At 46.6% G+C, this 72,089-nt stretch overlaps 1 protein-coding gene across 2 annotated transcripts; it reads left to right on the forward strand.

Annotated features, from left to right (window-relative positions):
- The first annotated feature begins 9,642 nt into the window (after window positions 1-9,642).
- On the forward strand, window positions 9,643-56,048 carry LOC103640932 (helicase and polymerase-containing protein TEBICHI). 2 transcript variants are annotated; one of them, XM_008664377.4, is made up of 28 exons: window positions 9,643-9,869; window positions 9,952-10,271; window positions 10,366-10,519; window positions 10,611-10,679; window positions 10,770-11,717; window positions 15,747-15,811; window positions 15,946-16,051; window positions 16,126-16,326; window positions 17,580-17,777; window positions 27,755-27,916; window positions 28,011-28,250; window positions 28,626-28,838; window positions 29,003-29,353; window positions 29,735-29,887; window positions 31,081-31,287; window positions 43,504-43,722; window positions 43,807-43,924; window positions 45,661-46,637; window positions 48,665-48,859; window positions 49,161-49,420; window positions 50,161-50,350; window positions 50,440-50,553; window positions 50,666-51,018; window positions 53,832-53,940; window positions 54,015-54,155; window positions 54,257-54,353; window positions 55,004-55,174; window positions 55,402-56,046. In XM_008664377.4, the coding sequence occupies exons 1-27, from the start codon at window positions 9,834-9,836 to the stop codon at window positions 55,075-55,077; spliced, it is 6,270 nt and encodes a 2,089-aa protein (XP_008662599.2). In that variant the 5' UTR covers window positions 9,643-9,833; the 3' UTR covers window positions 55,078-55,174; window positions 55,402-56,046. The 2 variants fall into 2 exon arrangements, with proteins under 2 accessions (XP_008662599.2, XP_020401277.1); XM_020545688.2 differs by lacking the exon at window positions 50,161-50,350 and having other exon boundaries at window positions 9,700-9,869; window positions 55,402-56,048.
- The last annotated feature ends 16,041 nt before the right edge of the window (window positions 56,049-72,089 follow it).

The raw sequence follows: 72,089 nt of genomic DNA on the forward strand, positions 1-72,089 counted from the left end.
CCTCTCCCCTGAATGCTGAAGGAAAAGGTGGCCTGCCGGCCCATGCGGGAGGTAGAACCCCGGCTCAGCTCGCCCTCCGCCACAGCAAGGATGATGAAGATCCTTGAAGCTGAGGGCGGGGCAGAGGCCGCAGCCCGGCTTGCTTCTCCCCACCACCGAACTGGTGGTCATCATCCTGGATGACCATTGGTGAGGGAATGCAGCCGAGCTGCATGATGAAAATCCTTGAAGCCGAGCGATGGCTGAAGGGTGCCAACCCCGCGAAGTCGCGCTCCTCCAACAGCAGCAAGACAAAGGCAACGCGGGTGCCCCCCATCCGGGGGCTCGAAAGGTGGAAGGGCGCGATGCATGAGGGGAGTGCGAAGGCATGGCTACCACCCGGGGGATCGATCCCTTTTTAAAGGCGGCTCTCCCCCCTCGCATCCTCAAGCGTCACGGGCAAAGTCTTCACCGACGTGCTCCGGGGTCCTCCCCCTACGACACGGGGGCTGGGTCCCACACATCATGCAAGCTGACCAGAAACGGAAGAAGCCAAACCACTGCGCGCGAGGTAGGTAACCACCCCTCGGTTATAAGTGATCCCCCATTCTCGCTGAAACCAGCAGGCGAAAGGGCGGACCGCCATGCAGGAGGCGTGCAACCGCACCATGGTTGTGCACCCTTTCGGCTTCATCGCATCCGGTGGGTCAGCGTGAAGGCCTGGGCCCGCATGTCATGCAACCGACGCAATGGTTACTGCGTGCAAGGAAACCGCATCGCCACTCGCACCAATGTCGCGTCTCCTCGGCTGCGGAACCAGTGCCGCGACTCGAGGCAGCCCTGCGCATGACCCAACAGTGCCAATCGAGCACAACGATCACGGGTCAGTCAGCCGCGGGAGGAGGCGCGATGGTTGACGTGGCCAAAAGTGGACCGGCAGTAATCGCGGCAGCAGACGAGCGGAAGTAGCGGTCAAATCGCCTACAGGCTCGTGTCCCCTCCTGAAGCGGCAGGGGAGCCCTCTCCCACGGCGTGAAGACGACGCGCCCGTGTTCCGTTCCTCGAACGACCCGCGCACGCGGCCGCCCCGCGAATCGCCCGTCCCGTCACATTAACTCCTCAGCAGGGCAAACGACACCTTTGGCAGGCAAAGCGGGCGTCGTTTCACCTCCGCCATGATGACCGCGTCAAAAAAGGTGCGCCACACTATTTAAATTCATATCCTTTTCCTCTTCTCCTTTCTCTCTCTTGCTAACAGGGACCGGGAAAGGGGATATTTCGAAAGGGATCCTTCTCCACGAAGGAAGCGGGCCCCGAGCCCTCCTACTGATCAGGGGTTCGAAGGCTGGCCCCTCGGAAGGGTTCGACAGTCGCCCTAGAGCACTCGAGCTCCGCACCCACTACTGATCAGGGGTTCGAAGGCTGGCCCCTTGGAAGGGTTCGACAGCCGCCCCAGAGCATGCAGAGTGAGGGATGACTCTGGGTACGTCTGTTACATGGCCGAGGCTCGGGCTACGCTCCCGAGGTACCCTAGGACATTTCTGAGACCAGCAGGAGCGATTTTGTAACGGAATCCCACCAAAGGGAGGCATCGAGCCCTCGAACCCTAACGAACGGGTCCGGGTCCGGCAAATCACCTGCAGGTACTTTTGGAGTGCGCCTCTGGGCCACTAGCCGACCCTTATCGAACGGGGCACGAGCGTCCACTCGGATCACCCGTTAGCAACTCACTGGAGACACCATGTCCGGCGCCCTCCGAGGGCAACATGGCGCTTTCCCCCTTCCTCCTTGCGAAAAGGCGACGAAGGGGCGTATAATAAAAGTCGAGACAGTCCTTGATCGTCCTCTCGCTCCGTGCAGAGGCTCGGGGGCTGCTCTCGCAACCCGGCTACGGCCAAACCGTTGACAGCGTCAACAAACCAGCCTAAAAACTCGGAACCTGACCATGCACCTGGGCTACAATCAGGTCGCATGAGGGAACAACCAGGCCAGCCAAGGCATCACGAAAGGCATTAAGACCTCAGAGGAGTCAAACCACTCCTCCGAGGCCTCGGGGGCTACACCCGGCGGGTGCGCTCGCGCGCACCCACCGGAACAAAGTGTAACCGAGAAAGGCCGGTCCCCTCGCAAAAAAGTGCGGCAAAGCCTCCAAGCGAGTACCAACACTCCCTTTGAGGCTCGGGAGCTACTGTCGGGTACCGTAATTAGGGGTACCCCCAACACTCCTAAACACGGCTGGTAACCACCATCAGCACAAACCGCAAAAACTGATGAGCGTGGTTCAGGTCAAGGCCTCGCCTACCAAGGGACGCGATCTCGCCTCGCCCGAGCCCGGCCTCGGGCGAGAACAGTAGTCCCGGGCGAATTCACGCCTCGCCCGAGGGCCTCCTCAAGCGACGGGCGCACCCTCGACTCGCCTGAAGCTCGGCTCGGGTAGGCTTCGTTGTGAAGCAACCTTGGCCAAATCGCCTCACCAACCGACCATATCGCAGGCGCATTCAATGCGAGGATAGCCTGACACCTTATCCTGACACACGTGCCTTAGTCGGCAAGGTCGAAATGACCGCAGTCACTTCGCCCTTCCACTGACCGACCTGACAGGAAAACAGCGTCGCTCGTCCCGCTCCGACTGTTGTGCCACCCACCAGGGTGAGGCTGACAACAGCCAAGTTCAGCCTCGGGCGCGACAGGGAACTCCGCCTCGCCCGACCTTAGGCCTCGGCCTCGGAAGGAGGTCTCCGCCTTGCCCGACCCCAGGGCTCGGCCTCGGAAGGTGGTCTCTGCCTCGCCCGACCCCAGGGCTCAGCCTCAACCTCGGCCTCAGGAGGAATCGTGTCCTCACCCGACCCCGGCCTCGGCCTCAGGAGGAGTCGCCGCCTCGCCCGACCTTGGGCTCGGACCGACCGCGCCACGGGGGATACATCATTACCCTACCCCTAGCTAGCTCAGGCTACGGGGGAACAAGACCGGCGTCCCATCTGGCTTGCCCCGGTAACAAGTAATGATGGCTCCCCGCGTGCGTCCATGACGACGGTGGTTCTCAGCCCCCTATGGAAGCAAGGAGACGTCAACAAGATCCCAGCAGCACCAACAACTGTGCTTCTACAGGGCTCAGGCACTTCTCCGACGGCCACGTTACCGCGTACACAGGGCTCTAGCACCTCTCCGACAGCCACGTTGGCATGTATACAAGGCTCAGGCACCTCTCTGCCAGACACGTTAGCGCATAGCTACACCCCCCATTGTACACCTGGACCCTCTCCTTGCATCTATAAAAGGGAGGTCCAGGGCCTTCATGCGGGAGGGTCGCGCGGGAGAACGAGCTAACGAACAGGCTCACTCTCTCTCTCTCTCTCGCGAACGCTTGTAACCCCTACTACGAGCACACCCACCTGGTGCGGGATAACACGAGCCACGTTTCTCCCTTGTGTTCCATCTCGCGCCAACCCATCTGGGCTGGGACACGCAGCGACAAATTTACTTGTCGGTCCAGGGACCCCCCAGGGTCGAAACGCCGATAGCCTCAACATTTCCTATAATCGATTTTGGTGTTTGACGACCATCACAAACCTTGTGGACTAACCAGTTTGCCTAGTTAATCATTTCTCAGGTGCATAAGTTCATCTACAGCTATTCTAAATTGACTGTCCGGAATACCATAGATTATTCTGGATAGGAGAAGCTTTTTGGAAAAACACCTATGCGCGGACCGTCCGCGACACCAGTGTGACCCTCGGATAGGAACACTGCAAAAAACACAAGTCTACACTACGGACCATTCGATGGAGAAGCGAGGACCATCCAAGACCAAGCGCGGACCGTTCGGCCTCAGGTGCAGACCGTCCGGTCGGTGAAAACAGAAAAACTCGAAGGTGACAGGTTCGGTAAAATGTATTTTTAGCGTCCTCACGGACCGTTTGGGGTGCACGACCGGATCGTCCGTGACTGCTTTATCTGACATCTGACGATGCATTAAATGCTCTATAGTCGTTGATATAGCCATTACTGCTGACCATTGCGATTTCAGTCGTTGATGTGCAGGGGCGGATCGTCCGGACCAGGGGCATGGACCGTCCGCGGTCGGCAGAAATGGAGCAACGGCTAGGAAGTGGTTGGAGGCTATAAATACAACCCCAACCACCTCCATTCACTTCACCCAAGCACTTCACTCCTTCACATTCAATACAAGAGCTAGCAATCCACTCCAAGACACACTCAAAGCTTTCAACATCTCAAAGTTTCACAATTTAGACAAAGTGATCATTAGTGACTTGAGAGAGTGTGATCCGTGTGTTATTTATCGCTCTCGTTACTTGGTTTTCGCAATCGTGCTTTCTTCATCTCTTTCTCAACCTTCTATGTGAATTGTAAAGCAAGCAAGAGACACCTAATTGTGTGGTGATCCTTGCGGGGTCTTAGTGACCCGTGAGATTAAGAAGAAGCACTCAACCAGTCTTAGTGACCGATTGAGAGAGGGAAAGGGTTGAAATAGACCTGGCCTTTGTGGCCTCCTCAACGGGGACTAGGTTCTTTAGAACCGAACCTCGGTAAAACAAATCACTGTGTCTACTCGCTTTGATTCCCGCTTGATTTGTTTGCCCTCTTTCCTCTCTCTAACGTTTCCTTGCTAGTATTGATTTGAGTTTGCTCCCATACGTCATCCACATCCTTTGAGCAACTCTTAGCAAGAGAAACATTGTTTCGAACTTGAATTTAATTCTAATGCTAACCCCGGCCTTAGTGTGTGTTTAAGTTTATAAATTTCAGGTTTCGCCTATTCACCCCCCTCTAGGCGACTTTCACCAACAACTGCGTGGGAGGATCCACCACTCTACCTTCTAGCCGCTTCAGACCTTGAGCGGAGAAACCACTCGTTTGGCAGACGATTTTCCCCTCGAGTAGAGCGTCAGGAGAATGCCTCACTTGGAGGACATGCATGTGCCAAGTGATACATTGTTCGGCCCATCAAGCTGCTCACGCACGCTAGCGCTAACTAGGACAACGCTCGTCCCGTCGACCGCCCACGCCTAGCGGTGTCATGATGCTCTCCACTTTATTTGTGTCACCACTGCAGCCGGAACCGACTTAGGCTAACCAGGTAAAACAAAAGTAATCAGACCCCTCACATAGAGCGATGGGTGACCCGAGCAAGCCCCCAGCGAGCCTCAAGCTAGGTGACCATCACATAGATCATTTGCTCGTAGTCGCATCCAAGATCGACCTCACATTCCCTCATGGTAACCCAACAGATGGGGTGGCCATCAAAGGACCAACATAGGGTCGAATAAGGAAGGATTTAATAAGATTCCCCAGCGGGACCACTCGCCAAGTCCAGACCCAATCAGAGGGCGGTCGAATCTCACTTGGATAACCCGTTAGCAGCTCGATGGCCTCCTTCGCCACACTGACTAGGTCAGTGGACGACGACTCTCCCCTCAAAAGGACCCAAAATCCTTCTGAGGGGGATGCATGCAAAATAAGAACTCGCGACCAATGTGGCCAAATCAGGACTCCGGTCCAGGACTACACCTAGATCCGGCACTAACTGACCATACACTCGGCACAAGCAAAGAACTACGCCAACCATCGCCAGAAATGGTTTTGTCCCAAAACAGTGAACAAACTAGATAAACCCCAAAGCAATTCTTACGTATTTACTCGATGGCTCGGAGGCTACATCTAGCAGATGCGCACGCACGCACCCGAGACTCTAGTTCTCAACAAGAAAGCCTCGAAATAGCTCCAAGTAGTTGCTCGAAGGCTCAGGGACTGCATCTAGTAGACGCGCTTGCGCGCACCAGACACCCCAGTTCCCAACAAGAAAGCCTCCGAACAACTCCAAGAAGTTACACGAATGCTCGTGGGCTGCTGACATGTACCCAGGAATAGGGTGCCCAAAAGTAAGCCCATAACTCATGGCGGCCCATCTAGACCGATCAAGTACCACCAAGCAACTATGTGAGGCAGACCGGCCGACCAAAGTCCCATCGAGCAACTTTGCGAGTAGGCTTGGGCATAAAAACCGAAAACCAAAAAATCTGGAACTCACCAAACCGTTATATTCTTCGGTTACCATTCTTCAAAAAACGAAATTTAGCTTTGTGCTCATTTTTTAGTTCAGTTTAAACCGAAAAGCCGAACTATTTGCCACCAACCCAAAATTCCATTTTTGCCCACGTGTTCTCAGCCAATCACACCGTCAGATATGGACAACACAAGCAAGCACCTGTTGTGTTTGATATGGATGACCCAAGCTACTGTATGGACAGCCCAAGCTGTTGTATGGTATGGACAACCAAAGCAAAACGTGGTGTACAACACAAGGAGAGAACTGTGTTCGATATGTACATCATGGTGATGTTCGGTTTCTTCGGTTTAACAAAAAAACAAACCAAATTTATTGTTTAGCCGAGGCAAAGGTTTCTTATTTCGAATGCACTATTTCAATTTCCATTTTCACTAACCGAATTTCTAAAAATCCGAATCGAAATAATTCGGTTAACCGAACGCCTAGACCTATCTACGAGGCGGATACGTGAAAGGCCCACGACGAGAGCAGTACACTTGTGGGCCCCGACGCCAAGCCCTCACGCGCGCGACAGGAGCATGCATGTACCCGACTAGCATGGAGGTGAGGAAGACACTGTTACCCCATGATAGCCACGGTAAGGCACGTCGCCATCACACACCATCTCAGATGACATCACGACACGCCGGAGGGACGACGGAAGATCTCTGACAAACAGGACGGGGCGTCGCCACGTACAACCCTCCGTGTCCCTTGGCTCTGCCTCATGGGTCCCACTAGGCGTCGCTATAGGAAACCTCAGTACCATAGTCGGTAGTCGGTACAGTGACCCGCACACGGGTAGATGGAGTGATCCTCCATACTGAGTGTACGACTACGCACAAACTAGAAGACAACGTCAGGCGGACTACGTTACCATGACTCTCGTAGACGGTAGGAGGCACTCGCCTTCAGATAACAAGTCCCCCGTTGGAGCCTCCTCCTTGAACTATAAAAGGGGACGTCAGGAGCATTCAACCTGAATTCTACACTACCTCATTTCCACACTTGCACCCATTGTAACTCGTTCCTTAGATAATACTACGATTAGCACTAAATTGGACTATGACGATAACCTGAACCAATATAAAGCCCTTGTTCGAATCACTCGATTCACCATTCGGAGTAAAGTCCACGTTAGCCTCTCCACCGAACACAAATTCTACTATATCCCTGGTTTTCGGAACCATGGCAGTAAGAGCATCCCCGATTTATGATATTAGTAAACAAAAAGCATGCTTAAACAATTTTTTAAATGAGGTCTCTAAATATACCAACTTTCTAAGTCTTATTATTTAGTCCTCAAACTTGGAGAGTTGTTTTGTACTCTCAATAGTCTGTTTTTCTCATCAATCATACAATGGAATTAAATGTTTGCCATCAAGTTCGCACCCGTGTGCACGTTTGCACTTGTGTACAAGTGATATACTTTAAATAATTTAAGTTATAGAAATAGTGAATTTACCATTGAGTTAATATAACTTAAAAATATTTGACAATCTAAGAATTGAGAACTGTTGGAGACTATTTTTTTTATTTCCAATATATATTTAGTAATTTGCTGAATCAAAGTTTAGAGAGCATTTTTAAGAAGTAAGGCTGTCTCCAGCAACGTCCCCTAAATTTCGTTCTCTAAAGGAATGTTCTCTCCCCTTTACAGCACTCTCTAAAAGATTTTGTTCTCTATATCTTCTTCATCTCCAGCAACATCCTCTAAATTCGATCCTCTATATCTACAACGTTAACAGAATCCATAAACTACAATATTTGTTCTACCTTTTGCATATAATTTGAATTTGACTTTTACCGTACCTATTTAAAAAAATAATTAACATTGGTCACTATAGCAATTTTGACAACTTACGGTACACGCAAAACATAATTATGTTCGTTTGTACTGATATTAAACTTTCACGCTCCATTTTTTTATTGTTTTTTTACATGTGCCGAGCATCCACAGGAACATAAAAAGTAAAACTTCTCAGAAACAAATCTCCTCGGGATCCGTCTGTGCGGGCGTAGGGAGCGTATAGAGGACGTGGCTCGTCTAGGGGTGAAAACGGACGGATACGGACGGATAGTAGCTCATCCTGTATCCTACCCTAATGTATTTAAAACGGATTCGGGATCGGATACGGATAGTTGGAAACGAGACGGATACGGATACAGGGACCGGATATTTATCCGGGCGGATAAGTGACGGATACGGATATTATTTGATTGGATATCGGATACTTGTCGGATAATGCATTAATTGGTTATCATAAAACATTCTTGTTCGACCACGAAATTGCAAGTAAATTAATACTAATAAACATTTAATAGAAGATAATCTCAAGTTCCCACATAAAAATGGTAAAATGAATTATTGATTATGTTGAAACTTGGATACTTAGAGTGATTTCACGTGTAACTTACGCAATAAATGGAAATAAAATAGAAAAAACGTTGACATCCTGTGGATTTTATGGTCCCATTATTTTTTATGACTATATGTGGCCATATGTTGTACCGTCGTATAATTTCATAGATTTCTGAAGCTATTTGTAAATTATTATATTCTTTCTACATAAAATCATCAAAATATAATTAAAATTCATAAATACACTAGTTTTGACCCAAAATTGCAAAAAACTTACCAAAACAAATAAACATTATATTCAAATAAAACCTCAAGTCGCCACATGAAAATGATAAGTAAAATATTAATTATGTTGAAACGTCGATACATAAACGTGTAACTCACGCAATAAGTTTGAGTGGAATGGAAGAAACACCAACATCTTGTGGATTTTATAATCCAAATATTTTTTAGAACTATATGTGGATATATGTTGTGTCTCCGTAAAAATTCATGATTTTTTAGGCTATTTGGTGTATTATTAATTTTTTGTTGTAGGAAATCATCAAAATACAATTAAATTCATAAAAATATTGTAGTGTCGACCGGAAATTGCGAATAAGTTACCAATATTAATAAATAGTTTATAAAAAGATAATTCTAAGTTCCCACATGGAGATAATCTTAAGTCCCCACATGAAAATGTTAAAGTCTATTATTTTGATATAAATTTAGACATTATTTCAATGATTTTGGCCTAAATATATGTTTAAACAAAAATGTGTTGTACTACGAAGTTATAGATCTCTTCGAGCTCTACAATTTTCATATAAACTTTATCTTCATCCGATTTCATATGTAAAAGTTATGATTTTATAACTATATTATTATGCAGAAAAAGAAAAAACGGGTACCCGAATTCCGGGTACCCGTATCCGACCCGAATATCCGGGTATTTACCGGGTAGTACTCGTTCCGTATCCGACCCGAATCCGAAGCTGTACTATCCGGGTATTACCCGTATCCATCCCGAATATAAAAAATACCCGTATCCGTATCCGAAAAATGGTCCCGAATCAGTAACCGTATCCGGTACCCGTTTCGGGTACCCTACCCGTTTTCACCCCTAGGCTCGTCCGCCACATTTAGCACTTCATCAACGAATACTAAAATTTAGAGTATAATATATCGGACCTTGTTGGAGGTATAAAGGAAGCTGGGACACGGTATACGTAGGGTTCAGTAGGAGTGTAGGACCTTGGTGGAGGAGATGCTCTGACGATGACGATTCAGTGAATTTTGAAAAAATGGGAAAAAAGAGCCCATACAGGCGTTAGCGTTACAGGCCCGTACCGCCCTCCTCTGTAGTCCTTCCCTCCGCCACTCCGCGGCTATGCCCAGCAATTCAAAAGAAACCGAACACCCTTCCGGAAATTCCCTCGGGCAATGGCGTCGGGCTCGTCTCGCCCCCAAATCGACCAGGTAAAACCCTAACCTAGTTCCTCGCCTATTCGCTTCGTCGCCTCCAAGCGCTAATTCTTCCTGCGTTCCGGCTCCATCTCAGTTCTTCCCGGCCAAGAAGCGGAGGCCCTCGTCGCGGAAGGGCGAGTCGCCGCGACCCGGGACGCAGCATGAGAGCCCCGGCGGCGCCAAGGGGTCCCTGGAAGGGTACCTCGTCCGTTCGCCTTGCAACCGTGCCGTGGCAGCGGCATCGGTGGTCCCCGTGGGCTCGCCCAGGGGCGGGGACCCGGGCGCCAGGCGTAGCCTCTCGGCCGCAATGGATGTCGACGTCGGTTCCTCGGCTTCGGTGGCTGCGGCGGCAGGTGACGGGGCAGACTTTGATCTCAGGAGGAGCACGGCGGATTTCTTGTCCCATTCCTGCAGGTGAGCGCGCACAGTGTGAAACATAAGGGGAGTTATAGTATTGGTTCCAATAACTGTTCTTTTGCAAGTTACGGGTCTAATTTTGTTGTTCCAGTGCTATCCTGCCTTTGAGGGGTGACTGTGATTACAGCGAGCAGTGCCAGATGAAGCAGAAGCGGAGTGCGTCCCAGTCATTCTTGGTTCCTTGTGACAACGACTATGTCAAGAAGCAGCGAGTTGCCCATTGTGGTGGCTTTGAAGCTCTAAAGGTTGGATCAAGATACGCTATCCATCCATCCTTAGCATCGTCATATGATAAGTGATTTCATGAGTTTCAACTCTTAGTTTGGTTCTTTGCAGGAGTTAGATGATAATGTAGCTTCCATGAAGCAATGCATCAATCACCATGGTGGCTCAGAGGCTGTGGAGGTTTAGTTATGCCTGAACAAGTCAAACCTGGAACCGTTTCTTTGTTTTCCTCTTTTCCTTTTGAACTTCTCATTATTTCCTTTTCATCAGGAATCTGTTGAGGGGGAACATGTGAGTTGTGTTGGGTTTTCGGCCTTGCAAAGATGTAGCTTTACCCCAAGTACTGCACAGATAAAAGTTGGGTTTTCTCTAGCACCTGTGGAAACCCTAAAGTCTGTATCGAGGAATTCCCTTACTTCACCTGGTGAGGAGTTCTGGAATGCAGCAATTGAACTCGCTGATGGGATATCTGCCCAGGCTGATAAGGTCCGTGGAAGGCCAGAATTTGATGCAGCAGAAGACAAGTCATCTTGTGCAGTAGCAGCATTCTTTAAGACTCTTCCTAGATCAGGAAGGGATGAGCTTGACTGTCAAAACACAGTAGGCAGCAATGATACACATCATATAGAGAAATTGTCAAATAAAGTTGAATCACTGGCAGTAAACTGTCAGCATATAATTAGCTCACCTTTGCCTGTGAAGCAGCTAGATTTCTTTCATGAGGATGATATTAAAGTTTCAGGTTCAAAATTTGAAACAAAAGGCAGCTATGAAACTTGTAATGCACAAGCAGACCGTGTTCCACTGAAAGGCAGTGGCCGCCTAGAAAAGGAAAATCTCATGGACCCTGTGGATGTGTTGAAGAGAAGTGCTATTAATTTGCACACTGATTCTGCAGCCATGAGATGTCAGGGTGTTTTCAAGTCAACAACTGAAGGGAAGGTTCATCCAACTCAAGAGGCTGAAAGAGATTCTAATCTTATTAGGAGAGATCTCAATCAGCCAACCCACAATGAAAATAAATCACTTGCTGCATATTCAAATAATCGCAAGACTTGGATAGATTCCAAGAGTAAAGTTGCTTCTCAGGAAGTGGAAGCTAGCACACCTACTAGCTCCATTCCTCTAAAGGATCACTCAAAGATATCAAGTTGGCTTCCTCCTGACCTTTGTGCTATATACATGAAAAAAGGCATTTCAGAGCTGTACCCTTGGCAGGTTAAGATTCTTTTCCCTAATTATCTATTTAATGAATCTCTGGCAGCTAGCCTTCTTTCGTCTGGCCATTTTTGCCTATGTATTTTTTTTCTCCAGCCATGCAAACTACCACTGCCCTCTCTACTAGTAGGATTACCAATTATTTTTGCTCGTAAGCTAAGCTTCTTTAGTATTTGTATCGTAATAAGTATGTCTTGAAAACTAGTACTTAGTATATCAAGTGCTGAGATGGTTTGTACATGTCCAATAGAGACCTTTTAGAGGCACCAGTGCATATTAGTATTATAAAACATTAAAACGTGATAGTAATGGGAAGAGGTAGGGAAAGGCCAAACTTGATATGGAAAGATGCAATAAAAGGAGACTTAAAATGATGAAATATATCTAAAGATTTAGTCTTCAATATGGTTATGAGTGCATGGAAAACAACTATTCACGTGCCTAACCTTGATTTGTGGCTTGTGTTGGGTTTCAACTCTAGTCTACACTCACTTGCTTGGTACTAAAAGGCTTTGTTGTTATTGTTGATTCATATAAAATGCTAAGTCTTCTCTTGTATTGCTGCCATCACATTCTTTTCACGTTTTTAATGCGTTTTTGCTTCATTTTTCTCGAATATTGTAATGCTCTCCTAGATCTGTCTGAAGGCATGTTTGGTTTGTGCCCCCACTATGCTAAACCAAATTTGGCAACAGAAGAAACCATGACATGGCCTTTAGGCAGGTACAAGATTTGAATTGGATTATTGGAGCCAAATAAATTTACATAAATATCTACCTAACTAAAAGGAACAATGTTTCTTGTCGCCCCTTCCACCCAATGATAGGTGGACCCAAGGTAATCCTGCGTCTCTTATGTCAGGTCAGCACTCTCTCGCTAAGAGCCATTTGTTCATGATTGAATAGCCAAGTGAGATGGCCGCCATCCTCGAGGTCATGTTTTCGGACCTAGGATGTCAGGCCGAATGTGTTCTGGTTCTTGGAGTTGTATTTTGTTTCTTTTAATATAAGCCGTTCGGTTGCATAGGCCAAAAGAGCAGTTTGAGGCCAAATGAAATTTTAGCGGCGAGAGCTGTCTCACTGAGTTGTGAGTTTGAAGCAGTCTTTCCGCATTTGCGCGGGGGGGGGGGGGGGGGGGGGAGGCTTGTCTCGGTTTATCCCTCCCTTAGACCCCACTCATGTGGGAGCCTCCGACATTGGATGTACTCTATTTGTTTTAAATATATGCAGATAAATATTATTTTCTAACAATGGTGCTAATTCATGTATAAAAGTAAGGAGTAAAATGCATCAGGTCCCCGAACTCTCAAAACTAGGATTACGTGTCTTCGAACTTGACGTCTTGGCCGGTCATCCAAAACCAGATTTGCTCAAACTGGATGCCGATGTGGCGTGCCATGTTGGAGTCACTTTGGTCCCCGAACTTGGCATGCTGTATCACTTGGGTCTCAGAACTTGGCATTTTGTGCCACTTGGCTTCCCGAACTTTCTTTAGTACGCTTCAGCGTGGCATGCTACGTTGGCATCGGGTTTGAACAAACTCGGTTTTGGATGGCCGACTAAGTTCGAGGACCCGTTTTGCTGGTTTTGAAAATTCGATGACCCAAGTGACAAATCATGCTAAGTTCGAGGACCACTGATGTATTTTACTCAAAGTTAAGTTTTGGGATGTGTTTATTGGGCTAGGGCATGCTAGTGGGGTTTCTCTCGTTGCAAAACAGGGGCATGTTTGCAAATAGTTCTAAAGGCACCTTGTGTGTGAAATGTGGGTTCTGTGTGCCAATGTCAACAAGTTTTATGGATCTTGATTGTAGATCGAATTGCTAGAAATATAGTAGTTCAAACAGATATTGGAACTGGAGCTACAATTTAGTCATTAATATACTATTACTTCAAGTATGTATGGGTATCAACTATCAAGCATAGGTTGTGTTTGCTTCAGCATCTGAAAAGTGCTTCTGCTCTACTTTATTGTATTACAATTTAACTAGCACCTTGGACTATACTTTTGGCTTCCAACCTTTTACTTCTCCAAATGGTTGGAAACAGAAAGAAATTTTACATGTGTATCCAGGGCATGCTTATCAAGACGTCCATTAAGTGTCACATTAGCGTCGCTTTAGCGCTAAGGCGCACTCACAGGGCAAGGCGTCTAGCTTGCCTTGTGCTGGGGAGTAAGACGTCCGCCGCGGCGTAAGGCGCTGGTGGGGCGTCGGCAGGGCGTTCTCGGAGTGTCGGCGGGGCGACGCTTAGGGGATAGGTAGGGTTTTGAAGGGCGACGGCTGGAAACAGAGAAGAGGGTTTGACCTGTGTCTGTGTGGCAGCTGCAGCTGCTGCCTCCTTCCTCGTCAGCGTGCAGTGCTCCGGCCATCGGAGGTGGGAGACTGCGGTGGAAGAACCGAGGGAGAGAGAGAGAGGAGAGCTGTGGGGGAGGGAGAGAGAGGGGACTGAAGAGAGATGCAGCGTGAGGGAAAAATAGAGGCTGGCGGCTGCTACTAGGTTGCTGGCGGCTGTGACCTAAAACTGTGTTTTGGGCTGAGCTGGGCCGAGTTGGGCTGGACTCACTTGTTGTGAGGTTCTTTCCTTCCTTTTTTTTCTGCTTCTACTAGACTGAAATTGGACATATTAGACCTTATAAAAGTGCTAGCTTGCTTATTAACTTTAAATTAGTGATATATAAATAATGTTTGATCTATTTTTGTTTGATATTTATCTATATAACTAAGGCCTCGCCTCGCCTTACGCTTTATCGCCTAAAAGATAAAAGAGGGTTGGTCGCCTTATGTCGCCTTACCGCCTTAATAACTATGATCAAGGGAGAGAAAGAAAGGGGTAGGCTTCATAGTTGTTTCAACCAAACAATTTATCTTTTTCATAGTGCATAGCTCACATCATCTTTTCCAAAGCTCACAACTCACAACAACTTTTCTATAGCTTAGTTGACCCAAACAAGCCCATAATTGCTTTTTGTTTGGACCTACCAGCTAATTACTCATGTGAGAGCCTCTGACACTAGGTTTGTCCTACTAACTAACTACACAACACATCATAGGTACGTAACCTTTAGCTCTCTAGAAAACTTGGGCAAGTAATTCAGCCACCCTGAAATGGTGCTCTATAAATGTCTCGGCTTGCCAAATTTTGTTTGGGCCAGCCAAAATTTGACCTCCACCTTGGGCTCAACTCTCTGACCATATTGGGCGCTTGGATCATATGGAATGGAACCACTGTAACCGTTGTTTTATTGATTTTTTTCTCGAAAAGCGCAGGAGAACTGCACCCCATTATATTAAGACCGTTGTTTTTATTGATGCTAAGTGTTTCTGAAGCCATGATCGTGGCAGGAGAAGAGCGTCAACTTTGGTCTATGACAGGGGCTAGAGGAATCTCCTGCTTGATTGTCCCCAAGGTTTTGAGTGCTTTTTTAGATGGGACATTCTATGTCTCCTTTTTAATCAGCGTGTTTGTAACTATTAAATGTGGTGTTTGTTGTGTGGGTTGTGGTTCCTAACCGAATTTCTTCTTAATATAATAAAGTGCCATCTCTACTGCATTTTCGAGAACTTTTTTTGACCTCCAAGTGGTTGCCAGATTGTTGGGGCACGACCAAATTTTGATTTTGCATCCTATGAGTCTCATACTAAACGTGTCGTGAATATCCTTGTTTTATCCATGATCATTCATTTATTCATTTGCTTGTGCCTTCTGTGTAGACATGTTTTTTTTGCAGGTATATGTGTGGTTGCACACTCATAAGTTGCAGTTGCTACTACTTTGTTAGTTAGTCTATGGTTTGGCTGCTTTGATTGAACCAAAATAAAATGTTAGTTGCAAACTTTTGTCAACTCAGCTGTGTCTGTCATTTGTTTAGTATTGTCCTCCATTATCATTAAGGATCAGAGACTTTGTAAATGAATTAGTTTTTCATGAATGTTATGATGAAAAATGATATTGTTCTGTTCTTTAAATATATTCTTTGCTCGCAACTTATATTAATTGTCCTTGGGCTATGTTCTCATGTCTATTGCAGGTTGAATGTTTACTTGTAGAAGGTGTCTTGGGCAAAAGGAATCTTGTGTATTGTGCATCCACGAGGTGTTTGCAGATCTTTCATGTCGTTCATACATGGACATACCTACACACTTCACATTCTCAGATGCGTACTTTTTTTTTTCAAATTCCTTTTCTATCTAATCTTATGTGTATATTTTTTGTTGTTAAATTTGCAGTGCTGGTAAAAGTTTTGTTGCTGAAGTTCTGATGTTGAGGCAGATACTGTCAACTGGGAATATGGCAATTCTTGTCCTTCCCTATGTGTCAATATGCGCTGAAAAGGTTTTTGATGATTTATACAGCTTTGGATTGGTCTGAAACATACTTGTGTTTGATTATTTATTTATCTTTTACAGGCTGAACATCTTGAACAACTTCTTGAGCCACTGGGTAGGCATGTCCGTAGCTTCTACGGAAACCAGGGGGGAGGCTCACTTCCTAAAGATACAGCAGTTGCTGTATGTACCATAGAGAAGGCAAACTCTTTGGTAAACAAGTTGTTGGAGGATGGCCGCCTCTCTGAACTTGGTGTAATTGTCATAGATGAACTTCATATGGTAAGCTTGTCTAAAACCGAAGTGCTGCTCAGAACATCCTCTCTTTGCTTTAAACCTTTTGTTGTTGGTACTTTCATGGTTATTTATACCACATCTATTTTGTTATGCAAGTTCATTGCCTTAGGAACTGTCATTTCAGCAATCTAGGTTTGTGACAGCATTGAGAGTACTAACGTAATTTTGTAACATTTCCATTGTTTGTAATCTTTTAATAGCATGCACGAGATAATTGCCATTTAATGAGGATATTTGTTGGCCTGTTGTTAGCTATTAGTGCTCCTTGGCCAGTGTGAATTGTGGAATTGGATTTGTTTTATGAAACAGATGGAGCACTAGAGATCTGGTACTATCTGGAATCTAAAAAGTAGAGCGTGTGCATTTTGTATGACTTTCTTCTTTAATTAATACAATGATACAGAACTCTCCTGCATATTGAAGAAAAAACGATGTACAATTGCATTGCAAGTAGTAGAGGTTTTATCATTGCTAACTAAGAGCACTACAAATTCTTGTATAGGTGGTGTATGTGGTATTGGTGTACTGCATATATCAATCAGAACTTCAAATATGATTTTTCCTCTCCCCCTTCTCTCCGCCTGGGCCGTTAGGGAGTGAATTCAGTCCAACGCCTAGGGGCTATGGCCACCAATCTAGTCCAAGTGATGTACCTTTCCCTACTGCATCATTGTTTAGTTTTTTAGGTGTCCTTTTTTGTTCAAGGTTTGGGATGGTTAGTCATCAACTTATCACCCATCCTATCTAATCAAGTAATCTTGTGTGTTACTTTACCTGTTACCCGAGTTTCCATATTGTTAGGTTATAATCATTAAGAGCAATTTGTAAATAAGAAAGGTTTGTCATTATGGACAATTGCCAGTAAACAAGAAACAACAAGGAGAAGTACCATTGGTCCTGGCGCTGAATGAATTCTGGCAGCATACTTATCAAATGCAAATCATATAGGAAGATTTGACTTTCCTTAGGGCTCCCCTCATATATTTGTAATATTAGGCCCAGGACCAATAGTCTCCCAGCTCGCCATTCGGCTAAAGCACTATGGCAGTATTACTATTTAGCAACCCCTACCAAAGGAAGCATATAGCTTGCATCTTTACCTGTCTTTGTTTACCTTTCCATGCCCTTGAGGGTTCTTTCAATCTTTCTTCCTGTATCCTTTGACTTAGTTTGTTGAACATGATGTGATATATAGTTGAAACTTGTTAAGTTCTCCAATTATGCAATTAAATTAACAGGTTGGTGACCAACATAGAGGATATCTTTTAGAGCTGATGTTGACAAAGCTTCGATATGCTGCTGGTGAAGGGACTTTACAGTCATGTAGCGGAGAAGTTTCAAGTTCTAGCAGTGGGAAGATTGCAAGTCATGGGTTGCAGATAATTGGTATGAGTGCTACTATGCCCAACATCGCTGCGGTGGCTGATTGGCTTCAAGTAAGATATTTAATTCTCCTAGTTTTATGTACTTAATGAAGGGATGTTTTACTAGTGTGAGAAACAACATTACTAACCCACAGAAGTTCAACTTAGCATTGTCGTTCATTTATCATATTAGAAAGTTCAAAGGCATTTGATAAATATGTGAGCAATTGAACTTCCTAATTCCACTTGTATTTTCTTTCATCAACTTTTTAAGGTTTTTTTGCTGTCTTTCTTCAAACCTATAGCCTAACATGATATCTTCATCAATATTATCTGATCGTATGATCGAGGCTAGTCGTATGACCACCGATCATATGACTAATCACTATTAGTCATCGATTAGTTGGTCTAGCCAGCTAGTCGAACATTTAGTTGTCCATGTGCCTAGATGACCTAATCGACCATGTCGAGTTAGTATCCATCGCTAGTCTCCTTCGCGTCGCCCCACATGGGCAACACGGGCGGAACCAACCCTAGCAACACACCTTCTTTCTCACCTGATTCTCCTCACCGTCACTAGAGCGCGACTTCACAAGGAAGGCAATGGCATGTCATTCTCCTCTGCCTCGTGCTCATCGACTCTATCAAGCTCTTCTACCATGGTTTGAGAAGGTGCTCCTCCCAGTGGCCAATCTCTAGATTCTAGATCCACCGATCTCTAGGCCAGACCTGCGCTGGTTGGGCCTATGGTGGCCACACAGTGGCAGTGCAGTTGTCCCCTCTCCTCTCACAACTCTTCGTTCGTCTTTGGTGGGTGATGCCTAGATCCATCGTCACTGTAGCCGGATCAGGCATCTCCCGTGACAACGGATCTGCGGAGGGCGACAACCCTTGTGGTCCCAACTTCATTTTCAAGCATGTTCGGGTGCTTCTCAGCTCTAGCACTCGGTCAACTTTGGCTTGGCATTGGCATGTGGCGCAAATGCAATAGCAACTGCGTTGCTAGCTTGCATGGCCACCAAGGATGGGTGCTCTTAGTGAGGCAAACAAGTGCCAAACCTGCAACCATGACATAGGAGATGGTGGGCTTGCTCAGGCTTGCGTTGGTGTTTGTTGGTACCTCAAGACTGGGGTACCCACTCCTACTGGATCAAGGCGGGACCCCTGTGGCTATCCCTAGTCGCATAGCCACAGGTGGTCCGCCCTGGCTCAGAATATAGGTTCGTCCGACGAGGCCGCTGGCCTCAGGTGGGGGCCAGCTTCCATGTTGGGCTCTTCAGATCCCTAGCAGCGGGGCTCCGAAGCCGCCACATGCTCCAAGTATGGGGACTCCCTACAGCTTTGCCTAGGGGCCTGACCCCCTCTGGGTGGTCCCGGACACCTGCGTATGCTACTTGAACCTCCGACTTAAAGAGGTCCGGTATTGCCACGTGTTTAGGCCCGTGCCAGAGGGTCCCGGACTCCTCTGAGTACCTTCCGAACCCCCAACTAGTGGTGCTCCGGATCTGCCACGTCTACAGACACTCCTGGCTGATTGCTCCCTGCTCGGGTAAAGATCCGGTGCTGCCACATGTCTTATGGCATGTGACATAAGCCGTCGGGAAGAGCCTGGCGTAAGCCTCTGGCAAGGGGAAGGGCCACCTGTGTTCAAGGCGGGCAGAGTGTGCGACTGTTCACACAAGTAATAGATGGCGCGTACCCCGCATTAAATGTAGGTGGCGTGCGCAACCTGCAAGGCCTGCCCGCGTCAGAATCGCGTTACCAAGGCAAGCCCATTGCGTAGCTTGGACGCCCTTCATTATGACTTCTATTCCTCGCGTGTTATTGAGGCATGAGGGAACATGCGGAGGGGACAGGATGACACTGTCCTTATTCTCCCTACGCTCACCTACGCCGCAACCTACGTCGTAGCCTTTGCCCACACGTCGTAGCCCCTCCTCATCTTAGGATTAGGGCGGGTGTTATCTGTCACCTGTCTGGAGTTTACCTCTGACCGTGTTGATGTTTGTGTGGTTCGTCTCTAGGTGGTCTTTATAGGGCACGACAACCATGGTTGGCTACAACGAGCCTTGTTTGTGGGCGTAGCTTTTCACCTGCAATGGCTCTGAACTAGCTCGAGAGTTGCATGCGGTGGTGGACGACAAGCAACTTCACCAGGACTACATGAGTAACTATGTTGACTACACATGTTGGTGTGAGGAGAGATCTTGGTGCAAGATTTGGTTAGTATTATCTTGAGTCGATGATGATAACACCTTTGGGGGGGAGTGCCATTCCCTTTTTTGGAAGCGTCGATGAGGTGCCGTCTCTCCTTACCCCACGATTTGTTTTGAAGAAGCTCTGCCTAGGGTCCCTAGGCTGGTGATGGCGGCGCCCAACGTCGTATCCTGCCTGAGGGCATCACCTTGATCCCGTACTACCATGGTTGTTGGTCCGCATGGGACATTTGCTGCTTGTTTGTAAGCCTCAGGTTTTGATGAGTTCGCTACTTGCTTAAAGCATGTCTTTTGCTCTCCTAGGGTAGATCAATAGGTGAAGTCAGAGCTGCTTTTGTGGGGTGCAACAAAGCTTGGCAATGATGACACATTATGTTCACTTCCTTCGAAAGCCGGGTCTTGTTGTGAGTAGGTGGTGGTGTGTTAGGGCTTTGGCTGATGTTCGTTGTGGGAAATCAGATCTACGTATCACTTTTGTGGGATAAGCTCGACAACGATGACGTGTGGTGTGCTCTGTTGGTTGTTTTTGTGTATGTGGGTTGCTTAGGATTAGTCGTATGGGTTGTTGTGTTTAGGTATTGGCCGGTTTTCCTTTGATAAACTGTGTGATGTGGTGTTTTATCCCTGGGTTTCCTTATAACCTAGGTCAATTCTATTTCTTAATTGAAACTTCCTAGTTCCTACTGCGTTAAAAAATGACCTGATCAACCATGTATATAAATAAATTTGATATAAATTGGTGAATGGGAGAGGCAAGCAACCAAGCACATTAGTAACATTTCCACCTTCCTCTCCGGCGCGGACGTCGCCCACCTCTACGCGTCCAGCATCGCCGCCGCCGCTACTACGGCTCCCAAGGCGTTCAACGTGACCACCGCCGCTGCTGCAGCCACTGCGGCTGGACTCCTACCCCCAACCTCTATAGCAGCCTCGACCTCCCTGGCTACCTGACCTCCACGGCCGCCTTCAGTGCCGCCTCGACATTCGGGACTCTCCCCGACCGACTTCTCCCGGCAGCCGCCCCTCGGTTTCACCGCCCGCCTGTCGTCGATGTCACTTGGGCTCCACCACGTGCCGTCGCGCCGTCCAACGACTCCGCCTTGGTCGCTGCCATCGCCACCATCCAGGCCGCCGTGGCCGCCTCACAGGAGCGGCAACGCGTCGCATTACTCCCTCTGGAGCAGGAATGGGCCATGGGTTAGGCCCTGACCACTCAGCTGGCCACGACTCAGCGTCTGCTTCTCGGTCGTGGCACCCCGCCACCACCGGTAGTGCTTGCGGCTCCCCTGGTGGTCCCGGAGCCTCCTCATGGCTCTGGGCTTGACGTCGACACTATCGCCGCCCTCCACTCCTAGGCCGCTGGAGTTCACAACATACAGTCCCTCGTGTTGGACCCGACGTCCTCCCACTAACCTCACTGGCGCGCTCAGGTGGTCCTCACCCTTCGACGTTTGCCCTCACTGACCACTTCCTCGACGACCTCGTTGCCTCGCTGTCCCCCTCCTGGGTCTAGATGGACAACGTGGTCCTATCGTGGCTCAACGACACCATCACCGTTGAGCTGCAGGACATCGTCTGTGATCAGACAGACACTGCGCGCCAGGCATGGCTTGCTCTCGAGGGCCAGTTCCCCAGGAACCAGGAGGCTCGGGTGCTCCACCTCGACGTCCAGTTCCATCTGTTTTCTCAGGGGACCTCTCTGTGGGAGAGTACTGCCGCCAGATGAAGGGCATGGCGAACTCTCTCCGCGACCTCGGTGAGCCTGTCGCCGACAACACCAAGGTGCTGAACCTTCTACGTGGCCTCAGCCCCCGCTACGGCCACCTGAAGGCTTTCATCAAGAGGACCGTGCCTTTTCCCACCTTTCATGCTGTGCCGAACGAGCTTCTCCTCGAGGGCCCCGCCGATCACATCTACGCCGCACGAAGCACATGCAACATCAGCGCACGGAGCACATGGAGATCGATCTGCACTTTGTCCGTGAGCGGGTCACCGCCGGTGACGTTCGGGTTCTCAGCGTCCCCACCAAGCTGCAGTTCGCCGACATCTTCACCAAGGGGCTGCCGTCGAGTGTCTTCGCCGACTTCCGATCTAGTCTCAACATCTGTACAAGATAGAGACTGCGGGGGGGGGGGGGGGGTGTTAGAGTACTGTTAGGGTTTCGGGGCTTGTCCCTGTGTAATTACTTGCATACCCTCAGTGTAATGGGCTTGGCCCAATTACTCAGCATATATATATATATATATATATATATATATATATATATATATATATATATATATATATATATATATATATATATGGTAGAAACACCTCGGCTGCGCAGATTATAGGAGTGAGTATCAAGTTGGCTGGACGAGCGGGAGCGAAGGGGCGCCGTGCTGCCGCTCGGCTGGGAACTTAGGTGGGGTGCGGAACATAGGTGAGGCAGGGAACAATCACTTAGATTGATCAATGCTTGCCAATTGATTACAGACGCCTGGACTTTATAGTCCAACTCTAAACAGACTCCTTAATCTTAGGAACTCTAACAGACTCTCCTTAAAAAGCAGACTCCTTAATATTAGGATCTCTAAACAGATTCTCCTTATCTAAGGATCCTCCTAATCCTTATCTATATGTCCCTCTATAATGGGCCGACTAGAGGGCTGTTTAGGCCTCCTACTATAAACCATAACATTTCTCCCTCCCTCGACGAACAGCTCGTCCTCGAGCTGAAACTGCGGATATGAAGCCTTGAACTGTTGTAGAGGTTCCCATGTTGCATCTACTGACTGAGTACCATTCCAGTGCACCAACACCTGCCATTGTCCGTGCTGCATCCTTGCTCTTATTATCTTCTCTGGCGATGGCAGAAGCCGGCCATTTTGCATAGGTGGGAGGTCTGGGGGCAGGACAGGAGGGGTACCCCAGAAAGGCTTAAGGAGTCCCACGTGAAAGACATCATGAATTCGTGCCCCTTCTGGTAACTCCAGACGATATGCTACTGCGCCCACGCGCTCAAGAATACGAAATGGTCCCGCATATCGCGGTCCCAATTTCCCTTTGGGTCGTTCGACCAGTGACTGAGCTTGTCGATTGAGGAGACGGAGCCAGACCCAGTCATCCACATCGAACTCGAGATCCCGGTGTCGGCCATCATAAAACTTTTTGGCATGCTCTTGAGCTTGCAGCAGCCTATCTCTGACTTCCCCTAGAAATATATCTCTTTCCCGTAGCATATCATCCACAACTTGAGTGTCTGCTGTCCCCTGCTTATATGGAATGAGAGGTGGTGGATCCCTGCCATATACTACACGAAAAGGAGTTGTCTTCAATGCTGAGTGGTATGATGTATTGTAACAGTATTCCGCCCATGCAAGCCAGTCCACCCAAGCTCTTGGCCTGTCTCCCGTGATGCACCTCAAATACATGGCAATAGTTTTGTTGACTGCTTCCGACTGACTATCAGTTTGGGGGTGAAAAGCAGTACTCATTCTTAACTTGACACCTGTTAGCTTGAACAGATCCCTCCAGATATGTCAGGTGAAAACTGGATCTCTATCGCTGACTATGGAACTTGGGAACCCATGCAGCCGCACTATGTCAATAAAAAATGCTCGTGCCACAGTCGCAGCTGTGTAAGGATGACTGAGGGCAATAAAGTGGGCATATTTAGAGAACCGATCAACCACTGTTAATATGACAGACTTACCATGGACCTTTGGTAAACCCTCAATGAAATCCATTGAGATGTCTGTCCATATTTGTATTGGGACTTCCAGCGGTTGGAGGAGCCCTGCGGGATGCAGCGACTCTGTTTTGTTCCTCTGACAGATTGCACATGATTTGACCCAATCCTGTACCAGTGTCCTATCCTTGTGAATGAAGAAATCAGCTCTTAATCGATGCAGCGTCTTTTGTACTCCACCATGTCCTGCTGAGTGTGCGGCCTCCAGTATTGAGGGAATGAGTTTGGATGATGTTGGGATAAACACCCTGCGGCCGTGCAGTATCAAGCCTTCCCGTATCTGCCATGGGGCCTCTAGGGATCCCTCTGTAATCTGAGCCTGGAGGAGTTTCCACTCATCATTATTAGCACATTCTGCCTGCAATTCTTGGTACAGCTGGAATGTTGGGGTTGATATGGTATGGACTGAACTTTCAGTTGTGTCCCTGCGAGATAAAGAATCAGCCACTGTGTTGAGTCGTCCTGCCCGATATTCCACTGTAAAGTCAAAGCCAAACAACTTACTAATCCACTGATGTTGTGGTACCGTGGATAGTCGTTGATCTAGTATGAACTTGAGACTGAAATGGTCAGTTCGTACCACAAATCGTCTGCCCCATAAATAAGGACGCCAGTGACGTATTGCCTGTACCAACCCAATGAGCTCGCGCTCATATGCTGCCAATTTTATGTGTCGGGCTGCAAATGGCCGGCTAAAAAAAGCTATTGGGCCGTGATCTTGGTGTAGGACAGCACCAAACCCCGAGCCCGAGGCATCACAATCCACAGTGAAAGTCCGTTCAAAGTCAGGAAGCTGCAGGACTGGTGCTGATGAGAGTGCCCGTTTGAGCGCTTGGAAGGCGGAGTCGGCTTCTGGAGACCACTGAAAGCCTTCTTTCTTTAGGAGTTTGGTTAACGGTGCAGCGATTACCCCAAATTCCTTGATAAATTTCCGGTAGTAGCCTGCCAATCCCAGAAATCCCCGCAGTCCTCGTGGTGCCTTTGGGATCGGCCAAGAAGTAACTGCTTCCACCTTGCTGCTGTCCATAGCCACTCCTTTAGCTGAGATGATGTGCCCTAAATAAGCAACGGATGTCGCGCCGAATTCGCATTTGGACTGTTTGACAAACAAATTGTTGGTCAGCAGGGTCTGTAGGACAGCCTTGACCTGTATGAGGTGGTCTGACCATGTGGCACTATAGATGAGGATGTCATCAAAGAATACTAGGACAAACCGGCGAAAGAACTGACCCAGTACTTCATTCATCAACGCCTGAAATGTCGCTGGGGCATTTGAGAGACCAAATGGCATAACCAAAAACTCAAAGTGCCCATGGTGTGTCCTGAAGGCTGTTTTGTGTACGTCTTCTGGATGAACACGGACTTGATGGTAGCCGGATCGGAGGTCCAATTTAGTGAAGAAATGTGCCCCTTGCAGTTCATCTAGCAGCTCATCAACCACGGGTATAGGGAATTTGTCTTTGACTGTTTTCTCATTCAGTGCTCTATAATCAATGCAGAAGCGCCATGATTTGTCCCTCTTTTTCACTAGGAGTACTGGAGTTGAAAAAGCTGATGTGCTGTAGCGGATAATCCCCTGTTGTAACATGGCTGTGCATTGTGCCTCCAATTCATCCTTTTGAAGCTGTGGGTACCTATATGGCCTAATTGCAACGGGTGCTGTTCCTGGCAAAAGGTGGATCCTGTGATCACACCTTCTTGCTGGAGGAAGGTCACTGGGCGTAGCAAACACCTTCTGAAATTGCAGGAGCAGACGATCCATCATCGGTTTGGTGGTTGTGATATCTGTGCTAATTGTTCTCACTGCTGGGTACACATTAATGGCCTTTCGATCTGATCCCAGTCCTTTCCACACAATCCGTTGTCCCCTTCTCCAGAAAGCTAGGCACATGTTCTCGAGGTCCCAAAGTGTTGGCCCCAAAGTGCGCAAAAATTTGACCCCGAGAATGATGTCGAAAGAATCAATTGGGATGGCGTAAGCATCCATCAGAAAGTCTTCCTGGCCGATAGTCAAGCTGATGCTGTTGGAGAGCTTACAACACATGATTTTATCCCCATTAGCCACAGATGCCTGGAGGGCTGGGCTTGGCTGGTAGTCCAGTTTCAGAGCGCGTGCCGTGTCTTGGTTGATGAAGTTGTGAGTAGATCCTGTGTCCAACAGGGCTGTAAGAGCTTTCCCCATGATATGTACTTCCAGCTGCAAGGTACTCTCAGAATGGATACCCGTGAGGGCATGTAAGGAGATCACTGGTGTTGGGTCCCCTGGCACTGAATCGGCCTCTATAGATTCATCTTCCTCATAGTCCGTGACCTCAAGATAGAACAATTTAGGGCAGCGATGTCCACGGACATACTGTTCATCACAATTATAACAAAGTCCCTGGCGACGCCGCTTAGCCATCTCGGCAGGCGTCAACTTCTTGAATGTTCGCTGCTGTCCTGTACTGGGAGCTGCAGGAATCGCTGGTTGAGGTGCCGGTACTGGTACAGACGGGCGCTGGGGTTGACGCATGGTCTTGTTGGTGGTTGATGTCGGCTGGTGATCGAGCACTTGTGACCTCCGTTCATATGCGCGCGCCAAACTCAAGCGTGATTGATATCCCGTGGTGCCATGAGTTCCACGTCGATCTTGATACGCTCCGGAAGTCCAGCTGTAAACAGATGTACCTTCTGCTCCTGTGACAGTGGAGCTGTTTGGGCTAGCAGGTTCCAAAACCTCTCCTGGTAGTCATCCACTGTCGTGCGGAATGGAAGGCGTGCCAGTTCGCCGAGAGGATTGCTGCGTAATGGGGGCCCAAAGCGGAGTTGGCAATGCTGCTTGAAGAGTTCCCATGACATGGAAGGTTCGTCGCGCTGCAGCTGGGTGTACCACGTCCGGGCAATTCCTGTCATGTGATAGGATGCGAGCCAGACTTTCTCATCCTCCAGCGTGCGCTGACCTTCAAAGAATTGTTCGCATCGATTGAGCCACTGGAGGGGGTCTTCCTTGCCGTCAAATAGGGCAAATTCGAGGCGATGGAAGCGAGGAACTCCTGCAGTAGGAGTATGGGGAATGGTGTTGAGAGATGGCAGTGTAGGTGGTGGATAATGTGGGATGGGCGAAGGGGAATGTGGCAATGGTAGAAGATGGATTGGGAGCTGGGTGGTGGTGGGTGGTGGCACATCATCAGTTGGCGTCGTGGTGGGGGGTATGCCTCCATACCCGGGCAAGCCATAGGGGCAGCTTGCTGGAAGGGACAGCGCCGCTGATGCAGGCGGAGTCTCCACTGCTGCAATGCGTGAGGACATGGAGGACATCTGCGTTGCGAAGGCCCCTAGTTGGCGCTGGACTTCGGCAAGGGCGGTGGTGATCGCTGCCAACTCCGACGCCTGGGTGGCGGACGCTACACTGTCGTCGGTGTTGGATCCTGGCATCTCCGATACCAAATTGGTAGAAACACCTCGGCTGCGCAGATTATAGGAGTGAGTATCAAGTTGGCTGGACGAGCGGGAGCGAAGGGGCGCCGTGCTGCCGCTCGGCTGGGAACTTAGGTGGGGTGCGGAACACAGGTGAGGCAGGGAACAATCACTTAGATTGATCAATGCTTGCCAATTGATTACAGACGCCTGGACTTTATAGTCCAACTCTAAACAGACTCCTTAATCTTAGGAACTCTAACAGACTCTCCTTAAAAAACAGACTCCGTAATATTAGGATCTCTAAACAGATTCTCCTTATCTAAGGATCCTCCTAATCCTTATCTATATGTCCCTCTATAATGGGCCGACTAGAGGGCTGTTTAGGCCTCCTACTATAAACCATAACTATATATATATATATATATATATATATATATATATATATATATATATATATATATATATATATATATATATATATATATATATATATATATATATATATATATATATATATATATATGCACTCCCAACTCGGTTAGGGTTTCATTCTCCAACAGTTTTGTTCATTATGAGCACATTTTTTGTCGACTTGATTTGTTAATAGTAAGTTATTCTGTGAAGGTGCTAACTTTTGATCTGTTTGGGTAATATGAATGATTTATAGTTGAATACCTATTATAATTGACGCTATGTAATCTTAGGCTGCTCTTTATCAAACTGACTTTCGACCAGTTCCACTGGAGGAATTCATAAAAGTTGGTAATCAAATATTTGATAAAGACATGAACGTTGTTCGTGTCCTTCCCAAAGTAGCTGACCATGGTGGCAAGGATCCAGATCATATTGTTGAATTGTGTAATGAGGTAAATCTGTTATTTACATTGCAGGTCTTAGTTTTTCTCTGTTAAACACTACAATTTTGAAGCAAATTGAATATTGTACTTGTATTTGTTCCAGGTTGTTCTTCAGGGCCATTCTGTGCTTTTGTTTTGCTCCAGTCGTAAAGGCTGCGAATCAACTGCAAGGCATGTTGCCAAGTTCTTGAAACTACCCTCTGTTGGAACAACTGATGTTAGTTCGGAGTTTTCAGATGCTGCAGCTGCTATTGAGGCCTTGAGGAGGTGCCCTGCTGGATTGGATCCAATATTGGGAGAAACCCTTCCTTTTGGTGTTGCATATCATCATGCTGGTCTTACGGTATGGAAGCTATCTTCTATCTTCATAAGATACACAAAATATCAAATATATATATATATATATATTTATTTATTTATTTGAAATTTGCACTGCTAAATATCTGCTAAGTGGTGAGAGTGGTCTCACTAAGCTACCAGGTCGCGGGTTCAAAGCAACCCCTTCACATTTGCGGGGGAAGGGTTGCCTTAGTTTTATCCCTTCCCTAGAACTTACTCACATGGCCTCCGTCACTGGGTCTGACCTTTACACTGCTAAATTTGATAAAGTGATGCCATTTTTACCTAACCACAGCTGGGCAAAGGGTGGTAGGAACTGATCTGCCATTACCTGTTCTGATTGATCCAATGAGCGTCATCGCCTTCTGTTCTGTGGCAGGTCGAGGAGAGGGAGATTGTGGAATCATGCTACCGTAAAGGCCTTGTCCGTGTTCTGACTGCCACTTCAACTTTAGCTGCTGGTGTTAACTTGCCTGCTAGACGGGTTATATTCAGGCAGCCCAAGATAGGTCGTGATTTTATTGATGGGACTCGCTATAGACAGATGGCTGGTCGTGCTGGTCGAACTGGAATAGACACAAAAGGAGAAAGTGTAAGCTACAATATCTTTGTTCCACTTTATTCTATTAGAGAATGGTTCTGACATTTCACTAGTTCTGTTTTAATTGTGTTTTTAACTTTAGCCTACCCCAACTGCTTGGGAGAAAAGGGCTTTGTTGTTGTTGTCTAATAATCTGACATTTGAAATGCATGCAGATACTTGTATGCAGGCCTGAAGAGGTCAAGAGAGTTACAGGTATTATTAGAAGCAATTGCCCTCCCTTGGAGTCCTGCCTCTCAGAAGATAAAAATGGAATGACTCATGCAATTATGGAGGTTGTTGCTGGTGGGATTGTTCAAACTGCAAATGATATTCATCGTTATGTGCGGTGTACGCTGCTTAATTCCACAAGACCTTTTGATGATGTCGTGAAGTCAGCTCAAGACTCCCTTCGTTGGTTATGCCATAAAAGCTTTCTTGAGTGGAACCATGAGACCAAGATATACTCCGCTACTCCCCTTGGTAGAGCTGCTTTTGGAAGTTCACTCAACCCTGAGGAATCATTGGTAGCATACTTGTCTTTTGCTCCTTCATTATTTTATTGCATTGAGAAAGGGCCTCTAGCTGAGTTGGTTAGGTGGTCTGAGTAGCACTCCTTAGGTTCTAGGTTTGACTTCCCGTGGGAGCGAATTTCAGCCTGTGGTTACCCCCCCTTTGTCTGTCCCACACCAAAGCACAGGTCTAATGTCCTGTCTAGATCGTAGTCGTTTCTCAAATGGGCTACGGTGCCGCTGTGTATGGGTGGGGTAGGGGTTCGGGGGTTTTCTCGACCTGCGTGAGAAGGTCTTCTTAATATAATACCCGAGGGCTGTCTTATCCCCCGCAGGTCGAGTTTTTTTTTATTTTATTGCATTGTTTAATCTTGCATTTTTCTGTTTCTGCACTAGGTTGTTCTTGATGATCTTTCGAGGGCAAGAGAAGGCTTTGTTCTGGCATCTGATTTACATTTAGTTTACTTGGTCACACCCATAAATGTAGACCTTGAACCTGATTGGGAATTATATTACGAGAAATTCATGCAACTTTCTTCTCTTGAGCAGGTATGCAAGTCTTCTTTTGTCCTATTGCACTTGAAAGTTCATTTATCAAACTGTAAATAGAATATCCAGAAATTCGAGTTCTATCTGTACTCATTAGAAAATAGTTGAAAGTGAATTCCGAAAACATGATTTTAGTTGCTGTTGAACTAAATGTGTGAAGCAAAAGTGAATTCAGAAAATGCAAATCAAATTTGTTACGGTTATAATAGTCATAATATTAGTGTAATCTTCTAGTCTAGGGTTTCCCTCATGTTTCTCATGTACTCTTATAGTGCTTATTCATCCAATTCAGTGCTTGTTAATGGAATGTGTGAAGTCTATTTCGGTATTTTTACATAACCATGAATCAGACTAAAACATGCATATGTTTATTGAACTCCTTCGCACTGTACTTGGTTGCAGTTTACTACATAAGTTATTTGACCTGGTTCATAAGATTTTTTTAGGAGTTGTCAGTTCTTATTAGTTTTTTGTAATTCCCATGTTTTCTTTGGCCCAACGAGAAACAGAACAACTGACATGATACCATGTTTTCTGCAGAACATTAATCTTTTATCAGTGGTATTATCATTAGTGCCAAAATGTTTATAACTGTATGCCATGTCTACCCTACTAAGGCCTAAGACTGTGTCCAACACTGTTTTGCACTGTTCGCAGAGTGGAGCCAAATGTGTTCGCTTGGCTTTAATCCGTACCGGCTTCTATTGTTTCTACAGTATTTTTGTCTGTATAGATTGCAGCTACAGCAGTCCAAACAGTTGGCTTTAATCTGCAGTAGCTACAGACCCTTTTGGACTTGCGCACTGCTCATGCGAAAAGTGGATGCGTTACTGTTCATGTCGGGTCCTGGGTTTGTTAAGACAGACATTAGATTAGATCGGGTTGACTTGTTGGCTATTTCTTTAACTCTAGAAAATAGTTAAGGATCAAATCTACACATCTCTATTGGGATTGTATCTACTTTGAATTAAGTAAGAAATAGATAGTTCAACAGTTCCTATCTGGCTATCTACCTCCTTAACACTGGCTTTCTCGCATGGCCAACATGAAGTATGCCTGTGACACCGTATCTTTCTGCCATATTGGTTGAGAAATCAAACCATTACTTAAATTATCAACTTCAGTTCAGTTCATAGAACACATAATTTCACTAATTTTTTTTAATTTCTGTTTGTTTTGTTGGTACAATGCAGTCAGTAGGCAATCGGGTTGGAGTAATTGAACCCTTCTTGATGCACATGGCTCATGGGGCGTCGATACCTTTTCGTGCAAGGCCTGAGAGAAACACCGGGTTAAGTAACAAGTCTGCACAAGCTGCTGGAAATACTCTTGTTAGTGAGCACACAATCAGAGTGTCTAAGCGCTTTTATGTGGCTTTAATGTTATCGAGGCTTGCTCAGGTATAATCTAAGAACTACTTAGACATTGCATGTTAGTTCTATGTCAATGCATAGTGCTCAAGATCGCTAGAAAGCCAAAGTTGTGAAATGTAAAAAATAGTTCAATAGAGATTAGAGAATGAAGGTTGAAATGTTCTCTCATTATATATGGCTAATTAAAATATTAGCTCATGTCTTATATTTTTGTAGAATACACAAGAGAGCTATGTATCATTTCATTGAGAAGGGTATAAATAAATAAGTTACAACACACCCACCACGCTCACACATATACACATACAAACTTGTACTGGAAACAATTCACAACACACCCAACATGCCTTTTGCATCAGAACAAGACCCTTGGGTGGGCATTTGGGGAACTAAAAATTTGTGGGTACTAGAAATTGCTACCCAATTTCGAGTTTCGACCTCGAAAAAGCATTAGCCAAAATTTTAGATACTTGATAATTTGAGTTCCAGTTTTACTTGGTGTACCTGATAATTCCAGTAGCATTTTAAAGTAAGAAACAAAAGTCCATCAAATCATTTAATATCAATTAACAAGAAATCAATTATCAAGATAGTACAAATCTACATTGAGCCATACCAAATAATAGATTTACACTATACTGAACCACTCCATATCTTCATATTAGAAAATAGAAGAACAAATTTTTTGAGATATTTTGCGTAATTCGGGTATAAATTTACCCAAACTACCTGAATGGAATTCAGTTTTCTATAGCTACTATTACGAAGATGGTTTCCATGGTGACCTGCTAGATGGGCTATATGGGCGACTCAGTTTGTGGGAATCTTATCCAAGGTATCAAAGGTGGGACGGCAACCACTCGACCAGCCGTGTTTCCACCTGTTAATTCCTTCACGATATGCCTGCCATCTATGGCTATGGCCTCGCGCCACCTCCCTTTTATCAAACCACGCGAGCAACGTCCCTCCCATCGGGTTTTCAATGTTTATACTCGTTTGTTAAAAAGGAAAATGCTCTCTTGCTCAGTTTCTTGGCAACATGGACTTTCAAGAAAATTTTCATACACCTTTTTGGCTCTTTCTATGGAAGCCACCGAAGAATACCTCAAGTTCTATGATACAATTATTTCAGTTCAAAACAACATGCAAGGCAAGGATAAATGGATCTATTCTTTGGGAAACAACAATCTACGTTCAAGCAAGATTTACATATTAAACTTACAATCCATGTACCCACCTTCTCCTTTCAAGTGGATCTAGAAATCCAAAGTGAGTAAAAAGATCAAGGTGCTCATTTGGCTGACCTTCAGAGACAGAATCAACTCAAGAAATCTTCTTCGAAGAAAGATGTGTACAATTACAAATGATGATTACAACCATGTTCTTTGTGGCCTTAATTGTGAGGAAACCACATATCATCTTTTATTTGAATGTCCATTCAGTACATTGTGCTGGAATCATGTTGGTATTCACTGGGATCACCCTTTGGATTTTTTTGAAATGACCATATCTGCGAGGGATCAATTCAGTAAAAATTTCTTCATGGAAATTCTGGCTGTTACGACCTGGGAGATTTTGGAAGCAAAGAAATGCTGCTATCTTCATAGATTCCTTTCCATCTTTTACGTCTTGGAGGTTTTGCTTCAATGACACGTTGGGGCTACAAATGCATAGAATGAACTCGAATCTTAGCTTGTCGATTTCCTTGTGGCTTGCTTCTTTATTTTCTTTACTACTATCTCCATTTGCTTCTATTCTTCCTTCCCTTTACTGTACATTTCCTTTTTTATTTAATATATACCACTGTATGGGCCTTCCCTACAGTTTCATCGGTCAAAAAATGTCCCTCCAATGCCCTCCCTACTGTCACAGTCTACCATGCCACAGGTTGTTGCAGCACTACCATGCGCTCCCACCATATCTTGCCCAATTTCATGTGTATTTACAAGAATTTACTGGTATAAGTTGCTGAGAAAGTTTGGGTTACACAGTTTGACCCCTGAGCCAGGACATACATCCTTCCTAGACTAGTGGGAGGAGTCTTCTGAAGAAGTTCATGGGATGGTTAAGAAAGGTCTGAACTCCCTTATCATCTTGGGGGCCTGAATGATTTGGAACCATTGAAACCGATGTGTCTTTGATGGACTGACTTCTAGTCTTTCCTCGATACTTGTGTAGACTGATGATGGGAGAAGAATATGGGAATTAGCTGGGGCCAGGGGTCTTTCCTTCTTGGCAACACCTCTTCTTGAGGTCTAACCCCCCTGGCTCTTTAGTGGGTAGTGTGAGTGTTTTTACATGGATCCTTTCATTTATGCGTGCTGTTGGCCTCTATAGGGAGGTTTTTTCTTGTAACCCAGGTCTTCTTTAGACCTTCCTTTCCCTAATATATTTAAAGCTTAGTTCCCCTGCGCTTCCTAGAAAAAAATATCTCGCCCAATTCTCATGCACCAAATTCAGTTCCCAACATCGTCTTGGCTGATTCTAGGATGGTTTGACACATTATCGCTGGCCTTGGTGGACTACATTGCCGCTGCCCATGCAGTGTCGTGCTTCCACAAGCTTGAATTTCTTTCATACGAATGATTGACGTAGTGTGAGTAGTTCTTCCATGGCTAACACACCTTGGAGGTTGACAAGTCGTATCACCTATTCGAACATGACACGAGCACACTATCGTGGATCGAATTCAAGGACCTTTGCAACTTGTGTTTTTGGCCCCCAATTCGCAACAACCGCGTTGACACATTGGCTCGTCTTCGATTCTTGACCAAGATGCAAGAATACCAAGATCATGTCATGCCAACAAGCGAAGTTGTTCGCTATGGGATTTCCAAAATATATCAATCTTGACATGAAATTGCGGGAGCCCCAAAATCTTCATATAAAATCTTCATATAATCCTATCATGATGGCACACACTGAACAACCATGACCCTAGTGTGCGTTGTGGCACACTGACCAACCATGACCCTAATGCACAATCAGCACTGATGCTGAACTCCAACGAGGACCACTCCAATGACAAGCACATGGACGAGCAACAACTCTAGCGTTGCACCTACTCTGTCTATTAACATCAATCGAGTTGTCTAATGATCGGAAACAAGGGTTTTGTCATAATTGTGATGAGCAATACATTCATGGCCATCACTACAAGTGACTCTTCTACACTGACGTTGTCAACTATCAGGATTATATTAGGTGGCTATGTTGTTGTCCTCAGTGTGGCCTTCCTGCGCATACTTGCCTCGTGTTCTAGAGGTATCAGTGCCACGTCTTATGAAGGGGCATTAGGTCTACATGCGCAAGAAGTCTAGCTATGGTTAACGACTCCGTCAACACCACAAACTCTAGGTTCATGGACCATCTCCTCAACATATAAGTTGATCTTTTTGCTGAAACAAGAGGACTTTATCGGCTTGGCGCTGCCACCACTGCATGCACCTGCTACTAAGGACAACTCTAGTAGATGTCAATCCATACAAATACCCACAACTCTAGAAGAATGAGCTCCATGCTCGAGAACAACATCCAACTGAGTACATTAGCATTGTTGGGCCTTGATGCTTCTCATCAAGAAGGTTGGCAACTCATGGAGGTTCTGCTTTGACTACAGTGTGTTGAATTGGAAGACAGTGAAGGATAAATTTTCGATCCTGATGGTCAGTGAGCTACTCGATGAGCCACCCAAAATTCTTTATCTAGCTCGACCTTTGGTCAGGCTACCACCAAGTCCACATCTACCCTGACAATGCGAAATGATGTTTCTTACACATCATGGTCACTTCAAGTTTCTTGTGATACCGATGAGCATCGCCATCGCACTAGCCACATTCAACAACCTCATGAGCGACATGCTTCGATAGTTGCTTTGCTGGCTCGTCCTTGTATTTTTTGATGTCAACCTGTTATAGAACATTTCTTGGATGGAGCATTTGCAACATGTCAAGGTGGTGTTTGATGTGCTATGTGCGAACAAGTTGTTCATCAAGTGGTCTAAATGCCACTTCGGTGTGTTGTTCGTCTCCTACATTGACCATGTGATCTCGGTGTATGGCGTGGCTGTGGATGGCGAAAAGGTGGAAGTTGTGGCATCGTGGCCACAACTGTGATCCACTAGGGAACTCTGTTGATTCCAAGTCTCACGGGTATTACAAGAAGTTTAACAAGGACTTTGGGGTCATCGTAGCACCTCTCATGAAGCTCTTGAATGAGGGTTTAGGTGGTGCCAAGAAGCAGAAGATGCCATGCAGGGGACTCAATGGGCTGCTATCAACCGCACCTATACTGCAGTTGTTGGCATTTGACAAGCTGTTCACGGTAGACTGTGATGCGTCGAGTTGGGTGCACTAAGGCGCCAGAGCATTGTCATTCTTTAGTGTAGGTCCTTCGTAGCTCGACATCTCAAGGTGGTAGCCTACGTGTGTGATATGATTGGCATGGTGTAGGCGGTACAACGTTGGAGGCATGGGCTTGGTGCAGGCGGTACAACATTGGAGTCCCTACTTATGGGGTTGAAGCCGATATGGCATTGGAGTCCCTAGTTACGGGGCACCATTTTCTGCGCTTAAAGTTCCTGCTCGATCAAATACTTATCAACCCCAACATCAATGGATCAACATGCTCTTTGACTTTGATTTGGTTGAAGTGTATAAGTGGATTGCCTAGCTTCTCCCATCAGCTTAAGCTTTTGGGTTGAACTGGTTAGTGTGTCCACTCTAACATGGTATCAAAGCCAGAGGTCTCGAGTTCGAATCCTGACAGAGACTTAATTTGTGCCTCCACCCATTTATTTCAACGTTTGCGCGTTTCTCTTTGTCTGCGTTTGCGCCTTTCTCTCTGGCTACACGTGAGTGGGGGGTGGTGAAGTGTATAAGTGGATTGATTACCTTCTCCCATTAGCCTAAGCTTTTGGGTTGAACTGGTTAGTGCGTCCACTCTAACATGGTAACAGAACCAGAGGTCTCGAGTTTGAATCCTGGCAGAGGCTTTATTTGTGTCTCTACCCATTTATTTCTGCGTTTGCTCCTTTTCCATCAGCTTAAGTTTTTTGCGTCCACTCTAACATATTTCATAGTGAAGTTTTGGGCAAGCGGAACACACTTGCTGATACCTTGTCTAATCTCCTATTGTGACATTGAGACTGTAGGCACTCTCAAGACCCTCGTTCTAGCTCTATAACGACATTTGCCACGAGGTCCAGACACAGTGAGTTGGGCGATCCTTGGCGGATACACGATGTCCTCATCCTCCACGACAACTAGATCTTCCTAGACACATCCTCTAGCTTGTTGTTCACTTCTTTGGAGATCGCACAAGACAAGTGTCCATAAAAACGCTCAAGTGCCTCCAAGTGGACTTTTATATTGCTCGAGGCCGCAAGGTGGTCTGTTATTTTGTGAAAGCCTTTTCACATGCTAGAGGAACAAAATAGAAACTCTTCACCTGTCGGGACTGCTCTAGCCATTGCTGGTGATGTTGAAGGTTTGGAAGGGTGACTCCCTTGACTTCATGGAAGGCCTTCCAAGGGTGCACGAGAAGTGTGATCCTCACAGTCGCCGACCAATTTTTCTAAGTATGCACATTTCATTGCCCTCGTTCACCACCTATAGATTGTGGCATCGGTTGTGAAGGCGTCATTCGATGGTTTTTATGGCTTTTCTAGCATCCATTGTAAGCGACCAGGACCCCGTGAAAGGTAACTTTTGGCTGGACCTCTTCAAGATGGCTGGTGTGAGCTTCGTATAAGCATAGCTTTCCATCTACAAACTGATGCTAGAGGTGGTGAATAGAACTATTGCAATGTACTTGCAGTGCATCACGGGAGATAGGTCGTGCACATGGCTGGAATGACTGCCATGGGAAGAGTATTGATACAATACATCCTTCCAAATCACGCTCGAAGATAGGTGCCACTGCCCTTGGTCCCATTCACAGTGCGCACCACGCAAACTCAAGCAGTGCAGATGGCGCTTTAGGAGCGTGACCGGTTTTTGGCAGAGCTCTATGAATGACTGGTTCAAGCCCAATATCACGGGAAACGCTAATACAATAAGCACCATCGCAAACTAGAGTTCGAGATCGGCTCTTGGGTGTGGCCATGAACAGGTTGCTGAAAAGTGTCTCTGATACCAAAGATGATTTGTCTGGATTGTTGGCTTTATTGATACAATGACAAGGAAATCATCCTGACCGCCCTCCCTAGGAGGCTCTGGTCATAATATCTCACTTCTTGCTAAACCCGTAATCAACATTAGGTTTACAGATAAATAGGCTTAGAGGTTAGCTGTTAGAGAAAGGTATATGCTGTTGCAAAATATGATGTCTTGCATTGAGTTCTTAGATGATTTATACAGAGTACATGGCGTAGGAGGTAAGACAACCCATGGATACATATGGCAGTCTATGAAGTATAATATCTAGACTATCAAATATACTCTAACACATGTGGCAGTCTACTAGACAATATCTAGACTACCAAATATACTCTAACACTAACCACTCCCCTAGAATTTCTCTTCTTTCCTATTGTTCCTCCTAGACTTCCAACTAAGCTCCATGCAGACAACTACGGAAAAACTCAACAAACTTGACAACTAATTAGGCGTGGCTGTTAGCCACATGGTGTTGTGGACGCTGGCTTGTTCTTCTTGTGGCGAGTATAGACTTGCTGATAAGCGTCCACAACAGGTTGTTCGTGACTGCTGGTGTGTTAACTCTACTATGAAAATATCTATGTGCAGTATGAAGAAGCTAAGCTATTTGGTTCAGAACTGAACCTGTATTCAGTCTTAGCTGTTGGAGATAACTCTGATTACTCATTTCTGTTAGCCAGAGGCTTTTGATTATATAGAGGTACAGAACCTTGGCAGCCGTACACCTCTTGGGCTGCCCAAGGTCTTTAAAGACTGTAATTAACTAACACAGTTATCTAGGAAATGCTTAGGAAGTAGGGCTTATTAACTACATTTCTCCCCCTAAGACCTGCTTCAACTAGTCTTGATCTCCTTGATCCCAATCCTGCTCCTCATCTCTTCCAGCTTGGTCTTGCCCAAAGCTTTAGTCAATATATCAGCGAGCTGATCTGCAGTGGGAATGAACTCTGTCTTGATGCTACCTTCTTCCACACAATCTCTGATGAAATGATGCTTGATTCTAATATGCTTGCTCCTGTCATGGAAAACAGGATTCTTTGCCAAAGCCAGAGCAGACTTATTATCTACTCTGGGTTCCACCACTTCAATTTTTCTTCCCAGCAAATCTGCAAACAGCCTTGACAACCACAAAGCTTGGGTTGCAGCTGTTGTCATCGCCACATATTCAGCCTCACAGCTAGACAGAGCAACAACTCTCTGTTTGACAGACTGCCAGCTGACCAGGCTGGTTCCAAGGAAGAACAAACATCCAGTTGTGCTTTTGCTTGAATCAATATCTCCAGCCAAATCTGAATCACTGTAACCCACAAAACATGATTTGCCTGTTGTTCTGGTGTAGCATAGCCCATGATCTAGAGTACCAGCCAGGTACCTCAAAATCCTCTTCACAGCCTGAAGATGTTCAGTTGTTGGCTTCTCCAGGAATCTGCTAACATACCCTACAGCAAAAGCCAAATCTGGTCTTGTGTGCACTAGGTATCTCAAGCCGCCAACCAGTCTTCGGTACTGAGTTGGATTTACTTCCTTTGCTGTACTTTCCTTGCTCAATTTCAGCCTTTCTTCCATAGGTGTAGTGGCTGGATTACAACCTGCCATACCACCAAGTTCAAGTATCTTATTAGCATAATGGGTTTGCTTCAGGGTAGTGCTCCCCTCTGATTGTCTTACCTCAATTCCAAGATAGAAAGACAGAAGACCCATATCACTCATTTCAAAGGTTTGCTTCATCTTTGCCTTGAAGGATTCAATCTTCTGCTGATTGACTCCTGTGATGATCAAATCATCAACATAAACTCCAATTATCAGTAGGGAGTCACCTGATCCCTTCCTATACATAGCAGCTTCATACATATTCTGCTCAAAACCCATCTGCTTGAGAGTCAGATCAAGTTTAGCATTCCATGCCCGAGGGGCCTGTCTTAGGCCATACAAAGCCTTGTGTAGCCTGTACACTTTCTTCTCTCCTGATACTGCAAAAACCTGGTGGCTGAGTAACATAAACCTCCTCCTTGAGTTCTCCATTCAAGAACGCAGACTTCACATCCATGTGATGTACTGCCCATCCTTCTTGTGCTGCTAAAGCAAGCAAAACACGTACTGATTCCATCCTTGCAACTGGTGCAAAAAACATCTTCATAATCAATTCCCTCCTGTTGAACAAAACCACGGGCCACAAGTCTTGCCTTGTGCCTAATCACAGCTCCATGCTCATCCTTCTTCAGCTTAAACACCCATTTTAGTGAGATTGGGCGGTGACCGGGACGGGGAGAAACAAGTTCCCAAGTCCCATTCCGCTCTACTGATCTCAACTCCTCCTTCATTGCTACTTGCCAATCTGGATCATCCTTGGCTTCTTCAAAGCTTGTAGGCTCACCAGAATGGGTGAGATTCAGTTCTGCAAACAGCCGCTGCGCCGACAAAGGGGTTGGCTGATCACCAATAATGTCATGAATTTTTCGATAACGGAGTTCTTCACCGTCATGGCAGGCATCCACCCTTTCATCATCATCATCCAAGGGGGTCACATGTTCTACCTGAGGACTTGCTGGAGCTGGTTTGGGTGTTCTGGGCGACGCAGACGCCTCCGCTGCAGACTCCTCTGCTTCTGCTGCAGGCTCTCCTGCATTCACCGGAGAGAAACCAGGCGATGCAGGATGTGGCGCAGGAAATGGTGAAGGCGACGCTGAACTTCCTGCTTCAGGGAATTCCTCCGCCCATGGGAATTCAACAACAAATTCGCTGCCTGATGTTTTTGATGTGCCTGTTGCCGGTGATGCCCAGTCCCAGCCACGGCCTTCGTCGAACACCACATCGCGGCTGACACGCACGCGCTGGGATACTGGATCATAGATACGATATGCTTTGGCTCCTTCCGCATAGCCGATAAACACTCTAGCCTCGCCGCGGTCATCAAGCTTGTGAAGTTGAGTGAGCCGTCGGGTATAGGTCACACAACCAAAGACCTTGAGATGGCCGACTGTTGGTGCCCGGCCATGCCACGCCTCATAAGGAGTGACATTCTTCAGTGCCTTTGTCGGGGATCGATTCAAAATGTGCACAGCTGTCATCACAGCCTCCCCCCAAAACCGATTGGGCATTCGGCGTTGCTTGAGCAAAGCCCGTGCCATGGCCACCACTGTTTGGTTCCTGCGTTCAACAACACCGTTCTGTTGTGGTGAATAAGGGGCACTGAAATGCCGTTTAATACCTTCGTCAGCGCAGTATGCAGCAAACTCCGCAGCGGTGAATTCGCCGCCATTGTCGGTGCGCAGGACCTTCAACTTGCGCCCGCTTTCCACCTCTGCTGCCACCTTGACCTTCTTGATTGCTTCTGTCGCTGCGTCCTTGGATGGCAGCAGCACAGCCCACATAAAGCGGGTGGCGTCATCGACGAGCAGCAAGATATAGCGGTTGCCCGCCGGTGTCGCTGGCGTGACCGGGCCGCACAAGTCACCGTGCACCAGCTCAAGCTGATTCTGGGCACGGTATGCTGCTGCAACTGGAAATGAACGCCGCCTCTGCTTGGTGGTAACGCAGGTGTCACACACCTGCTCAACATGGTCGACCACCGGCATCCCGCGCGCCATCTCTTCCTTGCTGAGTCGTCGGATTGCGTCGAAGTGCAGATGGCCGAAACGCTCATGCCATTGCCACGCCTCAACATCCTTGCGCGCCGCAAGACAGATAGGTTGTGCAGCCTCAAGATGCAGAATATATAATCTGTTCTTCCCTCTATGTACCTTGGCGAGCAGACGCCGGTTCTTGTCCCAAATGCGAAGCATGCCATGGTCAATCACAACCTTGGACCCTCCTTCATCAAGCTGTCCCAGACTTAGGATAGAGTTCTTCAGCGCCGGAATGTAGTAGACGCCATGAAGAACCCTCTGTTCACCGGTCTTGGCTTGGAAGATGATAGACCCAACACCCTTGATCTCTACCTTCGACGCGTCCCCAAAACGGACCGTTCCTCGAGCGCCAGTGTTCAGATCAGCAAAGAACTCTTGGCGCCCGGTCATATGATGCGTCGCTCCGGAATCCAGGTACCAACCGCTGTCCACTTCTTCGTCCACGCCAAGATAGGCACAAGCACGTGGCTCGGAGAACTCGACGTGCTGTGCCGTGTAGCTGTGCGCCGGCGTGCTCTGTTCCAGGCTGATAAAGCCATGTGCCAGGAACAGAGCGCCATCTTCATCACACTCGGCGTACTGGACGCGTGCCTCATGCCTTCCTTGGTTCCCGCCACGCTGTCCAGCCCGATTTCTGCCGTCGTGGCCTCCACCACGATTGCCACCGCCGCGGCCAGCACGGTTTCCACCTCCATCGCCGCGCTCTGCATCTTCACGGCGCGGCTGGGGACACTCACGTGCCCAATGGCCCTCCTGGTTGCAGTTTAGGCAGGTGTTGGGGCCGACGCGGTCAGCAACATTGCCATCTCCTCGTCCGCCACCACGTCCACCGCCTTTGCCTCGTCCTCGTCCACCACCGCAGCTACGTCCACCGCCACCGCGCTGATTTCTGAAACCAGAACCACCTGCATCTTCTCCCTTCTTCTCCTTTCTGCAGCGCGCTCTCCACTGCTCTTCGGTGTACAACAGCTTGCCGTTGATGGCCACCGGCTCGGTCAGCACTTGTTCCTCGCGATTGTCCACCGCCTTGAGCCTTCCAGTCACCTCCTCAAGAGTCAGCGCCTCGAAGTCGAGAAACTGCTCAATGGCGACAACAATCTGCGCGTACTTGGCCGACACCGTGCGCAGAAACTTCTCAACCACACGCTCCGTAGTGATGTCCTTGTCACCATGGATGACAAGTTGCTGGTGCAGGGTTGATAAACGCATGGCAAAATCATCCACTTGCTCGCCGGGGTTGACGCTAATGTTCTCCCAATCGCGGCGTAGGCGCTGCAGCGTTGCTCGACGGACCCGGTCCACGCCGATGCGGGTCGCAGCGATGGCATCCCACGCTTCCTTTGCCGTAGCCTTATCGAGGAGTGGAAGGCCCATCTCCTTGGGCACGGCCCCGACAATTACTTCCAGCGCACGCCTGTCATCGCGAAACTGGACAGGGCCGCCCTCGATGGCATCCCAGAGATCGCGCGCCTGCATCCTCAGCTTCATGGTCTGGCTCCACTCGTAGTAGTTCGTCTTGTCCAGCATCGGCCACGACGTGCCGCTGCCGGAGTCGCGGTACACCACCCTTCCTTGCGGCGACTCGTAGCGACCGCCGCCGCGGCAGCACCTCCGATCCCGCAGTGGTGACTGCGAGCGCCTCCTGTCTCGCGGTGGAGTCCGCGTCCGCCTATTCCTCTCTGTCTCCTCTTCCTCCTCCCAGTCCTCCTCATCTTCTCCCTTCTCGGCGGCGATTTCGGCCCGTAGCTCCTGCGCTGTCCTTGCCGCCGCTTCTGCAGCAGCCGCCGCCTGCTTTGCTGCCTGGACTGCCAGCACTGCTGCTTCCTCTGCAGCCTTCAAGCGCGCGGCCCAGCCGGAGGAGTCGCCCAGCTCTCCTTCGCCGGGACCCTTGGCCTTGAGCCTGGCAGCACGCTCAGCAGAGGTCGACATGGAGTGGAGAAGGTAAGGAGACGGCCCTGTGGCTCTCTGGTGTCTAACCAAGGCTCTGGTACCAAATGTTGGAGATAACTCTGATTACTCATTTCTGTTAGCCAGAGGCTTTTGATTATATAGAGGTACAGAACCTTGGCAGCCGTACACCTCTTGGGCTGCCCAAGGTCTTTAAAGACTGTAATTAACTAACACAGTTATCTAGGAAATGCTTAGGAAGTAGGGCTTATTAACTACATTAGCAACTCTACTCATCACCCTCCTTTAGTTGCAACCCAATAGAGTATTTCTGATATGTCTTTCATATCATATGCATTTTGTACAAGCAGATTAGATTATGTCCAAGTTGTGTATTGTAATGATTTTAATGTAAGTTTGTCTTGTAATATAGTCTTTAGGAATTGTTCCTTGTGGTATTATTTATTATCTGTTTCTTGTCTTTTGTTTGTTTATCTTTTATTCCAAGTTGGGGTGTTCCCATCTTGTTTCCTTGAAAAGATTGTACTGTTCTCATGTAATGCTTTTTTCAGGAGATTCCTATTGCTGATGTTTGTGAGACATTTAAGGTCGCCAGAGGTATGATTCAGGCACTGCAGGAAAATGCTGGCAGGTTTGCTTCAATGGTTTCTGCATTTTGTCAAAGGCTTGGTTGGAATGATTTAGAAGGCCTTGTTTCGAAATTCCAAAATCGTGTCTCTTTTGGAGTTAGGGCAGAGATTGCAGAACTGACATCAATTCCATTTGTCAAGGTGTGCTTTAATTACCATGCATATATGAATTATCTAAGTGTCTCTGGATCTTATTTCAGTATGGTCATGTAAAATATGAAATAGGGTTCACGTGCAAGGGCTTTGTACAAGTCTGGTCTGCGTACTCCTGTTGCCATTGCTGAAGCATCTATTCCTGAAATTGCAAAAGCTCTTTTTGAATCTTCTGCTTGGTCTGGGCAAGGTACTCTTTCACGTATTCATGGTCTGATTCCTTACTACTCTTTTTTATAGTACTTGTTTTGATGAGGATATAAATACTATAGCTGAAATCCTGTTCTGTACAGTCAAGGATTTTCCTTGTACTTATCTTGGGCTACCTCTCACAATTGGCAAACCCACAAAGGAGGTCTTGCTGCCATAATTGAAAAGGTGGCAGAATTTTTGCTGGGATGGAAGGCTTCTTTAATGAACTGTGCAGGCAGATTGGTAATGGTTCGAGTAGTGTTAACTGCTGCTCCTATTTACCTTTTGATTGCCATGGATCTACCAAAGTGGGTTCTAAAAGCCATCGACAAAAGGAGGGGTCTCCTCTGGAAGGGCCAGGAACAAGCTAAGGGAGGTCACTGTTTGGTCTCTTGGGAAAGGGTGCAACAGCCTCTGGAATATGGTGGTCTTGGAATTCATAATCTGGATCTGCTTGGCTGCGCGTTGCAGATTCGCTGGTTGTGGGCTGAGAAAACTGATCCTAGTAGGCTTTGGGCAGGCCTCCCCGCTCAAGTCCCTCGCAATGCTTAGGCCCTCTTCAACATTGCAGTGGACATCATTGTTGGGAACGGTGAGCAAACACTCTTCTGGACAGACAGATGGCTGGATGGCCATACCATATCTGAAGTGGCACCCAGCTTATTTAGTGCTGTCTCGAAGCGGACAGCCAAGAGGAGGACGGTAGCCCAAGCTCTCCAAAACCAAAGGTGGGTGGATGACATCAAAGGAGCACTCACAGTCCAGGTTATATTCGAGTATCTAAAGATTGTCGCATGGTGGATGGTCTGTTTTTGCAGCAAGATGTGCCGGACCAATTTTGTGTGGAAATTAACACAATCCGACATTTACACGAGTAAGTCAGCATATAGTGCTTATTTCATTGGCACCATCAAATTTGGGCCATGGAGAAGAATATGGAACAGTTGGGCACCTCCTCGCTGTAAGTTTTTCATTTGGCTGGTGTTCCATAACCGGTGTTGGACGGTTGATCGCCTTGCTAAGAGAGGCTTGCCCCACCCTGATGCGTGCCAGCTCTGTGATCAAGATGATGAAGACATTCACCATCTCTTGGCCGGCTGTGTTTTTGCTAGACAAGTATGAGCAAGCATCTTTCTTCAGTCGGGCCATACTGCCTTGGCACCATATGCTTCAACAATCTGTTTTTCAAAATGGTGGTGGACAGTAATATCAACTGTTCCTAAGAAAATGCGGAAGGGTCTAAATTCTTTGATCATTTTGGTCGCTTGGGAACTGTGGAATCATTGTAATGCTTGCTTGTTTGAGCAACATAGGCCCAATGTTCAGGAAGTTTTTAGGGCTGTTAGGGATGAAGGTAGTCTCTAGTGCAGCGCTGGAGCAAAAAAGCTCCAAGAGCTCATGGTCACGGTGTTCAGTCTGGGGGATTAGGAGCTTGTTGAGGTTCCTTTCCCTGGCCGCCTTTCTTTTTTCTCTTCTGTTTGGGTTTTAGCGTCTCCAGGGTGGGAGGCGTGATGTACAGTGGGTGTGGGTGAGGTGTTCTTGTATTTATTTTTGGCATTCCTGCCTTTCTTCTACCTTAATGAAATGTTGCGCATCTCTCTTGCGTTGTTCGAGAAAAGAAAAGATGCACAAATTGGTTTCTCAGTTACTTCTGGATATATTCAGTAATAAGCTTGCAGATACTTTATTGTTTGTTTTAAGCCTACTCTAATGTCAATCTGTTGAATTGACTAGGTGATTCTGGTTTACGACGAATGCAATTTGGTGTAGCAAAAAAAATAAAAAATGGAGCCCGCAAAATTGTCCTGGAGGAGGCAGAAGCCGCCAGAGTAGCAGCATTCTCAGCTTTCAAGTCACTTGGTGTGGAAGTTCCCCAGTTCACTGCACCTCCACTCGCAGCTATTGAGGAATATCCAACTCACGATACCATAGACCAAGCTAAGTTAAATAAGCTAGCTTCTGGTACCCATTCTAGAGATGATAAAAATATGAATACTTGCTCTGATTATGCTACTCCAAGGGCTTCTACATACAGTCTAAGAAAGGACACAAGTCCTGCTCCTTCCATTCAAATGAAAGAGAATGCAGGACTATCTAAAAATGTGCAAATCACTAGACAGGGAGCATCATCATCTTTGTCAACAGAAATTGCTGATGGATCTAGTAGAGATGTGGCTGAAAAAGGTCCTGTCCATGCATATAACTTCCCAGGGGGATTTGATTGTTTTCTTGATCAATGGTCCACAGCTAGTAATTTTTTCTTTGATGTTCATTTTATCAAGAGATCGATGAAACCATCTTTGAACCTTTTTGAAGTTTTTGGGTTGGCTGTCTGTTGGGAAAAATCTCCCATATACTACTGCAACTTCCCAAAAGATCTAGTCACTACTGGCAACAATAACATCAAGGAAATGTGGGGTAATTTTCAGAGAAGATGGGAAAAAATAGCGGACATTATGAAACAAAAGAGTGTCCAAAAAATGACATGGAATTTAAAGATCCAGATCCAGGCACTTAAATCACCTTATATTTCTTGCCAACGGCTTGAAAGGTTTCATCTTGACCATAAAATGCTGGACAAAGTTGAAGTGCTTAACAACTCATATATGTTGTTATCACCAGTCTCTGTCTACAATGGATTGGATATATGTCTGCTGGCGTGGGTTCTATGGCCAGATGAGGAAAGCAGAGCGGTTCCAAATCTTGAGAAGGTATTTGATATATGTCGTGTTCTGCAATATCTTTAGCTTTTCATTGCTGATGCACTGTCACTTCATGTACATTTTTTATATTCGTTTTTTCTGAACTTTGCAAAAGCAATATGAGTAGGAATTTTAGTTGATAAGAGCCTCAAGAACCGTGTGTTGGATATGAAAATGCAAGGAAATAGGATTATTCATATAGGGCATGATGAGAATGCTAAGAGACTTTTTAGGAAGACTTAGATGTCATGTTTACAACTATACCTATCAGTAAGAAACTTTTCATAGGAGATCTCAATGGGCATGTAAGTACAACAAGTGTAGGTTTTGAGGTGTTTCATAGAGGCTTCCCCAAGCTTCACGTCTCAGACAATGTTTCTTGACCAAGTGGGTTTGGCTGTGACATGAAGCTAAGAAACATTGTCTGGTCATGTCCTCTTTGGAGCGTACCGCTCGTTTACGCTCTCGAATCTGCTTCCTTAAAGATGGTGATACCAATTCCATAGGCATGCCAGTTTCCGGAAACAAAAGAACTTTATTGGGAAGTTGGTGGTTGATGATCAGATTTTCACCTCGCAAGATGAGAAACAGAAGCTTGATGGTATCTTAATTGCGGATGCAAGAGGAGACTTATCTTTCAGTCATATCTTTTGGTCGAACAATGTGCTTGACAAGTGGAGTATAGTGGTACTAATCTACACGAGTAAGGGAAATATTTAAAGTTGTATCAATTACCAAGGAATTAAGTTGATGAACCATACTATGAAGCTATGTGAGAGAGTTATCGAGCATTGTCTGAGAGGAATAATGAGGATCTCTATGAACCAATTTGGTTTCATGTCCGAAAGGTCAACCATGGAAGTTATTTTCTTAATAAGACAAGGGATGAAGCAGACAGGGAGCAGAAGGACCTACACATGGTTTTGTTGACTTGGAGAAGACTTATGACAATATACTAAGAAATGTCATGTGTTGGTTTTTGGACAAACATAAAATCTCAAGGAAGTATGTTGTAGTCATTAAAGACATGTGTTCGAACAAGGGATGGAGACACAAATAACTTTTCGATTAGAATATGACTACATCAAGGGCTGGCTTTGAGCCCTTATCTTTTTGCCTTGGCGATGGATGAGGTCACAAGAGACATACAAGGGGATACCCCTTGGTGTATGGTTTTTGCGCACAATGTAATGCTAGTTGATGAAAGCCGAGCAAGAGTAAATAGAAAACTAGAGTTGTGATGGAAGACTCTAGAGTCTAAAGGTTTAGACTCAATAGAACTAAAACTAGAGTATATGAGATATGACTTCGACACTACTGCACATGACTACATACGGAAAGAGATCTTAGTTTGGAAGTTTAAGTAGTGCTTAGGAAGGATATCTTTTAGTATTTAGAATCAATGCTATAGAATGACAGGGTATTGATGAAAATGTTAGCCATAGAATCAAAGTAGGGTGGATGAAGTAGTGTCAACCATATGATGTTCTATTTGACAAGAGTGTACCACAGATGCTAAAAGACAAGTTTTACCAAACGATGATTATACCTGCTATGTAGTATGGTGTAGAATGTTGGCCTATAAAAACACATTTTCAATAGACAAGAAGGGATTGAGTTCGAATCATGGAATGGTGATACACATGATAAGCTAGGGGTAGCACCAATTGAAGAAAATCTTGTCTAACACCTGTTGAGATGGTTTGTACATGTCCAACAGAGAACTCCATTAGCACCATTGTGTAGTGACGCGCTAATAATGGGAAGAGAGATGGAGAAAGGCTAAAGTTGATATGGAAAGAGGCATTAAAAGGAGTCAAAGATTTAGTCTTGAATAAGAGTGCATGGAAAATAGCTATCCATGTGCCTGAAACTTGACTTATGGTTTATGTTGGGTTTCAACGCTAGCCTATCCTAACTTGTTTGGGATTAAAAGGATTTGTTGTTGTTTGCAATAGCAATACGCAGCTGTTAATTTTGATGCTGACCTATTTCTGATAATATATTACTTTTGCATTTTACTTTGTGATAAACAGTTTGTCAAGAGGCGACTTCATAGTCAAGAAGCTGCTGCTGCAAATCGCGATGGAAGATGGAGAAATCAGATGCACAAAGCAGCACACAATGGCTGCTGTAGACGTGCTGCACAGACACGGGCTTTGTATACTGTTCTGAAGAAATTACTTACTCAAAATCTTTCTGTTTTGGTTGAAACAATCGAGGCCCCATTGGTACAACACCTATTCTTACTTAATACTCTCTCCAGTTATAACAAAAGTGTCATTTTGGGTTGCCTGCAGTTAATTTGTTTATACTTTGATGCTTCAGATTGAATATCTGAAAATAACGCAACTAGATTCTTCCTGGAAAGTAGTTCAAAACATAACAACTTTGTTATAGTTTCATACATTTTGTAGCAATCGAATCATCCTATTAGTACCCATGTTGGTATCCAAAATTACACTTGTGATCGGAATACAATATTGCTGCTTGTATTATGCTTGGATATCTCTTATGCATTTATTTTGACAGGTTAATGTTCTTGCTGATATGGAGCTTTGGGGAATTGGCGCTGACATGGATGCTTGTCTCCGTGCGAGGCATATTATAACAAAAAAGCTGAAGGAACTAGAGAAAGAAGCTTACAGATTGGCAGGCAAGAATTTCTCTCTAAATGCTACTGCTGATATCGCAGACATTCTATATACACACCTAAAATTGCCAGTTCCAAAAGGCTGTGAGAAAGGGAAGCTGCATCCTAGCACTGACAAGCAGTCTTTGGACCACCTAAGGTATTTTTTCATTTTCCTTGTTAGTTCTGACATCAAACATGTTATTTCTAGTTCTTTGGAAGTACTTGTGTGCCACTTTATGTCCGTGCATTATGGATGGAAAATTTTAAATGTGTTAGCATATCTAGTGTCTAGTCACTGATGGTCTATTGGTAGTTTTGTGTGAGTAAAGGTAAATTATTATGTTGTCTTGATCAGAGCTAGAAAAGTGCTTGTGGACCACCGGCCACATGTTATTGGCAGTTAATCTCTGGACATGCTTTTAGAATATCATTGTGCTAATATGCACTCTTTTTCTGTTTTTTTTGAAGTCAATTAACAGGATTAACTCATTTTTCATCCCTAATTAAATACACGCATGCATGTTCAAATAATATCTTCAATTTGGAAAAGCTTATGCCAAAGAGAAGCACATGTATCACTGCTTTACTGTATTTTCAGTATATAGGCTGCTGCTGATGTCCTTATTGTATGCACTCGGAAGATCGGTAGCAAGGCAACACTACAACAGCCTTGCCAAGCTGGTCTTCCTTTCGTTTGAAATCTATGGCACTCTTTTGATTTCACTTGGCCCCAAATTTTCCTCGACATAAAATTGCCGTGGCTTTATAGTTTACTATAAAATCCTTATCAACTGGACATAATGCTCTCTTTAGGCTTCTATTAATTATCCCAGTAATGTAGGAGAATTTAATTTGACCATTTTACTAAAATATTTTTGAATTCTTCTGTTTCCTCAGGGATCAACACCCCATTATCCCATTAATTAAGGAACACAGAACATTAGCAAAACTGTTAAATGGCACGTTGTGGTCCATTTGTTCACGTGCTCAATTGTGCACTCAATCACAAAGGTACATCATACATGGAAATTGGCTTCAGACGTCAACTGCCACTGGCCGTTTGTCCATGGAGGAGCCAAATCTGCAGGTCCTTTAGTTGTAATAAATGCTTTGCATGTTTTGTTTGGATTTCAGTTATTGAGAAATAACCTACTGACTTAACCTGTTACTATGTAGTGTGTTGAGCATGTGGTGGAATTCGATACAGGGAAAAGCGATAAAGATTACTCAAGCATTTCAGTTGATGATCATCATAAAATCAATGCCCGTGATTTTTTCATACCTACCAAGGTTTTTCTCATTTCACTTTTATGTATTTATTAAGTTTTCCCTTTAATTAGGACAGTTGACTATTTTCCTGTAACAACACTTTATTTAATATCATGATTTACTTATTTTGTAGGAGAACTGGTTATTCATAACTGCTGATTACTCACAGATTGAGTTGCGTTTAATGGCTCACTTTTCTAAAGATCATATGTTGGTTGAACTTCTAAAGAAACCTGATGGTGATGTTTTTACCATGATTGCTTCAAGATGGGCTGAGAAAGAAGAGGCCTTGATTTCTTCCAAAGAGAGAGAAAACACTAAAAGATTCATATATGGCATCCTTTATGGAATGGGTGCAAACTCCCTTGCAGAACAACTTCAGTGCAGCACTGAGGAAGCTGCACAGAAAATTCAAAGCTTTAGGAGATTTTTTCCTGGTGTTTCCTCATGGTTACATGAAGTTGTGTTATCCTGTCGCCAAAAAGGGTTAGTCTACTTGGTAGCAATTTCTGTTTAGTCTTTCTTTTCATATAATATTGCTCCTTTGATTTTTGATGCTAACATTGAATGAGCTCTGTGAAAAATATGTTAGTCTTAACTTTTGTGGTATTTCATATCTGAACTTTTGAGATATTTCATATTTGAGCATGTATTATCATATCTTTCAATGTTAGTATGCGAGCTGCTTCTCATAATAATCTAAGGTGAATATGCTTCATGATAATTTGATTTTATTTGAATGTTAAGTTTATACAGTAAATGATAAGGATTACTGTCTTTTGGTCATGTTATTTATATAACGACTACTTAAGATCAGAGCTCCTTTATCTGTTGGGTTGACATATGCACTTGTAGCCCATATTGCTCATGAGATTGTATATATATTGTCGTATCCACTACTAGCGGTCTTACGAAACCCCAAGGTTACTAAAGCCATGGATTAGGGTTTGAGATAACTTTCAAATGCACTCATGATTCAATTTTCTTTTTACCTGGTTTGTGCCGATCAGAATTAATGTCTGCGCCCTTCTTCAGTTTGTTGTGGCCTAACTTGTGAAACCCTTGCTATCTCACAACTTCCATCTGTTAGACAATTTATTTTCTTCCCTAGTTACGAGGATTTCTTCTCTGATTATGTGCCAGCAGTTGTTTCCTCCGTACGTAGCTGTCCTTGATTAGGTGTGGACAATTGGTTCCTTCCTCCCTGACTGTTTCCTTTTAGCGCCCAGATCATCTCCCCGATTATTGTTTCCACGAATTCAGGTGGAGCACGTTCTGGTAGAGGCCTATTGTTCTCCTGCTATTTAGTTGAATATAAGCAACATTTCGCGCTATTATGGCATCAAGAGATTGTTACGATCCCGTGAGAACTCGCTTTTGGTAATACTTGCTTGCCCACGTCGCCTCCCCGATGTTGTGCCGTCATGCCACCTAGTGACCCTCTGCCCGTTTTCCGGTGACCAACAACATACCGAGGATGCAGCCACATAGGAGAAGGCCTGCTAGATCCTTATCGTTGCTGCCGATGAGGCTGTCAAGGCCGTCACTGCCGCCTAGGATCGTGGCCGCACAACCCAGGACGCTCTCGCGAGGGAACGCTAGGCTGCTACCGGTCTCAAGCGTGCTAAGGCCGCTGCTCGTGACGCTGCCTTCCCTCCTCTCAACGACGACCCTGATGATGACGCCGACGCTAGTGAAGATTTCAATTATGAGGCCGCTACCGCCTCCAACCTCCACGTGGAGGCCGTGGGCGTACAGAACCTCCATGCCCTTGTGCCTGTGGTTCTGGACATCCTCTCCACCCACTACAGTCGCTGCGGGATCTCGTCCTCCTCGCCCTCGAGCGGTATGCCGTCGCCGACCATGTCCTCTTCGACGCCCTATTTGTGCCATCCTATCGACGCATGGACATCGTCGTCTTGTCATGGGTGTTGTGCACGCTCTCCCTGAGTTTGAGTTCGCTCGCACCCCCGGCGGCACAACACACCACACCTGGATCGTTGTTGAGGAGCAATTCCTCGGTAATCGTGAAGCTCGCGCCCTTCATCTTGACGCCAAATTCTATGTCTTTATGCATGGTGACCTCTCTGTCGGTGACTATTGCCATAAGATAAATGGGATGGCTGACGCTCTCGGTGATCTCGGAGTGGTTGTTCGTGGCCGCATCCTCATTCTCAACGTGCTACACAGCTTGAACGAGAAATTAAACCACATGAAGGTCCACTTTCATGCACTCCAAGCTGCTACCTTCCTTCGTCTGCAACGACCTCATCCTCGAGGAGATTGACTACAACACATCAACACCGCCACCAGCAGCCGCCCTTGTTGCTGTGCCATGGCCTTTCGGCAGCTCTGCTTCCCCTAGCGTCCCCTCTTCTGGGGGCTTAGCTGCGCCCCTGTCCCACCCACGGCGCCGTCCGGTAGCATCTCCACTGGTGCCGACAGCTATTAGTAGCTACCGTCGTCGTTGCGACAACGGTGGCGTTGAAGGCAAGGCCATGGTTCCCTAGCCTTTGATCTACAACTCGTGGACCGAGTTAGTCACCATGTGGCCTGGCCCCACATGTGGGCCACAAGACCGTGGTGGCCAAACGCCGTGCGCGCCCATGCCTCAGGCCACGCAACAACAGTTGACAACAACATGACTAGTTCGTGGTCATGTCGTTTGGCTTGAGGAATGCGTTAACATCATTCTAGTCCCCCTTGAGAATTGAATAGCACTCCTAGCTGACACCATGGACTCATCGCACTCTTCATGGGTTGCCTGGCCTCACGGGCTTCTACCGCTTCTTCATCAACAACTACGACATCATCACCACACCATGAACATCCCTCAAGCGTGTTGCCTTCCAGTGTGCTGATGTGGCGACTACATCCTTTGAGGCCTTCAAGGCGGCCCTCACCTATGGACTGGTGCTGCAGTTGTTGAGCATCACGGCTTCGTCCATCATCGATTGCGATTCTTCGGGCATTGGTTTTGGCGTGCTCTTGCCCGATCGCCTTGTTTAGACTGTGGATGGAGCCCCAGCCTACCAAACTTGCCACCTAAGAGCGCGAGCTCATTGGCCTTGTGAAGGCTGTGCGGCACTAGAGGTCGTATGTCTGGGACCGGCCAGTGGAGATAGAAGATTGGGTCCCTAATGATTTCTCCCCTACTAGAATACTACAACAGAACCTTTGAATCTTTTAGTCCTGAACAAGTTGTGCAGGCTAGTTTCGAAATGCAACAAGGGACCACAATATCGATGATACAGCTAGGCATACATCAAAGAAGTTTCTAATTCGTTATCACTCCTCAGATTTGTTGAGACTTTATTAGGCCGGCGACGTGTTCTTACAAAAATAACGGCTGGCAATAGCAAAGAGAAAGCTAAAGCACAGAGGCAAGCAGTAAATTCTATTTGCCAGGTAATATAGCATTCTCACATAGTTTTAGATGGTTGATTTTATTGATTATATGATTAATATGCATGTGTTTCCAGGGTTCTGCTGCTGATATTATTAAGGTGGCTATGATTAGAGTTCATTCAATAATTACTAACAGAACTAGTGCAGCTGATTCCACAGATGAAGTTACAAGGAAATTTTCAGAACTTGGTGGCCAGTGTCACCTTATTTTGCAGGTGTTTTAAGACTTGCATTGCATGATACTTATTTTCTTTTGACTTTTGCTCAGTTTGGCTCTAAATATGGATGAATGCAACTATATATTTTTCATTTGTAGGTGCATGATGAGTTGGTATTAGAAGTTGATCCGTGCATGGTAGCACAGGCTGGAAGGTTGTTACAGATATGTATGGAAGAAGCAGCTTCACTATTGGGTATCAGTTTTAATCTAAACTTCGATAGTTATCTTATGTTCAGTCTTTGGGAGCATCTTGAAAAGGTCTTTAAAATTTACCTGCTAAACTAATAGTTATGCCAAGTGAACAAAATGAATAGGAAGTTCTATTTCTGCCGTTCTCCAATAGTTAGGTTCTTAAAACTAACAACCTGCGAAAGGGCCTCTAGCTGAGTTGGTTAGGTGGTCTGAGTAGCACTCCTCAGGTCCTGGGTTCGACTCCCTGTGGGAGCGAATTTCAGGCTGTGGTTAAAAAAATCCCCTCGTCTGTCCCACGCCAAAGCACAGGTCTAAGGCTCAGCCCTGGTCGTGGTCGTTCTCACATGGGCTTCGATGCCGCTGTGTATGGGTGGGGCAGGGGTTCGGGGGTTTTCTCGACCTGTGTGAGAAGGTCTTCTTCTTAATACAATGCCCGGGGGCTGTCTTACCCCCCGCAGGTCGAGTTTTTAAAACTAACATCCTGGGCAGGAGGGTATGGGGGGAGCACGCAAAAACTGCGGAGGAGGAGGCACAAATAGTAGATATGACCCCCCCCCCCCCCCCCAAACCAAAAAAAGGGAGCTGTTCTAAGAAGCCCATGGAGATGCTCTAACCAAGGTAAAACTGAATTGGTGTTTGCTTTTATTTCAGTACCTTTGCGCACAAAGATAAAGGTGGGAAAAACTTGGGGTTCACTAGAACCATTCCATCCTGAGCCTTGTTGATGCAAATGGTGAATGTCAGTTGGATGCCAATGTTTCATGACATGCAAGGTCCTGGAAGAAGGCTGAACAATTTCCAATATGCCCCACAGGGACCTTGGTAAATCCTACTCTTTTTTATAGAAGATTCACCCCCTGCAGAGTTAATCTCATGAGGCCTGCTATTTGCCACTATCGTTTCTTGTTCTGCATTGTCCATGTATTTAACTGATGCATACCTTGAACCATATATGACCATATATCCGTGTGTGGCTTTGCTAATCTTGTATTTTGAATTTAGTTTACATTTTCATCTTCACGGTCTCTTTGAAACTTCAAATGAATCAGGTGATTCTGTCTGGTGTTCTTCGGTAGAACCTTCATTGCTATGTCTACAGTCTTCTGTCATTGCTGACCGTATGTGAAATCAACGCAACAGCGACCAGCTCCATTACTGAGGATTTGCTATGGACTGGTGATTATCATTATGATTCCATGTGGCATGCAAGAAGCATATATATATCACCAATAGATGCTGTTAAAGGGTTTAAGGTGTATTTGAAAGGTCTTCCTAGTTATACTGCGAATCTTTTAGATAAACCCTTAAGAAATTGGAGGGCCTAGTATATGGTGATTTTTCTTTTGCTAGGCCCAGCGCTAAAAAACCGATTATGGGGTTTATTCAAAGATGAAATTTCATCCTGTAACTACAGGTTCAAGGTGTATTTGGTTTGATGGATATCACTATGGACAAGCGATGGTTGGTTTTTGTACAAGTTGGATGTTGATAAAAATGTTGGTATCCATGCCACACAAAAAAAGCCTAACCAGCACCCATATTTTGTAATCCTTGTCAAGTATGTTATATGGTTTACTTGATAGCTCTAGCGAGGCTATCCAGTACCTCACCTTCACCCTCATATTTGTAATCCTTGTCCACATAATTATTAGTATGTTATATGGTTATTTAGTAATTACGATGGAAATATTATTTTTGGTAAGCGCAAATATGCATGTTTCGTATATCATTTAGGGAAATACATTTGTTGTAATTAGTGTTATGATAACAAAATTAGTATTGGTGCATATTTATTAGTGTATAAATGTTATTATTTTTAGATAATATAGATGTAGTTAGTTAATTGTTCTTTACCATCTAAAAAATGGTTTATCCTATTTATCCTATCACATAGCAATATGGATTGTTGGAAATGGAAATCCTAACCCTACTTAGGACGGACACTTGTATATATATAGTGAACTATACATGGGGTTGGGTCAAAGACCATTACATTAATAACACATATTCTACATCCTCTGCATTTGTAATTCTAGCCATTACAAATGTTAGATTGGAATGAAACTTTGAGAATATCATGGATGGAAGGCCCTTGGTGAAGATATCAACGAGGTGGTCGGGATGTGGAGGATGCGAACATCACTTATAGTGACATGCTCGCGGACAAAGTGGAGGTTGATTTCTACGTGCTTCATGTGCTGGTGCTCCATGAGATTGGTGTTGAGGGCTATGAATCTGTAAGAAAAGCTGATGAAGCGAGAATGCCTTGACCACATTGTTGGTTACAACGTGATACTCGGCCTCAACTCCACAGCGAGAGACAAGCTGTAGTTTCGAGGACTAAGAGACTAGGTTGGTGCCTAAGAACACGACATATCCGAAGGTGGACTTGCGCATGTCTTAGCAACTAGCCTAATTAGTGTCGGTGTAAACGACTAGCTCAGAGGTTGGATAGGGCCGAAGAAGATGGTCATGTTCGAGGATGTCGTAGTGTTAGCGAAGAATCCTCTTTGCAGCGGTGAGGTGTGACTTTCGCGGGGTATGCATGTAAAGGCACGAACATAGGTGATGTCGGGTGGGTGAAGGTGAGGTACTGGATAGCCCTAGCGAGGCTTTGGTAGGTTGTCACGTCGTCGGCCAGGACGCCATCGTCGTTGAAGACCTTCGCTTGGGTGTCATCATGCGTGAAGCAAAGCTTGCAATCGGATATGCCAGCCCACTCTAGAATGTTGATGATGTACTAGCTTTGGTGAAGGAAGAGGCCCTAGGGCGGTGCTCCACGATGACCCCTAGAAAGTGGTGGTTAGGGCCTAAGTCCTTCATCGTGAACTCGAGCTGGAGGGAGGCGATTGTGAGCTGGAGGAGGACACTATACGTCGTGAGCACGATGTAATCGACATAGGTAGGAGGTAAATAGATTGTGCGTTGGAGGAGGGCGACACTTGATGTCGTGAGCACGATGTTGTCAACGAAGAGCAGGAGGTAGAGTGTATCATTGTCGCGTGGAAGGATAAGCAGAGACATGTCCGACTTGTCTTCGACAAAGGCAAGGAAGACCAAGTAGGAGGCAAAGCGATTGTACCAAGCCCACTACGTTTGCTTGAGGCCATACAAGGATCGGTTAAGCTTGCACACCAAACTTTGGTAAGTGGAGTCGACTAACCCAACGTGGTGGCTATAATACACTGTCTCGGTTAGGGTGATGTGAAGGAAGGCATTCTTGACGTCTAGTTGGTGGACTAGTCTCATGAGAGCGCAGGGTAGACGATGGTTCGGATGGTGGCAGGCTTTACGACGACGCTGAAGGTCTCATCGTAGTCCACTCCACGACACTAAATGAAGCCTCAAATGACCTAACAGACATCCTGGGGTACCGTCGGCCTTGAGCTTGTGTCGAAAGATCCATTTGCTAGTGAAAATTTTGGTGCCATGAGGACCTGGCACAAGGTCATACATGTGGTTGGTCTGTAGGGCATCTGTTGTTCACTTGTTCTCGAAGGCTATGGATCAAGAACAAGGCAACACAAGTGTTAATGGTTAAAGACCTTCGTCCTTCGAAGCATTATTTCTCTTAGGTCATAATGATCTTCGGACGAAGGTCACGAAGGGCATACCTTTGTGATTTCGATAAACAAGCATGTAATGAAAGATATATAACACGCGGAAGGAATATGAATAATTATTTTGAACCATCAGACTATTCATATATTTATTTATCTTATAAGCATAAGCAATCATCAACAATATTTGAATTACATTTGTACCTTTGGCTTGACAGAAGGTAAAAGGCATGAGTGACACGTGAATGATTACCGGTCAGCGTGAACAGTACGATGTTACTGTTCATCTATTTATAGGCACAGGACGCAGCCTGAGCAAAATTACATTCATGTCCCTGACATTTACTATTAGGCAAAAGGCAAGCTGTTTAGGACTAGGCAGTCTTTTCTCTTTTAGGTCGGTTTCATTCTCCACCACAGTCCATGTGCTCAGTCGAAGCTTCTCCAGCCACAACTTTGGAGTTGGTTCATCCTTTTGCCCCATCACGCTTTTCATACCATGCACACCTTTATCTTAATGTCGAAGCTTCCTGTGACATTATACTATACTGGAAAACATGTTAGTCGTGTTTTTGAGGACCTTCGGAAGATGAAGGCCCCCAACAGCCTCATATTCTTCCATAGCATATGCTAATGGGGGTCGGCAACTGGACTACATATTAAGGATGGTACATGCGAGGGAGGTGAAAAGGTGGGGACCGCGAGCACCAGTCGGTCTATGGGTTAGAGAACACCAACCGATCACCTCATGACGATCGGGTGGACATGGCAAGGGTCATGGTGGATGGCGACGTGGTGGTATACCGATGATGTGTCACAGAAAGGGAAATGGGCTTAATCATTTCCTATAATCGATTTTGGTGGTTGACGTCCATCACAAACCACGTGGACTAACTAGTTTGACTAGATGTCATTTATCTCAGGTGCATAAGGTCCAACACAAACCAAGAAAGAAATTCAGTTGGGGACTCAAATAAATTTGGAGCAAAGACTTGAGAGTGTGCTGCCAGTGGCGCACCGAAAAGTGTCCGGTGCACCAGGCCGAGCAGCATTCGAACAGGCCACTCTCGGGTTTCTCTGGGGAGCGCTCCGCTATAATTCACTGGACTGTCCGATGTGCACCGGACATGTCCGGTGAGCCAACGGAGCAACGGTAACCTGGCGCCAACGGTCAACTGCAAAGTGAACTGTGCGCTGTAAGTAGAGGGACTCTAACTCTCATCAAGAGGATGACACTATGAGTTGGGGCAATTTTCTGTTTATTTCCTCAAACACTACACAATGCCATACCCATCTAAGGGTTGGAGACCCATATTTATAGCCCTAGAGGCTACACTACCACACCTTCTCACACACACTACACAACAGGATTGTCCTCTAGATGCTAAAGAGACTACAGAGGACAGTCAAAAGCGACTGTTGTCCTCTAGATGCTAAAGAGGCTACAAAGGACAGTCAAAAAGCGACTGCTGTTCTCTAGATGCTAAAGAGACTACAGAGGACAATCAAGCTGTCCTCTAGATGCTAAAGGACTACAGAGGACAGTCAAAAGCGATTGCTGTCCTCTAAATGCTCAAGACTTATTCCATCATTCTCCCCCTAAGTCTTGGGCGTCGTCTTGTGGGAAAGTTGGGCCATCCCGGTCCTGGAGCAAAGCTCAACAAACTTGATCTTCCCAAGGGGCTTGGTGAGCAGGTCTGCAAGCTGATCCTTGGTGCTGATGTAGCGCGCCTTGATGCTCCCTTCTGCCAAGCAGTCTCGGATGAAGTGGTATCTCATCCGGATGTGCTTGCTCCGTTCATGGAACACGAGGTTCTTGGCCAATGCCAGAGCAGACTGGCTGTCCACCCTGAGTTCCACCGCTCCAGTGTCTCTCCCGAGGAGATCATTGAGCAATCGAGCCAGCCAGAGCGCCTGAGTCGAAGTAGTGGAGACCGCTATGTACTCGGCCTCGCAGCTGGACATGGCCACCACCTACTGCTTGCCCGACTGCCAGCTAATGAGGCACTTGCCGAGGAAGAAGAGGATCCCGCTTGTGCTCTTGCTAGTGTCGATGTCACCGGCGTGGTCGCTGTCGCTGTACCCGACAAGGCGTGCCTCCCCAGGGCACCTCGGGTAGTAGAGACCGTGGTCGAGAGTCCTCGCAACATAGCGGATGATCCTCTTCACAGCCTGCTCATGCTCCGTCGTCGGTCGCTGCAAGAACCGACTAACGTAGCCGACGAAGTATGCCAAGTCAGGCCGTGTGTGGACGAGGTAGCGAAGGCTCCCCACAAGACATCGGTACTGTGTAGCATCCACCTCCTCCGTCGTGCTATCGCGACTCAGCTTCAGCCTCTCCTCCATCGGAGTGAGAGCCGGGTTGCAGTCGGTGAGCCCAGCCAGCTCAACAATGCGCTTGGCATAGGCGGTCTGGCGAAGTGTGATCCCGGAGTCTCCCTGGTGCACCTCAATCCCCAGGTAGAAGGAGAGATACCCAAGGTCACTCATTTGGAAGGTGGCCTTCATCTCTTCCTTGAACGCTGCTACCTCTGTATCCTTGGCGCCGGTGATCACCAAGTCGTCGACGTAGACACCCACCAGCAGGGCACTTCCTCCATTGCCCCGCCGATAGATGGCCGCCTCGTGCGGGCTTGGCGTGAAACCCATTCCTTTGAGCGTGGAATCCAGCTTGGCATTCCACACCCTCGGTGCCTGTCGCAGGCCATAGAGAGCCTTGCGCAGGCGCAACACCTTGCCCTCCTTGCCAGGGATCACAAAACCTGGCGGCTGGTGTACGTAGACCTCCTCCTTTAAGTCGCCGTTAAGAAACACCGACTTGACGTCCATGTGATGAACGTGCCAGCCCAAAGCATCGTCGAAGTCGATCCCCTCCCGCTGTAGGAAACCGCGTGCCACCAAGCGAGCCTTGTGCTTGACGATGGCGCTGGCTTCATCCCTCTTCAGTTTGAACACCCATTTAAGGGTGATCGCGCGATGACCATGAGGGAGATCAGCGAGCTCCTAGGTGCGGTTCGTCTCAACCGCGTCCATCTCCGATTGCATCGCGGCACGCCAAGCTGCATGTTTCTCGGCCTCCGCGAAAGACCGAGGCTCACCATCGTCGCATGCAAGATGCAACTCTCCTGCCAGAATGCGAGACGCCGGGCCCATCGGTAGGTCGATGAGAAGGCCCTCCACCCTTCGATACCGCAACGGCTCGCCGTCGTAGCATGCGTCGATGCGCTCCTCGTCGTGGGAGAGCGAGGTCACGAGCTCCACTGGGTCGTGCTCGACACGAGCTGGTGTCGGAGAGGACGTTCCCGGAGAGGGTACCGTCGGTGCTGGAGTACGTGGTGGCGAAGAGCTCGCTGTAGCCGGAGTCGTGGCTGGAGTGCGTGGCGGTGAAGAGCTCGTTGTAGCCGGAGCTGGAGAGCCTAGCGCTGGAGTCGGTGGAGACTTGGGGGCTGGGGTAGACCTGCTCGGAGAAGAGTTACCTACTCCCCCAGCTCCCTCAATGTGGACGTACTCGATGGTGAAGTCGTACGTTGGAGTCGTGCCGTCGTCCACCGCCTTGTCCCACGCCCATCCTCGCCCTTCGTCGAACACTACGTCACGCGCCGTGCGCACACGCTGTGTTCCTGGGTCGAGCCCTCCGCGTAGCCAATGAACACCCCCGGGGTGCTCCTATCGTCGAGCTTGCTGATGTGGCCAAGCTCCTTGAACGCGAGGCAACCGAAGACCCGTAGGTGAGAGACCGCCGGCTTGCGCCCATGCCAAGCCTCGTACGGTGTCATCCCGTTGAGTGCCTTGGTGGGCGAGCGGTTGAGGATGTAGACCGCTGTCACCACCGCCTCTCCCCAGAAGACAGTCGACATTCCCCTCTGTTTGAGGAGAGCCCGAGCCATCCCCACAACCGTCTAGTTGCGCCGCTCGACGACGCCGTTCTGCTGCTGGCTATACGGCGCGGAGTAGTTGCGCTGAACGCCCTCATCCGCGTAGTACGACGCGAACTCAGCCGCTGTGAATTCGCCGCCATTGTTGGTGCGCAGCACGCGCAGCTTGCGGCCGCACTCCGCCTCCGCAGCGACCTGCACATGCCTGATGGCGTTCGTAGCCTCTCCCTTGCTACCAAGGATCATCACCCACATGTAGCGGGAGAGATCGTCGACGAGCAACAAGAAGTAGCGTCGTCCTCCTGGTGTGGCTGGTGTCATCGGGCCACACAAGTCCCCATGCACGAGCTCGAGCCTCTCCTTGGCTCGGAAGCTCGACTTCTGGGGAAAGGAGAGCCGTCTCTGCTTTGTCAACACACAGACATCGCAGAATTGCTCCACATGGTCAAGGCACGGCAGGCCTCGTACCATCTCCTTGGCACTGAGCCGCTTCAGGGCCTCGAAGTTAAGGTGCCCGAAGCGCTCGTGCCACTGCCATGCCCCGTCGTCTCGACGAGCAGCAAGGCAGCAAGGTTGTGCCACCTTCACATTGAGGATGTATAGCTGATTTGGACTCCTGCGTACCTTGGCAAGAAGGCGACGAGAGGGGTCCCAGATCCTCATGACTCCGTGCTCGACCTCCACGCGCGAATCGGTGCCGCTGCGGCTGGTGCCGCTGGAGATAGCTCGATGCTTGCATGTGCTAGGAGCAGAGCCTCCTCCTCCGCCTCCGCCTGTGCGATGTTGGCCTGGCCACGTCGTGGCTGTCGACAGTACCTGGCCCAGTGGCCAAGCTTGCCGTAGTTGTGACAGCCGTCATCTCGTGCCGGCTTCTTGTTACTGACGGCGCCGCCTTAGGCACCTCCACGGGCACCACCCTCAGCATGTCCTCGCGCCCCAGCCTAGGTGCCTCCACACGCCTTGCGCGGCTTGCCGCGTTTGCGGCCTCGTGTCGAGGAGGACCCCCCCTTCTTCTTGTCACCCTGGCAGGCCTCCCACTGCTCCCGAGTGAGATGTAGCTTCCCGCCGATAGTGATAGGCCCAGAGGGAGCCTGTGGTTCATCGCCGTCGACCACCTTGAGACGACCTATCGCTTCTTCGATCGTCATCGTGGTGAGGTCTAGTAGAGACTCGATCGAGCGAGCAATCTGCTTGTACTTCTCGGGGATGCAACAGAAGAGCTTCTCAACAGCTCTCTCCTCATCGTAGGTGTCGTCGCCGTGCAACAAAGTGTTGAGGCGGAGAGCAAAGTCATCAACATCCTCACCTGGCTTGAAGGCCAGGTTCTCCCACTCCTTGCGAAGTCTCTGCAGTGTGGTCTTGCGGGCACGGTCGCTGCCGATGCGGGTCGCAGCGATGGCGTCCCAATCCTCCTTGGCAGTCCGCTTTTGGGAAAGCGAAAACTGCATCTCGGGCGGGACTGCAACAATGAGGGCATCCAGCGCCCATCGATCCTCATGGTAGTCTACATCGCCGTACCGAACTGCTTCCCACATGTGGCGAACCTGGAGCCGTACCCTCATCACCGCGGCCCACTCGACGTAGTTGGTCTTGGTGAGGGTAGGCCACCCACCGCCAGGACCGATGTCCCTGACAATGGCCTGGGCCATGCGGCGACCATGGTACCGATCTAGGGAGGGAGAGCCGTGCCGCCTGTAGAGGTCGCGATCTCCGTCGACTCGGTCGCCGTCGCCGGGAGCTCTGCCGGCGCGTCTACGCCCGTCTGGGCTGCCGCCGCGTGTGCCCTCGCCCGGAGCGCCGTCAGCGCGTTGGCGCCTATTTGGGCTGCCGCCACGTGCGCCCCATGGGGATGTGTGGCTGCCCACTGTGCCGCCTGCTCTCGCGCTGCCTCCCTCGTCAGCCTGAGCTCTTCGTCGGTGTTGTCGTCGATAGAAGCAGAGCTGCCAGCTCTACTACCGCGCAGAACCTCGAGCTCTGCTGCCGCCGCACGTGCAGCATCCGCCGCCTCCGCTGCTTCTACTTCCGCTCTCGCTGCTACCAGTTCCACCGCCGCCAGCCGTGCTGCCCTCGCCGCTGTCGCTGCAGCCGCTGCTGCTGCTCGCTCGCGTTCTTGTGCTGCGGCGACCTCGGCCTCCTGCTGGCGCCGCGCACTCGAAGTGATCGAGCGTAGGGACATGGTGGGCTAGTGAGGGGTTGCTACGTGTGGAAGAGGCTGTCTCAGACGAAAGGCTGCTCATCTGAGCAGGAGAGGAAGGAATAGTTGGAGCTCTTGCTGCCGACTGAGTGTGGGGAGAGGCGCGGGAAGGAGATGAGCACGAGATGTTTAGGCAGCAGGATAACTTGCCTCTGATACCAATTGTAAGTAGAGGGACTCTAACTCATCAAGAGGATGACACTATAAGTTGGGGCAATTTTCTGTTTATTTCCTCAAACACTACACAATGCCATACCCATCTAAGGGTTGGAGACCCATATTTATAGCCCTAGAGGCTGCACTACCACACCTTCTCACACACACTACACAACAGGATTGTCCTCTAGATGCTAAAGAGACTACAGAGGACAGTCAAAAGCGACTATTGTCCTCTAGATGCTCAAGACTTATTCCATCATGCGCGTCAGAGTTCAGAGCAGAGAAGTCAGAGTGCACCGGACTATCCGGTGCAGCTATAGGACAAGGGTTCCAATGGTCAAGTCGCTCCAAACCCCAACGGGCTTGCTGACGTGGCACGCACCGGACAGTGAACAGTCCGGTGCACCACCGGACTGTCCGTTGTGCCCATCGCCAGCAAAAACAGCTAACAACTAGGAAGTGGTTGGAGGCTATAAATACCCCCAACCACCTCCTTCAATGACATCCAAGTTTTCTGAAGTTCCTATTCAATACAAGAGCAATAACATTCACTCCAAGACACATTCCAAAGATCAAATCCTCTCCAAGTCTTAAAATCAACTCAGCCACTTAGTGACTTGAGAGAGAGAGTTTTTTGTGTTCATTTGTTGCTCTTGTTGCTTGGATTGCTTTCTCCTCCTCTATTCTTATTCTCATAAGTGCTTTGTAAAGCTAGCAAGAGACACCTAAGTGTGTGGTGATTCTTGCGGGGTCTTAGTGACCCAAGTGATTAAGAAGAAAAGCTCATCCGATCTAAGTGTCCGTTTGAGAGAGGGAAAGGGTTGAAATAGACCCGGCCTTTGTGGCCTCCTCAACGGGAACTAGATTCTTTGGAACCGAACCTCGGTAAAACAAATCACCGTGTTCACTTGCATTGATCTTCGCTTGATTTGTTTGCGATCTTTCCTATCTCTAAAGTTTCCTTGCTAATATTGATTTGAGTTTGCTCCCGAACGTCATCCGCATCAATTGAGCAACTCTTAGCAAGAGAAACAATCTTCCGCACTCAAATTTAATTCTAACGCTAACCTCGGCCTTAGTGTGTGTTTAACTTTATAAATTTCAGGTTTCGCCTATTCACCCCCTTTGGTGACTTTCAATTGGTATCGGAACCAGTGCTTTATTTAGAGTCTAACAAACTCGAAGTGATGTCTTGAGATCACGCCAAGAGGGAGATCGTCACAGGCGAGAAGGCCATGCGCTCGGGAAGGACTCTATCAAGCGAGTCTGGCGACAAGTACAAGGAGGAATCCTCTTCCTCCATCAAGTCACATAGGAGGGGTGACAAGAAGAAAAAGAAAATGAAGAAGGTGGTCTACTACGAGACCGACTCTTCATCACCCTCCACATCCGGCGCCGAGTCGATAACTTCGAAGCGTAAGAAGTATAGTAAGATGCCTCTATGCTATCCTCGCATTTCAAAGCATGCTCCATTACTTTCGGTACCCCTAGGCTTACCACCATATTTTGATGGTGAAGATTATTGCATGTGGAGTGATAAAATGAGACACCATCTAACCTCACTCCACGAAAGTATTTGGGATATTGTTGAGTTTGGAGCGCAGACACCACAAGTACATGACGAGGACTACGACTCAGACGAGGCCACCCAAATTAGGCATTTTAATTCCCAAGCAACTTCTATCATCCTCGTTTCCTTGTGTCGAGAGGAGTATAATAAGGTGCAAGGGTTGAAAAATGCCAAAGAAATTTGGGACGTCCTCAAAACGGCGCACGAAGGGGACGAGGTGACTAAGATCACCAAGCGGGAGACGATCGAGGGAGAGCTCGGTCGATTCATCCTCAACAAAGGAGAAGAGCCGTAAGCAATTTACAACTGGCTAAAAACAATGGTCAATCAAGTGCGCAACCTCGGGAGCATAAAATGGGATGACCATGAAATGGTCAAGGTTATTCTTAGATCCCTCGTTTTTTGTAATCCTACTCAAGTTCAATTAATTCATGGGGATCCTAAATATAAACAGATGTCTCCCGAGTAGGTGATTGGCAAGTTTGTGAGCTTTGAACTTACGATCAAAGACTTCAAACATATCGTCAACTTGGAGCAAAGCACCACCTCCACACCCGAGGTGCAACCCGTTGTATTCAAAGCAACGAAAGAAAAGGAGGAATCTACACTAAGTAGACTTCCAATCGACGCCTCCAAGCTCGACAACGATATGGCTCTTATCATTAATAGCTTTCGGCAAATCCTCAAACAAAGGAGGGGGAAGGACTATAAGCCCCGCTCCAAAAGGGTGTGCTACAGGTGTGGTAAGCCCGGTCACTTTATAGCTAAATGTCCATATACAAGTGATAGTGACAGGGATGAAGACAAGAAGGGGAAGAGGAAAATAGAGAAGAAAATGTATTATAAGAAGAAAGGTGTCGAGTCACACATGGGGCGGGAATGGGACTCCGACGAGAGCTCCACCGACTCCTGCTCCGACGAGGACGCTGCCAACATCGCCATCAACAAAGGCCTCCTCTTCCCCAACGTCGCCCACAAGTGTCTCATGGCTAAGGACGACAAGAAGAAGAATGCACATTCTAGAGATACCCCTAAATACACTACATCTGATGATGAGGGTAGCTCTAGTGATGATAATAATGATGATTTAATTTCTCTCTTTGCCAACCTCACCATAGACCAAAAGAAAAAATTAAATGAATTAATAGAAACCATTAACGAGAAGGATGATATCTTGGAATGCCAATAGGACTTGCTCGCTAAAGAAAATAAAAAAATTGTCAAGTTGAAAAATGCTTACGCTCTAAAAGTAGAAAAATATGAAAACTTAACGAAGGAGCTTAGCATGTGCAATGATTCAATTTCATGTCTTAGAGATGAGAATTCTAGTTTAAATGCTAAGATAGAAGAATTGAATGTTTGCAAGCCCTCTACATTTACTGTTGAACATGTCACTATTTGCACTAGATGTAGAGATGTTAATATTGAAGCTATTTATGATCACCCTGCCATGATTAAAGAACAAAATGATCACGTAGCTAAATTAAATACTAAAATTGCTGAGCATGAACAAGAAAATAAAAAGTTTAAATTTGCTCGTAGCATGCTTTATAATGGAAGACGCCCTGACATTAAGGATGATATTGGCTTCCAACAAGGGAGCCAAAGCAACACCAAACTTAATGCTCCTAAGAAATTATCTAATTTTGTTAAGGTTAAGGCTCTCATGGTTCAGGATAGAGAGGGTTACATTTTATATCCTTAAAACTATCCTGAGCACAAAATTAGGAAAATTCATGCTAGAAAACCTCACAATATTTCTCATCATGCTTTTATGTATAGAAATAAGGCATCTAGTTCTAGGCATTCAACTCATATCAAAATGCCTAAAAAGAAAATTATGAATGCATCAATGAGCATGACATTTCATTTAAGACTTTTGATGCTTCTTATATGCTAACTAACAAATTAGGCAAATTAGTTGCTGAATATGTTGGGGCAAACACAAGAGTTCAAAGACCTGTGTTAGGGTACCTGAAAGGGAAATGTGCCCTTGGGCAATTTCTATTTTGGTTTGGTGATTAAGTGCCCAACACATTTAAATAAGTTCTTATGTGCTAAATAAAGAGAGAATTGCAAATCAAAGAGAAGGTATGTTTCTAGACTTAGTACATAGTTTTTAAGTACTAATATGTTTTATCTAAGTGCTAGAAACAGTGAGAAAAAAGAAGAAAAGAATTGCAAATGACTTGGCTTGGTGTAGCCAAAGTCCAGCTCGGTCTGGCACACTGGACTGTCCGGTGCGCCAGGCTGGCTTCCGGCGAATAGGCCACTCTCGGGAAAAATCGGCGGCGTACGACTATAATTCACCAGACTGTCCGTGGTGCACCGGACTGTCCGGTGAGTCAACGGTCTCCAGCGCAACGGTCGGCCGCGCAATCCGCGGGCGACGCGTGGCCCGCGCCAACGGTCCGCAGGGGGTACCGGACTGTCCGGTGTCCATCGGACAGTGTCCGGTGCGCCAACTGCCACGAATCTGCAACGGTCGTCTACGCCAGAATAGGAAGGAGATCGGCTCCGGACCGTCTACAGTGACTGTCCGGTGGCGCACCGGACTGTCCGGTGCGCCACCCGACAGAAGGCAAGGATAGCCTTCCTTGTTGACCTCCAACGGCTCCTAGCTGCCTTGGGGCTATAAAAGGGACCCCTAGGCGTATGGAGGAGTCACCCAAGCTTACTAGAAACATTCTAAGACTCCAAGACTCCAACTTCGCGCATTTAATTCTTTGAGATAGTGACTTGAGCTCCATTTGAGTTGTGAACTCCGTGGGTTGTGTTTTGAGCTCATGTTGTGACTTGTATGCGTGATTGTGCCGCGATTTGAGTCTTGTGTGTGTTGCTCTCCCCTCCCTTACTTCTGTGCTTCTTTTGTGATCATCATTGTAAGAGCGAGAGGCTCCAAGTTGTGGAGATTCCTCGCAAATGGGAGAAAGACTAAGAAAGGAAAAACCATGGTATTCGAGTTGATCATCGGATCACTTGAAAGGGGTTGAGTGCAATCCTCGTCCATTGGGACGCCACAACGTGGAAGTAGGCAAGTGTTACTTGGCCGAACCACAAAATAAAAATCACGTGTCTCTTGTGTGCTTTCTCTTTGATTGTCTGTGTTCACAAGAGCTCGTTTCAATCTACTTAGTCGTTCTAACTTTAATAACTAAGTTTTGTGGCTATTAGTGTTGAATTTTATAGGATCACCTATTCACCCCCCTCTAGGTGCTCTCAATTGGTATCAAAGCCGTTCTCTTCACGTAAGGGACTAATCGCCCGAAGAGATGGATCCTAAGGGAAAGGGGATGGTGGTCAACGAAAAGGAGAAGGAGTCCCTCTTCAACGAGCTAAGGGACGACAAGCCCACTGACTCAGGATCGAGTCACAATAAGAGGGACGAGAAGAAGAAGAGGTGGTTCAAGAAGATCATTTACTACGACAGCGACACCTCCTCTTCTTCACTAAGAGACGACGACGACGATGACTCGTCTAAAAAGAAACCAGTTAATAAAAACTATTCATTTGATTATTCTCGTATTCCGTTCAATTCCAATGCTCATTTGCTTTCAATTCCTCTTGGTAAACCTCCACACTTTGATGGAGAAGACTACTCTTTTTGTAGTCACAAAATGCGTAGTCACTTATTTTCTCTCCATCCTAGTATTTGGGAGATAGTTGAAAATGGAATGCATTTCGACAGTACGGATAACCCTGTGTTTATTAATGAACAAATTCATAAGAATGCACAAGCTACCACTGTTTTGCTAGCATCTTTGTGCAGGGATGAATACAACAAAGTGAGCGGCTTGGACAACGCCAAGCAAATTTGGGATACCCTCAAGATATCACACGAGGGAAACGACACCACCATGATCACCAAGATGGAGTTGGTGGAAGGCGAGCTGGGAAGGTTCGCGATGATCAGGGGAGAGGAGCCAACACAAACATATAACAGGCTCAAGACCCTGGTCAACAAAATTATAAGCTATAGAAGCACAAGATGGACGGACCACGACGTCGTTCGACTAATGCTAAGGTCATTTATGGTAATTGACCCCCATCTTGTCAACCTTATTCGTGAGAATCCCAAGTACACCAAGATGACGCCCGAGGAGATTCTTGGGAAGTTTGTGAGCGGGCGCATGATGGTGAAGGAGGCTCGATATGTGGACGATGCTCTAAACGGTCCACTACCCGTCCACGAGCCTCAAACCATTACCCTCAAAGCAACCAACAACAGGGGGACGCTACCAAGCAAGGTGGCACAAGTGTAGGCCGCGGGCCTCAACGAAGATGAGATGGCGCTTATCATCAAGCGCTTCAAGACCGAATTGAAAGGACACAAGTAGTACCCCAACAAGAACAAAGCAAGGGGAAAGCGCTCCTGCTTCAAATGCGGTAAGACTGGTCATTTCATAGCACAATGCCCCGATAATGTTGATGACCAGGAACAAGAAAAGCATGGGAAGAGGGAGAAGAAGAAAGTCTACAAGAAGGCGAATGGCGAGGCGCAGCTTGGTAAATAATGGGATTCAGACTGCTCTTCATCCGACTCCGACGATGAAGGACTGGCAGCCTCGGCCTTCAACAAGTCTTCGCTCTTCCCCAATGAACACCACACATGCCTCATGGCCAAGGAAAATAAGGTAAGTGTTCGAGATTCCCCTAAGTATTCTACTTCTAGTGATGAGGATTCCTCCGATGATGAAGTAGATTACTCTAGTCTATTTAAAGGATTAGATAGAGCTAAAGTAGAAAAGATTAATGAACTAATTGATGCTTTAAATGAAAAGGATAGACTTTTAGAAAAGCAAGAGGATATTTTGTATGAAGAGCATGATAAGTTTATTAGTGTTCAAAAATCCCTTGCTCTAGAAATTAAAAGTAGTGAAATGCTATCTTTTGAGTTATCTGCTTGCCATGAAACTGTGTCTAGTTTAAAAAGTGTAAATGATGATTTAAATGCTAATCTAGAGAAAGCAAATAAAACTAGTTCATGTGTAGAGCATGTTAGTATTTATAATAGATGTAAGGATTTTGATGTTGATGCTTGTGATGAACACCTTATGTCTATTACCAAATTAAATGATGAGGTGGCAAGTCTTAATGCTCAACTTAAAATTTGCTAGGGATGCCTACACCGTTGGTAGACACCCCTCAATTAAGGATGGACTTGGTTTTCGAAAGGAAGCCAAGAACTTAACAAGCCAAAGGGCTCCCATTCTCAACAAGGAGAAAGGGAAGGCCCCTATGGCTAGTAGTACTCAAAGGAATCATGCTTTCATTTATAATGATAGAAAATTTTGTAGGAATGCTCATTATAATAGGAGTTATAATCATGATGCCTTTAATTCACATGCTATGATTGCCTCTAGCTCTACTTTTGTGCATGGTAAGCCTAGGAGAAATCATGTTGTGCATCATGTGCTTAGGAGAGTATGTAGTGAACCTTCTACTATTTACCATGCTTGCAATACTTCTTTTGCAATTTTTTGTAAGAATGAAAAAGTAGTTGCTAGCAAGTTGGGATCCAAATGCAAGGGAGATAAGACTTGTATTTGGGTTCCAAAGGCTATTGTGACTAACCTTGTAGGACCCAACAAGAGTTGGGTACCTAAAACCCAAGTGTAAATTACCTTGCAGGTTTATGCATCCGGGGGCTCAAGCTGGATTATCGACAACGGATGCACAAACCGCATGACGGGGGAGAAAAATATGTTCACCTCCTACGTCAAGAACAAGGATTCCCAGGATTCGATCATCTTTGGAGATGGGAACCAAGGCAAGGTCAAAGGATTGGGGAAGATAGCCATTACATCCGAGCATTCTATCTCCAATGTGTTCTTAGTTGAATCGCTCGGGTACAACTTATTGTCTGTGAGTCAATTATGTAACATGGGTTATAATTGTGTATTTACAAATATAGATGTTTCTGTCTTTAGAAGGAGTGATGGTTCATTAGCGTTTAAGGGTGTATTAGACGACAAACTCTATTTAGTTGATTTTTCGAAAGAGGAGGCCGATCTAGATGCATGCTTAATAGCTAAGACTAGCATGGGCTGGCTATGGCATCGCCGTCTAGCACATGTTGGGATGAAGAACCTTCATAAACTTCTAAAGGGACAACATGTGTTAGGACTAACCAATGTCTGCTTCGAAAAAGACAGACCTTGTGCAGCTTGTCAGACAGGGAAACAGGTGGAAAGCACTCATCACAACAAGAATGTGATGATAACATCAAGACCACTGGAGCTTCTTCACATGGACCTCCAATGGCTCCTAGCTGCATTGGGGCTATAAAAGAAACCCCTAGGCATATGGAGGAGTCACCCAAGCTTACTAGAAACATTCTAAGACTCCAAGACTCCAACTTCGCGCATTTGATTCTTTG

This window comes from Zea mays, chromosome 10 (genome assembly GCF_902167145.1).
Source record: "Zea mays cultivar B73 chromosome 10, Zm-B73-REFERENCE-NAM-5.0, whole genome shotgun sequence".
NCBI lineage: Eukaryota > Viridiplantae > Streptophyta > Magnoliopsida > Poales > Poaceae > Zea > Zea mays.

Excerpts from the sequence above, each read along its gene's own strand:
- LOC103640932 (XM_008664377.4), top strand. The coding sequence starts at position 9,834 with ATGGCGTCGGGCTCGTCTCGCCCCCAAATCGACCAG. Across the intron at positions 10,680-10,769 it reads GTGGCTCAGAGGCTGTGGAG|GAATCTGTTGAGGGGGAACA; the intron begins GTTTAGTTATGC and ends CCTTTTCATCAG. Across the intron at positions 53,941-54,014 it reads CAGTAAATTCTATTTGCCAG|GGTTCTGCTGCTGATATTAT; the intron begins GTAATATAGCAT and ends ATGTGTTTCCAG.